Source organism: Narcine bancroftii, chromosome 2 (assembly GCF_036971445.1).
Source record: "Narcine bancroftii isolate sNarBan1 chromosome 2, sNarBan1.hap1, whole genome shotgun sequence".
Classification (NCBI taxonomy): Eukaryota; Metazoa; Chordata; class Chondrichthyes; order Torpediniformes; family Narcinidae; genus Narcine; species Narcine bancroftii.
Genome location: NC_091470.1, coordinates 90,766,393 through 90,838,481, shown reverse-complemented (window position 1 = coordinate 90,838,481; position 72,089 = coordinate 90,766,393). Strand labels below are relative to the sequence as shown.

General features: G+C 40.3%; 1 long non-coding RNA gene across 2 annotated transcripts; it reads left to right on the top strand.

Moving 5' to 3' along the window:
* The first annotated feature begins 24,142 nt into the window (after positions 1–24,142).
* On the top strand, positions 24,143–65,796 carry LOC138752407 (uncharacterized). 2 transcript variants are annotated; one of them, XR_011350603.1, is made up of 4 exons: positions 24,143–24,601; positions 24,925–25,059; positions 26,323–26,433; positions 65,580–65,796. It is a non-coding gene; the product is annotated as an uncharacterized lncRNA (long non-coding RNA). The 2 variants fall into 2 exon arrangements; XR_011350604.1 differs by lacking the exon at positions 24,925–25,059.
* Positions 65,797–72,089: the final 6,293 nt, after the last annotated feature.

The following is a 72,089-nucleotide window of genomic DNA, read 5'->3' as shown; positions in this document are numbered from 1 at the left end:
TATATGCCAAAATCGGTGTGTTTAAACCTCGAACATTAAAAGCAGCAAACCTCAACTAATATTACAAAGAACTAATAACATCCATATATAAAAATTCAAAGTAACATAAATAGGCCCTCCAATAGGAGAAAAAGAAACCACAAATTAAAATCAAAATAAAATAAAAATGTAAAAAAATAGAAAAAAAGATAAAGTAAAAATAAAACCCCCAAAAAAAACTACCAAAAGGAAGTAATACCTAAATCAAACTTGGGTGTGGCTCACCCACCAGTGGATGATGACTAATAGAACACAGAGCAAATTTCTCCCTTCCCAGCCAAACAAAAATTAACAACAAGATATCATAATGACATAAAAATAAAGTAAGAATAAGTAAGTTCTTCTATTCATCCAAGAGATTCCAAACGCGATGACCCCATTTCAGGAGAAATTAGACACTTTCCATTCCCATTTCTACCATTTCTTCCATTTCCAGAACAACCAGATTTTTCTTTAGGAGACAATGGTGGACTACATCTTGGACCTCGTACTTCTGGCAATGAATCAGCAAAAATCATTGCTTCATGTTCATTCTCAAAAATCCTAGATTGAAAGTCTCCACAAAACACCTTCAACACTGCTGGAAAATGAAAAGTAGACTTATAGCCTTTACGCCACAGAACCTCTTTAACTGGATTAAATTGACGCCGACGCTGAATAACCTCTTGACTCAAATCGGGATTAAAAAATAAACTCTACTATTCTGAATCATTAACGGAGCTTGTCGTTGTCTCGATTTTTACATTGCTAGTATCGTTTCTCTGTCCAAATAATTCAAACATCGAATTATAACGGGTCTCGGTTATTTATCAGGTGAAGGCCTTTTTCTTAAGACTCTATAAGCTCTTTCCAATACCAAGACTCCAGAGAAAGATTCTTGTCCCAATATTTGTGGGATCCATTCTGTAAAAAAAATGAAGAGGATCTTGATCTTCCATACTGTCCGGCAAACCAATAATCTTCACTTTGATTTTCCAAATAATCTACTTTTCTCTCTAACATCTTTTCATGTTCTCACAATTCTTTAATGGATTTTCCACCTCCATCACTTTTTCTGTATTAGAGGCCACTTGCTGTTTACATTCCAAAAAAGCAGACTGATTTTTTAAAAATCTTCAGAGAATACTTCGATTCGTGTATTAACTGTAATGAATTCTGACCTCATACTATCGTTCATTTGAGCTAACTCTTGCAATATCGGCTGAGTAATGGTACTTAACAGGTTAACTTGTAGTTCAGAAAGACCCGACCCTGTTTTCTTTAAGATGGTGTCAGAACCAGATAACTGCAACTCCTGCTGCAGCTCAACAGCAGGCATTTTAACAGTTTTACTGCGTGTTTGAACTCCCAACGACGACACCCCAACTTCCTCAGGGGGTTGATGCTGGTCTCCCCTCACAACTCACTCTCGTTTCAAGAACTCACGGATAAGATCAAGCTCTTCAGATTGAAGTACTGTCTGAGTGGTTTCAAACAATGGATTAATTTTTCTGTGAGCTCCCTCTGCCATTGGCAGACTGCCAAAATCAGGATCCACTTCTTGGAAACACGCACTTTCCTCCTGAGAACGAATAATTGCAGAGATATCCTTCTCTTGTGAGCAGTAATCATTTTTTTTTCAGCTGCAGTTTTTCCAGGCCTTAAATCTTGAACACTCCGAAAATGTAGTTTCTTCTGCACTTGAGGTTTAATCTTTTTGCCATTAGTAGCCATAACTACTCCGTAATACTTTAAACCAAGTTTTTAAAGAGTTTAAACTTAAAAACAAAGAGTTAAAGACGGGTTCATAAAAGTCTGGCCAGGGAGGTCGAGATTACACGTCTGGGCTCTACGCCATCTTGCCACGCCCCCCATGTTATTTACATCTTTATGTTGTCTTGTGTCATTTGTAGCTCGAAAGGGAAAGCCCCCTTTCCATGAAACTTAAAATTATAGTTAATTGATAAATAAATTCCCATTTTATTCCTCACTGTACTCTGAATCTAAGGGAGATCCCTCATCCAACAATGCCACAATAACACTGACCTTGAGTTGGCACTGACTATGATCTCAGATATTTTGTAAAATACACTAACCATAGATATATAAATGTATATATAGTTAAAATGGATAATAAGATAGGAAGATAGATGGATGGATGGGCGGATAGATAGATAGGCAGGTAAACATTGGGCCCATTCTGGTACCCATGCAACTTTTGACCAAGGTGAAATGGGATAAGACAAAGAAGTTATTTAAACTGAGGATGAGATAGGATGTTGGTTGTGGACTAGATGGGTCTGTTCATCAGAAATAAACGTAGGCCTTTGAGCCTTTACTATTGGGTAAAGTTTTTGGATGTCCATGGCAAACACAATCCAAATGACCTCCAGGAACTGGATGTTGTTAAAGTTATGGAGCACATGTGAAGTATCCAGGGTGCAGGGTGTAGATGGGGAGGGTCTGCACCAGGAATGACAAAATGGAGCCCTGTTAAGCCAAAACCAAATCAGTGGGGAAACAACACGCAGACATGATGACTCTGCCAGATCAATTGGATTTGTGGATCTTAGGAAGGAGGTAGACAACAGACAGTGCAGACTTAGGAAACAAGAAGGTTGGGTGACGTGCGAGGGAGAAGACTGGAAGCAATGAGTTCAGAGAGAGCTCACAATCGAGAGGTTTGATGAGTTATAGTGGGCTCGTGATGGAGGAAAATGTAAGGAAAGATGTCTGAGAGTTGTTGTCTGGCTTTGGCTAGAATGATATCGAAATCAAGATAAAGAGAAACCACCTTGACCCGGTACAATGCTGGATTTCCTATCTGGGCAAGAGACAGTACAGGTACCAGAAGTGAGTTTGGAGGAACACTGATCATAATGTTATTATTATATCAATTGGAGAAATTTAATTTTAATTAAATTAGAAAGGATATACTGTTGAAAGCATGGATTGGGACAGGTTGTTTCTTATTTAAATATTTTTATTGAATTTAACACATCAATGGACAATAGACAATAGACAATAGGAGCTGGAGTAGCCCATTTGGCCCGTCGGGCCAGCACCGCCATTTTAGATCATGGCTGATCATTACCATCAGTACCCCTTTCCAGCCTTATCCCCATAACCCTTAACTCCGTTACCCACAAGAGTCTTATCTAATTCTCTTTTGAACATAGTCAGCGAATCCGCCTCTACCACCCTCTGTGGCAGAGCATTCCACAGATTTACACTTCTCTGGGTAAAAGAATGCTTTCTCATCTCCGTCCTAAAGGGCCTCGTCTCCCCCATCATTGGGAACAAGTAATCAGACTTCACCTTGTCTATCCCCCTGATGATTTTGTATACCTCAATCATGTCCCCCCTCATCCTTCTAAACTCCAATGGATACAAGTCCAGTTTTTCTAGCCTTGCTGCATATGACAACCCTGCCATCCCTGGAACTAACCTTGTAAATCTGCACTCCACACCCTCTATACCTAGTATGTCCTTCCTCAAGTTTGGAGACCAGAACTGGATGAAATACTCCAGGTGGGGTCTCACCAGGGCCCTGTATAAATGCAGAAGGGCGTCTCTGTTCCTATACTCCAATCCCCTCTTTATGAAAGCCAACATTCCATTTGCCTTCTTCACAGCTTTCTGAACCTGCATGCTAGCCTTCAGTGACCGGTGAACAAGTACTCCCAGATCCATTTGCACTTCCCCACTCCCTAGCTTGTCTCCATTTAAATAATACTCAGCTTTCCTATTACTTCCCCCAAAATGAATAACCTCACATTTGTTCACATTGAAATTCATCTTCCATTTAGCCGCCCACTCCTCCAGCCTGTCCAAGTCCCTTTGCATTTTCCTTGCATCCTCCTCACACCCCACCCAGTTTAGTGTCATCTGCAAATTTGCTCATGTTATTTATAATCCCCTCATCCAAATCATTAACATAAATTACAAACAACTGAGGACCCAACACCGATCCCTGAGGCACTCCACTCGTCACATCCTGCCATTCTGAAAAAGACCCATTTACTCCAACCCTTTGTTTCCTATCTCTTAACCAATTTCCTATCCATGTCAGCACCTTACCTCCAATACCATGCTCCCTGATCTTGCCCACTAGACTCACGTGCGGTACCTTATCAAAGGCCAAATACACCACATCCACTGGCTCTCCCGAGTCCACCCTCTTTGTCACATCCTCAAAAAATTCCAGAAGGTTAGTCAAGCATGACTTACCCTTAAGGAATCCATGCTGACTAGCCCTTATATTATTATTACTGACTAAGTGTTCTGCTATTTCTCGTTTTATGATGGACTCCAATATCTTCCCCACCACTGATGTCAGGCTAACCGGTCTATAATTTCCCGTTTTCTCCCTCCCTCCTTTCTTAAAAAGCGGTACCACATCAGCCACTCTCCAATCCTCAGGGACCTCCCCGGAATCTATGGAACTTTGGAAAATGTCGACCAGTGCCTCCACAATTTCCATAGCCACCTCTTTAAGCACCCTAGGATGCAGCCCATCAGGCCCTGGGGATTTATCAGCCCTCAGTCCCAACAATTTACTCATAACCTCCTGCTTCTGGATCCGGATATCCATTAGATCCCCTACCTCCCCAGTAAAGTTCCCCAAGTCTCTTGGTACCGCATGACCACTACCCCCTAACTGACTATAACCTATATCCTCTTTGGTGAAGACAGTTGCAAAGTATTTGTTAAATTCCTCTGCCATCTTCTTGTTTCCGGTAATAATTTCACCCTTGCCCATTTTTAAAGGGCCAATTTTAGACCGAACCAATTTCTTCCTCTTCACATACAAAGTATTTTAATGAAACAAATAACAGGTGGTATCATATGCACGTGCATAGGAAATATGTAAAACTACAATAGACTATCCCTTGATCTAAGCACAGTGTATATTCTGTTCAATGCTATGATCTATAATGACCATATTAACCCCATATTGAACTAGTTAATTGAAAAAAAACTGAAAACAAAAGGAACCCTTGTTTGTGTCTGGCAATGATGTTGTTGATAGATGATGGGCCAACAAAGGTACAATATTCTGAGTAAAGTGCTTCTATGCTCTGGCCAGAACTAAAGGCAAAGATAACAGGAGTAGGGAACTTTGGTTTTGACGGAAATTAAGGATGTGGTTAAGAAGAGAGAGAGAGATGAATGGCTGGTATGAGGATGTTGTGAGTGTTAGTTGTTGCATTTTGGAAGGACAAGCCAAGAAATGACATAAATCAAAGTAATGAGTACTGGGATTGGAATGTGATTTTAAAGTTGTTAAGACATTGGTGAGGCTAAATTATGAGTATTGGTGCAGTTCTGGTTACCTCACTACAGAAGTGGGGGGGGGGGGAGGTGTCAAATGATGGAATAGTAACTGGTCCAGTCTGCTTTCCAGAGAAAAGTTTAAAAGAGTGGACAATAAGTAAAATCCTTATTTAAAACAATTTAAAAAATGGAAAGTTAAACAGTTGGGGAAAAATTTGAAGATGTCTCCAAAAAAAGTCAAAACTACAATGATCAACAGAGAAGAAGCAAAGAAAACGACAGAACATAAGGAAGGAGGCCTTACCTGTAAAGTGGATCCAGGAGCTGTCCGAAAAGGTTACTCCATTTGCGTGGTCTTCAATTGAACAACTTCAGGTTGGTGCTGCGTAGTACGAGCTTTATCAGTAGCTCACTGAGTCACGAAAAGAAACATTACTACACATATAAAAATAGATGTGCATGCGTGAAACTCATTTTAAAGAGGGCATTAAAGAAAGAGGCTATTTCAGTTAAATTGGAAGTCAGATTAGACACATTTGCTGGAACAGACTCCATATCACGTGAAGAAACAGATCCAGAAGTATTAGAAGAAACAAAAAAAAGAAGAAAGAGAAAGGTAAGCTTCAAACTCAAACAGTGGATATACAATAATTTGATAAGCAATTAAAAATTTTAATGGAATCACTGATGTTGGGGGGCATGGCAAGGTGGCATAGAGTCTAGACCTGTGATCTCGACCTCTCTGGCCAGACTTTTAAGTACCTGTTTTTAACCCCTTGATTTCATGTTTAAACTTTTAAAATTTTAGTTTAACATCTTAAGGAACTGTTATGGCCATTAATGGTAAGAAGATTAAACCTCAAGTGCAGAAGAAGTTACATTTTCAAAGTGTTGAAGATTTGGGGCCTAAACAATGTGCTACAGCCTCAGGTTTAACTTCCTTAGTGCCTAAACCACAAACATTGTCTTTGGGAGCTGAAAAAAAATGTCTACTACTCACCAAATGAAGGACAGCGCTGGAATTACCCATTCTCTGGAGGAAGGTGCGTGTTCCCAAGAAATGGATCCTGATTCTGGCAGCCTTCCGATTTTAATGGAGGGAGCTCGCAGGAAGACGACTCCATTGCCTGAAATGCTTCAGGAAGCATTCCAACCTGAAGATCTCGATCTCCTCCGTGATTTTTTTAAAAGACAGTGAGCTGTGGGTGGACACCAACGTGAACCCCCTGTGGAAGTCGGGGTGCCATTACTGGGAGTCCAGACCTGTAGTAAAACCATTAAAATGCCTTTTGTTGAATTGCAGCAGGAGCTGCAGTTACCTACTTCTGCCACTACTTTCGAGAAAGCAGGGCTGAGCTTTTCTGAACTGCAATGCAAGCAGTTAAATGCTGTCATTCAGCCTATAATGTATGAGCTGGCTCAAATGATAAGATCAGAATTGAATACAGTTAAAGCATGTGTGGAAGCATCTTGTGAAGATTTTTTTTTAATTTCAGTCTGCTTTTTTGGAATATAAACAGCAAGTGGCTTCTAATACAGAAAAAGTGTTGAAGGTTTATAAATCATTTATAGAATTGCGAGAACTTGAGAAGTTGTTAGAGAGGAAAATAGACTATTTGGAGAATGAAGGTAGAAGGAATAATGTTTGCCAGAAGGTATGGAAGGACAAAACCCTCTTCGTTTTTTTAAAGACTGAATCCAACGAGTACTAGGGCAAGAATATTTTTCTGGAGGCTTGGTATTGGAAAGAGCTCATAGAGCTTTAAGAAAAACACTTTTACCTGGTCAACCACCAAGACCTGTAATAATTCGATGTTTGAATTATTTGGACAGAGAAGCAATACTTTGTCTAGCAGTGCAAAATGCGAGACAACGACAAACTCCGTTATTGATTCAGAATAGCAGAGGTTTTTTTTAACCCTGATTTCAGTCAAGAGGTCATTCAACGTCAACGTAGATTTAATCCAGTTAAAGAGGTTTTGTGGCGTAAAGGCTATAAGTCTTCTTTTCGCTATCCGGCAGTGTTGAAGGTGTTTTATGGAGACTATCAATCTCAGTTTTTTGAGAATGATTGTGAAGCAATGATTTTTGCTGATTCATTGCCAGATGTAAGATCACAAAGACAAAGTCCACCATTGTCTCCTAAAGAAAAATCTGGAAATGGAAGAAATGGCAGGAATGTGAAAAACGGGAATGGAAAAAGTCCAACTTCTCTTGAAATGGGGTCTCCGAGTTTGGAATCTCTTGGTTGAATAGAAGAATTTTCTTAGTCTTATTTTATTTTTTCTGTTATTATGATATTTTGATGTTATTCTTTGTTCGGCTGGGGAGGGAGAGATTTGCTCTAAGTTCTATTAGTCATCAGCTACTGGTGGGTAATCCACACCCAAATTTTGTTTAGGGATTACTACTTTTTGGTAGTGTTTTGGGTTTTTTTTTGATTATTTTTTAATTCATTTTTTAATTTTCATTTTATTTAGCCTTTAATTTGTGGGTTTTTTTCTCCTATTGGAGGGCCTTTTAACGTTGATTTGAGCTTTTATATAAATATATTATTAGTTCTTAGTAATATTAGTAGATATGTCAAAGTTGAGGATTGCTACTTTTAATGTTAGAGGTTTAAAGAGTCCAATTAAGTGTAAGTGAATTTTGGCGTATATTAAGAAAATAAAAATTGATGTTGCTTTTTTACAAGAAACACATTTGAATGTCAAAGAAAGTATGAAATTGAAGAGAGACTGGGTAAGGCATGTATATTCTTCTTGATTTAATTCCAGGGCAAATGGTGCAGCAATTTCGATACATAAAAGTTTATCTTTTGAATTACAATCAATGGAGGAAAAGGAAGGATGTATTCTTAAATTGAATTGTAAGATGTTTAGTGAATTTTGGATTTTACTTAATATTTATGCCCCAAATGTAGAAGATGAAATATATATTTCAGATGCAATTTTATATCTGGGTCAGGCTAATAACAATGTTTTAGTTGGTGGTGATTTTAACTGTGTTTTGGAACCTTTATTAGATAAACTTCCGAAGAAAGTTAAGAAATCTAAAATGGCAGTTCAGGTTCAAGCGCTGATGAAAGATCTTAATTTAGTAGATATTTGGACATGTCTTAATCCGACAGAGAATTATTTCTCCTTTACTCATCTCAACATGAATCGTTTTCAAGGATTGACTTCTTTTTAGTATCGGCACATTTACAAGGGAAAATACAAAAGTAGGGTGATTTCAGATCATTCTTTGTTATACTTTACATATGCAACCTCTGAGAAAATTGAAGTGGCCTATCGTTGGAGGTTTAATACAATGTTATTAAAAACTACGGAATTTATTGATTTTTTGAAAAAACCAATAAATTTTTTTGAAAGAAAATTCTAATTCTGTTCAAAGTAAGTTTGTATTATGGGATGCTATGAAAGCTTATTTGAGAGGACAAATAATTAGTTATGCTTCTAAAATAAAAAGAATCGATTAAATCAGAGTCTTGAAGTAGAGAAACAGATTGATGAGTTAGAAAAGGAATTTCAGAAAGATGCTACAGGAGATCAGAAAATAGAACTATCTAGGTTGAAGCTGGAATATAATACTTTGCAATCATATCAATTTGAATGTATGATTAATAGGACTAAACAACGGTACTATGAATGGGGAGAGAAAGCACATAAAGTATTGGCATGGCAACTAAAGAAAGAACAGGTTTCGAGGACTATTAATGCTGTTAGACAGAATTCTTTTATCACTTATAAAACTCGTGAGATTAATTATGCATTTTGTTCATTTTATAAAAAGTTATTTACATCTGAAGGAAAACAAGAAAATGGATCGATTGATTTTTTTTTTAAATCACAGTTGAATTTACCGACATTAGAGGATGCAGATATATGGGAATTGGAAGCACCATTTACTGATTCAGAAATTAAAATGGCTATGATGGAAATGCCAAATGGAAAATCACCTGGTGACGATGGATTTTCGGTTGAATTTTATAAAAAAATTTATGAATATCTTTCTACAGTATTTGGAGATGTATTATGTCAAGTTAGAGAATGTTATGAATTGCCTGTCTAGTGCTTTAATGACAGTAATTCCAAAAAAAAGATGGAGATCCTTTGAAACTATTTTCATATAGACCAATTTCATTGTTAAATGTAGATTATAGAATAATAGCTAACATTTTAGTGAATAGATTGGCTAAACTTTTACCTAAATTGATCCATATGGATTAGACAGGTTTTATAAAGAATAGATATGCTTCAGATAATATTCTGCGTGTGATTAGTTTAATTAATAAATTTCGACAATCTTTAGATCACCCTATCTTTAGATGCAGAAAAAGCATTTGATAGTGTTGAGTGGAATTTTTTGTTTAAGGTTCTGGAGAAATTTAAATTTGGTTCTATCTTTATTGGTTGGATTAAGGCTTTGTATAGTAAACCAGTAACTAGAATATTGATGAATGGTTTGATTTCAGAACTGTTTAAATTGACTTGATCAACTCGTCAAGGTTGTCCTTTATCACCAGCTTTGTTTGCGTTAGTGATCGAACCTTTAGCACAGCTGATAAGACAAAATACACAAATACAAGGTATGAAAGTTTTAGATGAGGAATATAAAATCAATTTATTTGTCGATGATGTATTGGTGTATTTAATAAATCTAGCTCAATCACTTTTGCACTTGAAGGAATGCCTGATACCATATGGATGTCTTTCTGGATATAAAGTTAATTGGGAAAAAAGTGAAATCTTTCTGGTAAGTGAAGTAGATTATTCAGTTTATAAGAATATTATTAATTTGAAATGGACTGATCGAATGAAGTATTTAGGTATAATTTTCAATGTTAATTATCAATCTTTATAATTAAATTATGTTCCATTAATTAAAAAACTAAAGCTGATTTGATTAAGTGGAAAGATTTACCTATTAATTTATTGGTTGGCATAAATACAATTAGGATTAATATTTTTCTGCATATGCAATATTTGTTTCAATCTATTCCATATTTACTTGATAATATTTTTTTTTGAGATTTGAATAAAATGGTAAGGGATTTTTTATGGAGAGGAAAATTTTTAAGAGTAGCCTTGAATAAATTAACTTGGAAATATGAGTTAGGGGGATTATGTTTAACACATTTTTGAAATTATTATGAAGCAGCCCAATTTAAATTTATTAGTTCATTGATGGATTTGGAACAGCACCCTAGTTGGGCCAAAATTGAGATGGCAACTATTTCTGAATTTGAAATAAATCAATTTTTGTTTAGATGGAATATAAATTTGTTACTGCAACATAATGTGTCTATATTAAAACATTTAATGAAGTTATGGACAAATAAAAAGAAAATGATAAGTTCTAGGGGTGAATTATCGGCTTATTGTATAATAATCAACCTATTTTTTTTTCAATACACAATCGAAGTTTATTACATTAGAGATTTAAAGGTGTGGAAAATTTGGAAGATTGTTTTAAAGAAGGTAATTTTTTATATTTTAATCAGACGAGGGACAGTTATGGTATTGATAAGAACAATCTTTGTTCAAACATGTGTTTGGTAGAGATATGATTTTACCTGAAATAACTAAATTTGAGACTTTTTTTATGAAGGTACCAGAGAAGGGTTATATTTCATCTATGTATCAAATATTACAGGATGGTATGGACAAAAAGGGTTGGAATAAATCTAAAATTAAATGGGAAGTGGATATTGGTTTTATTTTTTCCGAGGATCATTGGTTAGATATTTGTTATGATAGTGTAACTAGATTGCTAAATGCATGTTATGCAATAATTAATCATAATTTTTATATCAATTATACTTAACATCTGAAAAACTAAAAAAAAGTATGGTTTTCATGAATCAGATTTGTGTTTTAGATGTGGTAACGCTGTTAGAACTTTTTTTCACACGGTTTGGTAATGTCTATATATACAATCTTTTTGGAAGAAAATTCAATTTTTTTTTATATTACCTGTATAAGATTAAAATACATTTATATCCGACAGTATTTCTATTGGGTAGTTTACAACCTCTGAAAGGTTTGGGATTAGATAAATTTCAACTTACTTTTGTATATTTAGCATTATCTGTAGCAAAAAAATGTATTGCTAGTACGTGCAAATATCCAAATATGACTGATATTAATAGATGGCATATTGAGATGAAATATTCTTTAATAATGGAAAAATTACATATGTTTCACATGATAATTATAGTTTTTTTTATTAATGTGGTTGTTATATTCAGAATATTTACATTTCTATTTAAATTATTAGATTTTAATATGTATGCTTAAATTTTTCTTAATATTTTTTCCTTTTATTTTCTTTATGGCTCTCCTTAGGAGAGTTGGATGAAGCAGGGGTTTCTTTTCTTTTTTTTTCTATATATAAATAAAACGTCCAAGTTTAGAGTTACTTGTTGTATATGTCATGCACTAATTGTTTTTTGCACGACATAAATAAAGTTTAAAAATAAAGGAAACACTGATGTCCAAAATTAACGTTAATAGAAACTGTGTATTAGAAACAGATGTTAAAATACAACCTGTAGAGAATGCAATGATGGTCATGAAAAGCAATTTGAAGAAGTGGAAGAAAGAGAAAAGGTATGGAGGGAGATATGGGTGATGTGAAGGAAAAAGCGGATATTATGAATAAACGTCACTAAGACACAAGAAATACTGACTCAGAAAATTGATGTTTAGAGAGCTTTAGCAGACACAACAATATAAAAATAATAGGTTTGAATGATGATGAAGAGGGTAAATATATCAAAGAATTTTTAAAGAAATGGATCCCACAAGTCTTAGGATCTGAAGAATTTCAAGACAATATTGAAATTGAAAGAGCTCACAGAGCTTTGACACCGATACCTCATACAAATCAAAAACCACAATATATTTTAGTCAAATTATTATGCTACGCAAAACGGGAACTGGCTGACTGACGAGCCAGGGAAAGACACGAATGACTGGAATATAATGGAAGTTAAATATTGTTTATCCTGATATACATTTTAAATATTAAAATAAATGTAAAGCATTTCATTCAACAAAGAGAATATTATGGAAGAAAGGCTATAATTTACATTATCCAGGCACTTTAAACATAATAGATTTTTTTGTTGACCCAGTAAAAGCCAGGCAGTTTGCTGAAGAGTTGCGAGAAAATCAACAGGAAAATGTGGAATTAATGCAACAAAAGGACATCTGAAGTGAATATTCATAAATTGGTTTTTATTCAAAGTAATATTGGACTGTATATATGATTATAAATGGCAAAGATTTGATTGTATTAAGTCTTTAGGTTTTTTGAAAATATGTCAATAAATTCTCTGGGGGAGCAAGGATAGTACACTGCAGGATCAAGTCACTATTAATGTTTATACTGCAACCCAATATGTTAAGGGTGTTGTGGTTGTTTTATAAGTTAGTAAGGTGCACCTCTGTCACGGTGGCCAGTGGAGAGCTCGCCATATAACACGATCTTGGGAAGGCGATGGTCCTCCATTCTGGAGATGTGACCCACCCAGCGCAGCTGGATCTTCAGCAGCGTGGTCTCGATGCTGTCGACCTCTGCCATCTCGAATACTTCGACGTTAGGGATGAAAGCGCTCCAATGGATGTTGAGGATGGAGCGGAGACAACGCTGGTGGAAGCGTTCTAGGAGCCGTAGGTGGTGCCGGTAGAGGACCCATGATTCGGAGCCGAACAGGAGTGTGGGTATGACAACGGCTCTGTATACGCTTATCTTTGTGAGGTTTTTCAGTTGGTTGTTTTTCCAGACTCTTTTGTGTAGTCTTCCAAAGGCGCTATTTGCCTTGGCGAGTCTGTTGTCTATCTCATTGTCGATCCTTGCATCTGATGAAATGGTGCAGCCGAGATAGATAAACTGGTTGACCATTTTGAGTTTTGTGTGCCCGATGGAGATGTGGGGGGGCTGGTAGTCATTGTGGGGAGCTGGCTGATGGAGGACCTCAGTTTTCTTCAGGCTGACTTCCAGGCCAAACATTTTGGCAGTTTCCGCAAAGCAGGACGTCAAGCGCTGAAGAGCTGGCTCTGAATGGGCAACTAAAGCGGCATCATCTGCAAAGAGTAGTTCACGGACAAGTTTCTCTTGTGTCTCTTGTGTCCACTGGCCACCGTGACAGAGGTTCACCAAAGAAAAGGTACAAGGACTGCCTAAAGAAATCTCTTGGTGCCTGCCACATTGACCACCGCCAGTGGGCTGATAACGCCTCAAACCGTGCATCTTGGCGCCTCACAGTTTGGCGGGCAGCAACCTCCTTTGAAGAAGGCTGCAGAGCCCACCTCACTGACAAAAGGCAAAGGAGGAAAAACCCAACACCCAACCCCAACCAACCAATTTTCCCTTGCAACCGCTGCAATCGTGTCTGCCTGTCCCGCATCGGACTTGTCAGCCACAAACGAGCCTGCAGCTGACGTGGACTTTTTACCCCCTCCATAAATCTTCGTCCGCGAAGCCAAGCCAAAGATAAGATAAGTTAGTAAAGACAACTCAATTAGGACTTTTTAAAAAATTTCCTGCTCTTTTCTTAAAATTCTTCCTATTTTTATGTCACTTGTGTCATCAAGAATCGTCAAAAAGAATAATCTTCAAATAGATATTTTTCGAGGAATAGAGTTGGAGCATTTGAATAAATTGAAATTAATATAATGAAGACATTGAAATTTATAACTACTACTATTAATGAAATACAGAATCAGGTTAAAAATAAAAATGATAAGATGTCTTAAAAACATAAAAATACATAGAGCATTTATAAGAGAAACAGATTTAACTGAGGTGCAACATTTTAAATTGAAGAGAGATTGGGTGGGTTATGCATTTTCCTCATCTTATAATTCAAAAGCTATTTTAATGAACAAAACATTACCCATCAAAAGTGCAAAAAATTATTATGAATCCAATGCGTAGATATATCATGATGAACTGTCACATTCGGAACATTGGATATTATTTAATATATATCCACCTAAAGATAATGATGATAAGAAATTTATGAAAGTTTTTTTAAGCTTATGCAATACTCAAGGATCAAACCAATTTGGAAGCTTTAGGGGCGATTGACTTGTGCTTAGTTATCAGTCGTCTGAGATTAACTCAAACTCCAGCTTGAAATTAACAAAAAAACAGTGAGGGTATAAATCACCAGCAGAAAACCCAGCAACTATGAATATTGACCAGTTCATAGCGAACCCTTCAGTCGTTAATTGGAAAATAGCTAAAAAGGCAGAACTGATGGTTATAGTTGGCAAGTTAAAACTTCTTACAGTAAGAACTGGTATGAAAAAGAAGGATATTGCTTGACTAATTATTAAGCACTACGTAGGAAAGGAGGTATTTGAAGAAACTGCATTAGAACGGTTTCCAAAGGAGAAAAGTTCAGAGGAAGTAAAGTTGGCTTTGAGAAAACAAGGGTTAGAGGAAAAAAGAAAGGCAGAAATGAAAGCTGAACGGGAAGCAGTAAGGCAGGAAGAAAGGGAAGAGAGAGAGAAAGAGCAAAAGCATGAGCTAGAAGTAGCTAAATTGAAGCCGACCCTAATGCAAGGAGAGGGAGAAGCCCAAAACCCACGTGGTTAGGAGGAGAGGTTTCTAGTCAGTAGAAGATAGTTCCTCCATTTGAGGAAGCTGAAATAGACCAGCATTTTCAGCATTTTGAGAAAGTAGCTGAAAATTTAAAATGGCCACCAGAACAGTGGTCACTCCTGCTACAAAGTGTTCTTAAAGGGAAAGCCCAACAGGTGTATTCGTGTCCCATGGTACAACAAGCAGCTGATTATGAATTTGTGAAGCAGGCTATACTCCGAGGAACTTGTCCCAGAGGCTTATAGAAAAAAGTTCAGGAGTTTAAAAAAGGCACCAACCCAATCTTACCTGGATTTTGCTTATCGGAATGTTGTGTGTTTTGATCGGTGTTGTGCCTCAATGAAAGTAGAACATAACTTTGATTTATTGAGGGAAATCATTCTGATTGAGCAGATTAAAAATTGTGTTCTTGACGATATTCAAGAGAATAATATAAAAACTTGGCAATAAGTTGACACCAGGGAAAACCTTTCAAAGGAATACTGCTGATAATCCAAGTAGAGTAGAAAGAAAATCTAGAAGTGAGGTTAAAGGAAGTGAGGAAGAGAAATGGGTGAAGGAAAAATTTTCGAGTGTTATTTACCACTATTGTATGAAGCCAGGGCACATAAGAGCAAATTGTCCTGTATTGAAAAGGAAGAAAGCGAAAGGTGTTCAGAGTGTTCAGAGTGAGAAAGTTAGGGATATTTTTAAACCATTCCTGACTAAAGGTTTCATTTTGGTTAAAGAAGGATCCAATCAAGTGATAGTTAGAATCCTGTGGGATACTGGAGCAGCCCAATAGCTTGTGTTACAAGCCCAAATGGCCCCAAAACCCAGCAGCAATAGACATTCACCAAGACAAGTGGCTTTCAAAACAAAAGTTATATTTAATGAACTTCAAATGTGAAAATAGAATCAAACTTTAATTTAACTCTATTCTTATAATGTGCTCTATACTAACCCAAATTACCCACTCTAATTTTAAGCGCACGTGCGCTTATGTGCCCTCGCTTCATACAATTCAAGAAGAGTTCTTTGGTTCACAGTTCAATCTCTCTTCTCCTTCTTCCAAGTTATCTGCTTGCTGGCAATCACTGTGCACAGAATTTAACATGTATAAAGTTCACCAGGCTTGATGCTTGAAAGGTAGATGTTTATCACTCAGGAAGGTTCTTGTAGGGTTTGCAGAGAGAGACATATTTGTTGCTCGTGGATTTCCACAACTGAGATGACATCAATAGTCACCTCTTGATGATTAAACTTGCCACATCAGGGTCTTCTGGATGGTAACCTCTTTCTTCAAGCTACCACAGAGTTCCATTCCTTCCTCTATTTCAAGAGAAACATCAGACAGATAGCACTTCCAGCCATCGACTGCACTGGAACTTGCTTTGATAATTTTCAAATAGTTCTCCTTGGATTGCCTTTCCCAATTCCTTGTCAGTATCCCACACATTGACTGACTGACTGAGCTGTTAACTCAACTCTCTCTCTTTTTCAACTGCAACTCCAAAAAGAGCATGTGACGTCTGTCTTGCAAGACCTCCACCTTCTCTAGCAAACAATAGGTGTTCTTTCTTCTTCTCAAGTTGTTATCTTAGTTAAACAATCCAGAATTGACCTTTCTGTTAGCACTTTGCAGAAATGGTACTGATAGACACATGACTCCAGCAAGAAAACGGTCAAGCATTTTATGATGTCAGTTCAATTAAAACCAATTTGTGAAAGGTGCTTACATTCTCCAGAGGTCCTGCAATGTGAATTCTTCAGTCTTTCAAATAAGATGTGTGTATGTATATGACCTACTCTAAATCATATAAATTCTCCCCAAATATTAATATTGTTCCACCTGCCTTTCTTTAAAGGAATTTTAACTGAGTTAAAATTCAGTAATAACTAAACTGTCTTTAAAACCTCTAGAAATATAAAAATTCACAATATATACATGTCATAATAAATATGTTGACAGAATATTATACAAGATAAAATTTAACATTTTGATAGATAGTCCACTATTATATTATTTAAACCTCTGATATGAACAATTTGCAAATTTTATTCTCGTTATATCAAACTCTAGTTTAACAATCTTCTGTTCTTGTTCTTAATTTTATTCAATAACACCAGAGGATTATGGTCAGTAATTAGCACAATTGGTTATTGAGATACACATCAAAATTCTGCAAAGGTAACACAATTGCCAATAATTCTTTCTCAATAGTAGAATAGTTCCTTAGATGAACATTTTATTTTTTTGAAAAGTAGACAACTGGACGGTCGATTTCGTTATGCTTTTGCAATAAAACTGAATCTACTGTTCCTCACTTATATACACTGCTACAGAAAGAGATTGATCAAAGTCAGGAGATTTTAATACAGGATAATGTAATAGCTTATCCTTTAAATTTTCTAAAGCTGCCTGACACTCTAAAGTCCACACAAATGTCTCCTCTTTCTTCAAAAGGTTGGCTAAAGGAAGAGCAACCTCAGCAAAATTTCTGCAAAACTTCCAATAATACCCTGCCATTCCTAAAAACCTTCTAACTGGTTTCTTGCCATTGGTAATAGGAAACTCAGAAATTTCATTCAATTTTGCTTGCGTAAGTGCAACGTGCCATGACTAACTACATGACCCAAGTATGACACAATGGCTATTGCAAATTCAATCTTTGCTAAGTTAACTTAAGTTTGCTTTGGATAATCTTCCAAAGAATTTGTCCAATTCCTTCAAATGTTCTTCGCATTTGTCACATTTTATGACCAAATCATCAATAGAAGCATCTGTATGTGTTAACCCTTCGATTATTGAATTAATCATTCCTTGAAATGTTGCAGGAGCATATTTCATGCCAAAAGTTAACACATTGTACTCATATAAGCCAGATGGAGCAAAAAAAGCTGAAATATTCCTTCCTCTCTCAGTTAAAGGCACACACCAGTAATCCAACATAGTAAGAAATTTAGCTTTTCCAATCTTATCAATACAATCATTTATACTTGGAATAGGATAAGCATCTGTTTTAGTTACTGCATTAACCTTCTTGCAATCTGTACAAAACCTAACAGTTCCATCTGGTTTCGGTACCAGAATACAAAGAGAATTCCAATCTGAGTTTAAATGAGTATTAATATCATTTCTCAACATATATCCCACCTCCTGATCCATAATTTTCCTTTTCTGAATGTTTATTCGAGTCCACGCTGCTGAAGATCCAGCTGCGCTGGGTGGGTCACGTCTCCAGAATGGAGGACAATCGCCTTCCCAAGATTGTGTTATATGGCGAGCTCTCCATTGGCCACCGTGACAGAGGTGCACCAAAGAGGTAGAAGGACTGCCTAAAGAAATCTCTTGGTGCCTGCCACATTGACCACTGCCAGTGGGCTGATATCGCCTCAAACCGTGCATTTTGGCGCCTCACAGTTCGGCGGGCAGCAACTTCCTTTGAAGAAGACCGCAGAGCCCACCTCACTGACAAAATACAAAGGAGGAAAAACCTAACACCCAACCCCAACCAACCAATTTTCCCCTGCAACCGCTGCAACCGTGTCTGCCTCTCCCGCATCGGACTTGTCAGCCACAATCGAGCCTGCAGCTGACATGGACATTTACCCCCTCCATAAATCTTCATCCGCGAAGCCAAGCCAAAGAAGAAGATTCTGTATTGGTGTTGTTTAATGGGATTTGACTCACAAACATAAACATTGTGATAAATCACTGATGCCCTTTTTGGAAGGTCAGGAAAAAGATCTGTGTTCTTTAAAATTAAATCCTTCAACTGTATCTGTTCTTGTGAATTAAGATGAACTAACTTTTTCTCTAAATTTTTCAAAATTTCTGAGTTAGCCAAGCACACAGGAACCATGGTTTCTTTAAGGTTATCCTCACAAGATTTTATTTCCATAATCCCATGATCCACCACTTCCTCCACTCTGTCAACAGCCAACACCTCTGATACAGATTTGTCTCCAACACCATGAATCTCATAATAATGTTTCAACATATTTATGTGACAAACCTGAGTTTTATTACTTCTATCTGGAGTGTTAACATCATAGATAATAACATTCAATTTTGATTTAATTGTCTATGGACCAGAAAATCTAGCTTTCAAAGGATTGTCATGTGTTGGAATAAAAATCAAAACTTTACTTCCTACTTTAAATTTCCTCACTTGAGCTTTCATTTAATAAACATTTCATTTTACCCTGAGCCATTTCTAAATTCTCGAGCTGAAGTCCACACTTTTTGTAGACTTACTTTAAATTTAGCAACATAATCCAGGAAGTCCAACTGCTCATCCCCATTAACCCATTGTTCTTTTAATAACATACAATGACCTCGAACCTGATGTACAAACACAATTTCAAAAGCTAAAACCTAATGACCCCTTCACACCTCTCTTGCTGCAAACAACAATAAATGAATACCTTCATCCCAATCTTTCCCATTCTCCAAACAATAAATCCTCATCATGTTTTTAAGAGTAGAATGAAATCTTTCCAAAGCTCCGCGAGTTTCAGGATGATATGGAGATGAAGTGATCTGTTTTATTTCCAACTCATCAATTAATTGTTGAAACAATCCAGATATAAAATTAGATCCCTGATCACACTGAATTTCTTTTGGTAAACCAAACACTGTGAAAAATCTTTCCAAAGTCTTCACCACCATTTTAGCTTTAATATTTCTTAATGGTATAGTTTCTGGAAATCTTGAAGCTGCACACATAATTGTTAACAAGTATTGATTTCCAGACTTAGTTTTCGTCAAGGGACCTACACAATCCATAATAATTCTAATGAAAGATTCTCTAACAACAGGAATAGGTTGTAATGCAGCCACTGCAGGACCTTGGTTAGGTTTCCCCACTACCTTACAAATGCCCAAGTGCCGGGGCTGGCCACCAAAGTGAAAGGACACGTAGCCAGTTATGCGGGGTGGTGTGTGGCGGAGCACATCCTCATGGTGAACCAGCTCCACTTGTATCACCACATGGCAGGGTAGCCATGGGGAAATGGCACCATCAGAGGTTTCTCTCTGACTCCAGTATCCCTTCCAACGTGCACCCTGGGCAGCGATTATGATGTCACAATGCACCAGGTGAATGAGCTCATGCGGCCCTTGAAGGAGCGTGCTGAATTTGTATAAAACAAATTGACCAGGGCCAGTCAACTTGATATTTCTACCACCAGTGCTGGGGACCGCAATCTCGGGCCTCAAACTCAAGGATGTCTGGGTGCCCAGCAGCACGGACACATTGCTCTGCAACGTCTCATCTGGAATGCCGCACCCTCTGGTGCTGCCGCACTGGATGGTAAAGGGATTCAGTGTGATCCACAATCTCGCTCACCCGGCAGTAAAGACAACTCTGCAGATGTTCATGGAGTAGTGGCTGCGTTTCTTTCACTGCTTTCACCACCATACTCTCTGACCATGTGTTCACAGCTTGCCTTTGTTCAGTTTACACATGAGTCGGGTTATATTTGGCCCAATCAAACATTTATACTCTACATTCTACACAATGCAATTGCGACACAGCATAAATTCCATTGCTACATAAGGTTGACAGCCTCTTATCAGACCTGCTCATTGATTGGTTCTGAAAAAATTCCTATAGTTAGTCATCATGATAATTGGACCTTTTGAATTGCCTTCCCTGCCTTACTGGAAATGCTGCAAAATCTAGCTGTTACTCTCACTGGCTTTTAACTCCTTTCTTCCTAAAGTGGACCTGTTGACATGGTATGTTTGGAATTTCTAATTGTATTTGTTGAAGTTCTACACAAGAAATTTCTGTGTAAAATCAGAGAGAGCATTGCATGGAGAACTCATTGGCAGGGTGGAAGCAAACTTCTGAAATAAGTGAATCCATTTATGATCACCAGAATAAGGTTGAGCACTAGTACAATGGAGATTTAAAATAAATATTTACGATCTATCAGTGGAAAGTGAATAGATTGTCAAATGAGTCTCGAGTGGCAGTTTGATCTGTGAGGTGGATTCCAGACCAGTGAAGGGTAACAGGAATAGATTAGGAAAGTACACAAATGCATTGCTGTTGCAGTGTAATGCAGGTATATGTGGGGATAGCCAATTCAGTGGCAATAATCCAAAGGGAGATTGTCAACTGAACATGTCAGGAAAGGGAATGATGGAAATGGACAGTCATTCACAGTTTAACCATTAACTTTACACAGGACAACGTCGAAGTTAGCCCTTTTGAGATTAATGACATGCTGTTCAATTGTTCTTGAGAACTATCATGGTGATATCCTTCAACTTGATTGATTTGAGTTTGAATGTGTAGGTGGCTGCAATTTTCAACTGCAATTATGAAACTGCACCACATTCCGATTTCTTCACTCAATGGAATATACTGTAACAGAGTATATAGAGGTATTTGGGAGATAAATGGGGAAAGGTTTGTTAGAGCAGGTCGCACACAATCACATTAAAACACAGAGATTTTGCAGGTGGTTTTCCAAGATTCTTAGACTCATGATGGACAGTCATTTGCAAAAGGCAACAAATGTAACAACAGTGGCAGCTTTGTCTGGAAGCTTTTTCTGGAAAAGAGCAATTGGCAGCTTTGTCTGGAAAAGAGCATTTGCTGTGTGGCAGGTCATGTGATCTTCACAGCCAGAGAACAATAAAAAAAACAGGCTTTGCTCTGTTGGAGGGAGTGAGAGAGAGGAGAGAGACACAGACATTGGTTCTAGAGGGACAAGCTGGCGAGTTTTGAAAGACGGTCTGGTGAAAGTAGGGGACTGGCTGTCCAGTGTTTCCCTGTGATGTCCTGAAAGAAAGAGGTTATCAACTGGAGAACCCTGAAGGTGGGCATGTTTGGTCAGCAAGACACTGGAGTGGCTGATTAAAATGGAATCAGATCGGGATGTCCTGGAACAATAAAAACTCTCTCTGCCTGAAAACCATCAAGAGCCTTCTGAGTGGTAACTATTTACCTGTTGAGCACCAAAGCCTGGTGAATTGTATTAATGTTAACTTCTGTGCACAGTACAAGTATTGGCTGCAACCAGTGAGATTGGATTGTGAACCAAAGCACTTTACTGAACTTACACAGACGTGCGTTTATATTAGAAGGGGGTTAAGTAGGTTAAGTGAGTCAATAGAGCTAAGTTAAAGTCTGATTGTATTTTCATATTCAAAGATAATTAAAGCAACTTTTATTTAAGTAACCGTTTGTCCTGGTGCACAGGTATTGCTACTTGGATTTGGGGTCCTCTCGCCTCTTAACGATATCAATTATTTTGTCAAGGTCCAGACCATCTCTGTATTTGCCTCTTCCAATAATTTGAAATAAAAGTCATCAACGCTTAAGGTCTGCCACGACTTATGTCGGAAATAGACCCATCTCGTTCTTTTCTTTCAAACGTCCCGAGCACACGAGCTTTTTCCACACCATTCTCCTCATCTTGATTTTACACGTAACGATCCTGGGTAAATACTGATGCAGAATCTTCATATATCACATTTCCTCTGACTCCAAGAATAAGATATCTTATTATTCCCACTAATAGTAGGAATTGAGTCAGGATAAAGGAAAATGATGGAGTTATAATGTCTTCCAATTGCCTTCCTCGACTGCAGTGCAGTTCTCGGTTTACCCTCAGTTATTATGGATCCATACATACATGTGACTAGAGCAGAGCACTTTCAGATGCAGAAACATGGGAAACACAGTGACCCAATGAGTGTACATCAACTCTCTCACAATCCTGAAACATGTCATCATTGCTCACTGACATGGCATCCAAACGCTGCCTTTTGATGTGGATCTTCCACTTTAAGTTTGAAATCCCCACAGTGCTGTTATTCTGGGAGCAGGTGACATAACTTTTTTGTTCAGTGAATACAACTCACATCAATTACCAAGAGATCCGTGCGTCTGGAGATTCCTCTCTTCAATAAGAAGAGATGCCGTTAAAAATGTTTCATTAACGTTTGATTTGTCACTTCGCTGAGAACATGGGAGCCTGGTTACTAAGTCAAATCATTGCCATTTATTATCCTGTTGTGGCAGCTGTCGGTGTTCCAGGTGAGCAAATATACCCAGCGTGTTTTTCCCAGTCAGCCAGCCAGTTGCTGGTGTTGGTGGTGGACCGCATTCATGGGATGCGGTTTAATAGTTATGAAATCGATTAGCGACGTCTGCTCAATTAACCCGGTGTCTCAGTCCAAGCCGTTATCTCGGTAAAGTTGCCAGGCTTCCTTTTCACAGTTCAATGTGCGGACAAGTCCCATGAACACGACAGCAGTTGACAGGCTGAGTTTGTGGCCAGAGGGGAATCACACGCTGATGAGCTTGTTCTGCGTAATTCATGGTCAACCAATGCAGGACGGTGGGGTTGGTGTTCCTGGATCTGGACGCTTTTGCAGAACTGAATGACTCTGACCTGCTCTCAACGACATTATTTCTCATTGTCGGGCCAGAGATTGGATGTGAATTCTCTGGCACGGTGTGATTCCGCGGTGGTCGCTCAGCTGACTGAGAACTTGTTCAGTTTCTCATCCGTCCGGGCTCTAGATTCACTGAAGTCGTTGAATATTCCCACATCCAGAATGAAAATTCTGTCATAGATCAGGAGGACAAGCATTGTTTCTGGAGGGATCACCAGTCACCGGTCGACTGATTTCTTTTAGATTTGAGTGAATCAGATTGCACGTTTCCCCTTCGGTCGTGATTTTACACTTGCATATATTTTTACTCTCCAAAGTTTCTTTCCCCATTGACTTCCTCATTTCTATTCCCCTATCTGACTCTTCACTTTTTCTCCGCCTTTCTCATCCTCCGTCCTCTTCTCCATCAGCTCTTGGCACCTGCCTTGTTTCTTTCCTCTTTGATAGTTAGAAAGTTTACTCTTCTATTTGGGTCTCGTAAAGCCGAAACTTTGATCACTTCTGCACATGGATGTTTGCTGAATTGGAGATATCCTTCAGCAAACCTTTCTTGGATCAAGTGAAAGACTTCTTCTGGATTGAAACAGAAAGCACTTTCAGGTGGACAATTGCCCCGCATATCAAGCCGCATGTTTAGGCAATATGCGGCTGTTCTGAGGCCACCTGAATGTGCAGGAGAGGCGAGCGACTTCACCCTCCTCCGAGAGGGATAATCAGCCCAGCTCAGTGCCCCCCCCCCACCCCCCCAGCCGCCTGAATGCAGCTGTTAAAGGGTCAGACTGCTGATCACAGCTGACGCTGGGCAGGAGCCCCATTGTGCTCAGAGACGCTTCCTGTACAGCGGCGTCCTTCAGGTGGCCAACGTTGCGCTTTAAACACTGCCACCTGAACGGGAATATAAGGGACCGCTCCTGCTTCTTCAGGCATGCTCCTAGCATAGAATGCACCTGAAAAAGCCTTAAGAGAATACAAACCTGACTGAGTTGTGGACAATTTAGATGATTGAAAGCGGATGTCTGTAACTCAGTGAAATGATGTGGCTGTTGACAAGGGATGGCTTATTATAAGGGGCTGGATGATGAAGGACCTCTGAGCGACCAAGGTACAAAGGAAATATTGGTGCCATAACTGCCTAAATCTTTCACATTTCCGAGTTTCAATCTGAATGGTCTGAATGGAAAAATTAAGAGAAAGAGTCCTGGCATACAGAAAGAAATTGCGAGTGGACCTGGCCTTCCTCCAAGAAACTTATTTCACAGAGGTCGAACACCAAAAATTTAAAAGAAGGTGGGTGGGCCACGTACTGTCTTTCTCGTTCGGTTTGAAAGCAAGGAGGTGGCAATTTTGATCAGGGAGTGTTCTAATGAATGGATAAAAATGGTAGATTTGTAGTAGTGCACTGTCAAATATATTCCAAGTCCTGGACCCTGGAGAATCTATACGACCCCAATAACGATGACGAAAAATTTAGGCAGGACATTTTCCTGTTTGGCAGAAGCAAAAGAGAATATTCTAATTTGGGGAGATTTTTACTTTTGTTTGGAATCTCCTTTGGAAAAGTCAATGAAAATAATAGTGAAAACAACGATGGCCACTGTTGCTATTTGCAGGATGAAGAAGCTGAACTTGATACATGTGTGGAGACTGAAGCATCTGATTATTCCTTCTACTCGAGTCAGCATGACTACGAATCTAGAACAGATGTTTTCCTGGCTTTAGCCCATATAGAGGTTACTGAGTGCATGGTGAGACTACTTTCAGATCATTCACCTTTAGTAGTCAGCATAGAGATGTTGAACAAACAGGAAACGGTATATATATGGCATCTTAATGCATTGCTGTTAAAGAAACTGGAGATTTGTAAGAGCACAGATAGATCATACTGGCATGGAATCTTTGGCTGATGCCATTCATCAGGATTCACACATTAAGCAGTTCCAAGTGGCACATAAAAACATAAAATCAGTTTATTTGCTGATGATGTACTGATATATTTGACAGACCCAATAAACCCATTGCTGAAGCTGCCCTCTACTCTGGAAGACCATGGGGAGATTCCCGGGTACAAAATAAATTGGGATAAGTGTGAGATCATGTCACTTATGGAGGGGATTAGAGTCTATGTCAGAAAAATAGTTACCTAAAGTGGCCACAAAATGGTATTAAGAACCTGGGAATTAAAATAGATAATAATCTAAATAATTTGCATCAATTAAATTCCCCTTACTGGGAAAAATTCGAGGAGGACCTAAACAGATGGGCAGGGTCAACAGCATGAAAAAAGAATGTGTTGCCAAGACTCCAATATCTCTTTCAGAATGTGCCCGTGACATTGCCCAGGGGGTTTTTCAGACGGATAAGAACATACTTATGAAACAGAAAGGTAGCCAGGATCTCTATGTAGAAATTAACCTGAGACTATAGTCTGGGTTGATTACAGATGCTGGTCTTTAAAAAATACTATTGGGCAGCCCAATCAATGTTCATCTCCTCACTCTTTGCAGGTGGGGGAAGAGGTACAATCCTTGGTACAAATTGGTCTGCACTTGGTAGGCTTGAGAGTAGCAGAGGACTTTATTTCCAAGTGGGATGCCGAATTGCTATCTTGGAAAACAGGCAGTGCCACACTAAAGCAGATTATTTGCATTTTGGGTGACATAAATCAGTAGTTAGGAATACAACTAGGGCTATCTCCAGAAACTCCCCTTACTCCAAACTGGCTAATACCTTTGACAATGTGTGACAGGATCCTACACACCTGATGCTGGAATGGCATCAGGTCCATGGACGATTGTTATTATCAAGGACAATTAATGTAATTTGAGCATCTTAGGTAGAATTACAATTTGTAAAATAAGATATTCCACTGCTACCTTCAGATAGTATCGTTTTTTGTAGATCAAATCGGGTCCAACTGTCCCCACTAAAGTGCAGTGACTTAGAGACCTTGATTCGAAAGGGGATCATCTGCAAAATCATTTTGTCAATGTATTCCCTGTTCCAAGCAGAAGGACCCAAACGGTCACCATAAATTCAGACAGAGGTGGGAGTCGGACTCAGGAATAACAATTGATGAGTGGTGGTGGTCGGCCCAGCATGACAGCAGTGATCAATGCAAGGTACAGGTTCAGGCTATTGCAATATAATTTTTTGGTATCAGCTGATCCTGGGTCACAAAATATACATAGTTCAATAACTGATCTGTCGGAGCATTGTTTTAGATGCCGCATTGAGATAGGATCCTTTGTGCATGCAACGTGGATATGTACCATAGTAAGGTCCTTCTGGACAAACCTAGGGAAAACTATTGGTAAAGATTTCCCACAGGACCCTGAACTGTTTCTGCTGTGTAATATAATGCACCTAAGACTTAAAATTATTTTTCCAAATTCAATTCCTCATGATCGCGTTGACGGCGGCCAGGAAGTGCAGAGCGATTACCTGGAAATCTGACTTTTGCCTGAGTATTGCACAAAGGAGCAGGAAGCTGCAAGCCTGAGTTCACCTGGAGAAAGTTGCCTATAACTTGAAGGGAAGGTTTGGCAACTTCCATAAAAAATAGCAGCCGTATCTGAGATATAAAAGAGGATGGCTGTGAAAAAAAGACATCTTTGCCTCGCGTTCTGGCTCACCCCGATTCCTTCCAACACTGCATGACTGGAGAGCGGTTTGGGGGCATGATGACCGCCTCAGTCCAGCCAGGAAAAGTCAGAAAAACAAAGTAAATTTGCCCCAATCTCGAGCGGCTGGGACAGGCCAGATCCATAACTCCTCGATATGATTTTTACCCGTGTTTTATAAGTTTTAATGTCTTAATTGCTTTTATATTATTCTTATTTTCCTCTTTGTGTTAACTATTTGAGGTTGAGGGAATGGGGGTGGGGAAGGGAGAAAGGGAAAGGAGTGTCAGCCTTGGTCTCGACAGAGAATATGCATAGACGAGATTAGGATAAGCTGTAATTGACACAGATTTGTTTAAAAGTGTTGGTGACAGATGAGTTCAATTTTGAAAACTATAAATAATTTTTTTTTTAAATCTGAGCGATGCTATTTATTGTCCCCGATTGGGACCTGCGCAGCATATTTGAATATTTCCAAGTTCCCCGTTATGTTCTGTTTCGTTTCATAATTCCAACATCCAGAGTGTGTTTGTGGTTCCATTCAAGGATTGGTGCAGCTTTTCATTTTCTGAATGTCTGAGATCGGCTATTCCTGGTTTAACTAAATTCCTGTCCAGAGAAGTGGTGCCCTGTTGTTGCATGGATTTCCATCCTGGGAATCCAGTGTCTGTGATCGAACATAATTGGAGAAAAGCGATACCTTTTATGATTGGGAATATGTCCATGTGCTGCGGGACATCGATCCTGAAGGTGAATCTACTGTTGCAGGGAACTCATGGATAAGGTGGAGGAAAGGGAACTGCATGTGTTGTCGTGTAGATTGTGGATAACAGGTAATTAAGTGGAATTAGAGTTCAGGTCCCAGACCTCAATTATTTTAAATGAAAATCAACATTGCCTCTCATATACCCCCACAGATCTTCCAATGCAGTTCACCGTGCACTTCGACGTTCATTAAATCGCATTCGTTTTTCTGCCATTGTTTATTGTTTCAGGTGGTCTTGTATCTGTTGGTTCTTGTGTATGGCCCTTGTATTGCCCGTTGTTCCTCTTTGCTGATATCCCTGTCCAATTCTCAGCTTCCCCTCTCCCACGGGCTGCACAGTTGAGCAGCTGCAGCAAGAACGGCTGCCTCCAAGCACAGGAAATCAACTTTCGATCCTGACTTCGATTGCTGTCTAGCTGAAGTGTGTGTGCGTGGGTATCCATTCATTGCTTAAACATATCATGTTTCTGAATCCCAACGAACATAGACACAACTTTTCTCGAGTCTGTTGCAAGAATTACTCTATCATATTACAACATCGTCTGCTGAACCTTATCTCGACAGCTTCTGACCATGCTACATTTGGGTTTTTTCGTTGTCCATTGAATTGTGCGCATTGTTGCAGACATGACCCCACCAATCCCTTGTATATTACAGTAAAGCCGCTCTTTTCTGAAAAATAATGCTGTGCTTTTGGAATAAAGTTCCATGTCCTGTGATCATTCCTTACCACATTCTGGATATGTGGTAAGGACATTCTGGAGAACCACGATCACTTCACCCTGTAATATCCAGACATCAAAAACAACCTGTGAGATCCCCTTCTTATATTTCCCCTACCTATTCAATCTCAACTTGTCCCATCTCGGGTTCATCGCCCGAGCCAAACTACCCGCCACACGTCCTCATTGATAAATTACACCTCTTTCCAATGAAGTCTAAATCTATCCATTCAGTTTTAACTGGTGATAATTCAGTCATAGAGCACAGTACTTGATGTTATGCATATACATATACCTACCATAAAAAATACTTAATCCTGACTACCTTGTAACCCTTTACTTTTTTTCATCCTTGCTCCTAGAATCCCCTCAAATCCCCTCATTATACAGCACCGAACATAATCGTTAGCAGGGGATTCCAAGAACCTACAACTCTCGCTGTAAAAATTCAACCCATGGCGTCACCCCTAATTTTTGCCTCTTCAGCGAAAATAGAACAATGCAACACAGTGCACACCCTTCGGCCCTCGATGTTGTGCCGAACATATATTCTTTCGAAAAAGTAATGCTAAACCTTCCCTAACCCATAACCCTCTATTTGCCTTTCATCCACGTGTCTCTCTGAGTATGTAAATGCCCCCAATGTTTCAGCCTCCAGCACCATCCTCAGCAAGTTATTCTATGTATCCACAATTCTCTGTATAAATAGAATCTTACCCCTGATGTCTCCCCTAAACTTACCTCCCTTAACTTTGTACTTATGTCATCTTGTGTTTGTTGATCCTTCGCATGGAATCCCAGGCTTCTCTACCACCTTATCTTGTAGACCTATGTCAAGTCTCCTCTCATCCTTCTATGCTCCAAAGTGAAAAATACCAGCTCTGCTTACCTTGCCTCACAGGATATGTTTCCCAATCAAGGCAACATCTTGGAAATTCTACTCTGCACCCTCTCCATAGCTTCCAAGTCCTTCTTATAATGAGGTGACAAAAATTAAACACAATGCTCGAAGTGTGGTCTCTACTCTTGAATTCAATCCCCCGATTCGTGAATACCACAATCCCATAGGCCTTCTTAAATATCCTATCAACCTGTATGGTGTCCTTGAGATATGCAAGGATTTGGAGCCCAAGGTCTTCTTTTCATCCACACTCTTAAGCAATTGACCATTAACCCTGTACTCAGTATTCTGAATAGCCCTTTCAAAATGCAGCAACTCACAAATATCCAGATTGAAACCGAACTTCAACTTTTCTGCTATGTTCTCTTGTGACCTCTGGCAATCCTCAGCTTCATTCACAACTTCTCCAACATTCATGTCCACTGCAAACCTACTGAACATCCTTCTGCCTCTTCATCCAGGTCATTTATAACAGTCACAAGGGCCAGAGGCCCCAAAAGAGATTCCTGCAGCACTCAACGAGTTACCATACTCCAAGCAGAATACTTTCCTTCCATTATTATACTCTGCTTTCTTCATACAAGTCAATTATTTGTCCACACATCCATGGTTCCACTGATCCTGTGCCTCGTAAATTTCTGTATAAGTCTCTCATGGTGGATTTGCCGAAAGCTTTGTTAAAGTCCATGTAAGCACACCTACAGGATTCCCCTCACCAATTTCATGTTACCCCCTCAAAAAGCTCAATTAGACCTGCGAGACATGACCTTCCCTTTACAAAGCTATTCTGAATATCCCTGAGTAGACTCTAGTTCTCCAAATGATCAAAGATCCTATCCTTAAGAATCTTCTCCATTAGTTTGCTCATGATTGACGTAAGATTCACTGATCTATAATTCCCAGGATTCTCCCTATTAATTTATACAAGGGGACTACATTTGACATTCTCCAATTCTCTGGAACCTCTCCCGGAGCCAAAGAGGATTAAAAGATCATACTGTCCTAGCTATGTCGACCCTCGGTATATATCGGCCAGTCCTGGGGACGATCAATCGTGATGTTTTTAAGAAAATCCAGCATATCTGGTTCCTTAAACTCCACATTCTCTAGCACGCAGGGCTGTTCAATTTCAACCTCACTGTGATCACTGTCCTTTTCTCTTGTGAAAACTGACTCATAGTATTCGTTTAGGACCTTCCAACCTCTTCTGACTCCAGGCACATCTTGCCTCCCTTATCCTTTATCAGCCTCACCTTCATTCTCGAAATCCTTCTGTTCTTTATGTACACATAGACTGACTTGGACTTCTCTTTCATTCCACATGCTAAGGCCTGCTTATGCCCCTTTCAAGTTCTCATGTGCTTTCTGAAGCTCCTTCCTGCCTACCATACACTTCTCATGAGCACCTTCTGTTTCCTATTTCCTATATTTAAAGTATTCTTCCTTCTGCCTCTTGACTTAACTGCCTCACCTGCTTCATCAGCAATGGTTCCCTTTTCCTACAATCTTTTCCTCATCACAGTGGGGCAAACCTATCTTGAACCCTGATCTCGTGGTCTCTAAAAGTCATCGACATTATCTCTGCGCTTTCATCCTTAAACATCTGTTTCCAATTTACTCTCACTAGATCTTGGCTTATCCCTTCAGAATTTACATTTCTCCTGTTAAGCACTTTCCCAGTTTGACTATTTATATCCTTTACTGTGGCTAAGTTGGAACTATGGAAATTGTGGTCACTGTAACCAGAATGCTTCTCCACCAAGAGGTCTACCGTCTGACCAGGTTCATTCCTAGAACCAGATCCAGTGTGGCGTCTTCTTTAGTCGGCCAGCCAAAATACTCTGCCAATCATTATTAGAGATGTTGAATAACCCATAACTGTAACTCTGTATTTCCCACACCATTCCAAAATCTGCATGCTTATCTGCTCCTTGGTGTCCTGACTGCAATGTAGGGGCCTATAGACTACACTCAGCCTAGTGGTAGCTCTCTTCCTATTTCTGACTTCAATCCACACCGACTCAATGGACACTCCCTCTGCAATATCCTTCAGTTCTATAGCCGTTATACTATCCCTGACCAATCCTCCATTTTCTACCTCCAATCCAATTATTTTTTAAAGTATCTAAACCCAGGTGGCTGCATCAGGCAATCTTGCCCTTCCTGCAGCCAAGTTTCTGTAATGGGTGCAATATCGTAGTTCCATGTATGCTCTAGGATCATTGCAACCCCTCTAACTAGACCCTCTCTATGTTTTTCCCACTACCTGTCCTTCCTCGCCAACTCAGAGCAAATAGTATCATGCTTTTCCCTTACCCTAACCATTTTGACCTTAACCTCTGCACTCACGTTCTGCTTCCCATGGTCTAAACCCCTGCCAAATTAATTTTAACCCTCTCCTACTGCTGTAGAATACCTGCCTGCCAGGATATTGCCACCAATTACCCCCCCCCCAGCATGTCTGTCATTTTCTACAGGTCATACCCTCATTATAAGAGATCGCAATGATACAGAAATCTGAACCCCTGCCCTCTGAACCAACTTTGTATATTGCTTTGTTCACATTGAAATTAAATGTTGATGCACATGCAAACCATCTAGTAGATGCTACCATCATATTCATCACATGAACTAGTTAAATATATATTTGCACTCATCCTCTTATCCTTTCTCGGCTGTTGGCTGTGCCACTAACATGATTTAAATGCAATTTAGTATATCCATATACATCACTGGTATATTAGTGAATGTACAGGAAGAATTGTGAATTTTATGGAAGAAACATTGAAACATAGAATGCTACATCACAGAAGATAGGTCATTAGACACTTTTAGACCCCGCCAACCATTTTTCTGCTACTTCCATTGACATATTCCCTTTTGATATCCCTCCAGGCCTCTCCCATCCACGTTTTTTTCCAATTTCAAATTTATTAAAATTTATGATCGAGCCCACATTCGCCAGATCAGATGACAGCTCATACCACACTGTCTGAATAACTTTCCCCTAATGTTCCCCGTAGCTTTTCCCTTTTCAGCCGAAAACAATGACAACTCATATTTATCTCCCCCAATCTAAGTGGAAAAAGCCTACTCACATCCAATCTGTCTATATTTCCCATAATCTTGTAAATCTCTATCAAATCTCCCCTCATTTTTCATTGCTCCAAGGGATAAAGTCCTGACATTTTCAATCTTTTCCTGTAACTCAACTCCTGAAGATCCACCAACATCAGAGTAAAGCTTCTCTACACTCTTTCAATCTTATTGATATTCTTCCTGTAATGAGGCACCCAGAACTCCACACAATATTCCAAATTTAGGCTCACAGTCTTAGCAAACGTGAATATAACATCCAAAATCCTATACTGAATATTTTGATTGTTAAAGTCTAAGAAGGCAAAAGGTTTCTTTGCAACACTGTCCGCACATGACGCCACCTTCAACGACAATATATCTATGTTCCCATATCTTTTTGCTCTTCCACGATCCTCAGTGCCCTCCCCTTTACTGTGTCTATCCTATTTTGTTTTGCCCTTCCAAAATGTCTGCATTAAACTGCATCTGCCATTTTTGACTATTCTCCCATTTAGTCCAAGTCCCTTTGAGAATCTTCATTGGTGTTCTCAATGGCTCCAAGTTTTCTGTAATAAGCAAAACTGCTTATCCAATTTATCAAAAAATAAGATCCAGATCATTGACATAGACAAAAAAAAACAAGACATCTAATCTCACGGAGAACTCACACATTCCACATAGGTTACACCGGATTTTGGCATCAATCACTTGTTAAATGGAGCTGTGCTGAAATCAAATTTCTTCGATTCTTTCCATTAATAATTGTAAATTAGTTTAATTTTCCAAAATCTGTTATTCCACACCCAGAAAAACGTACGTAGACAGGAGTGGATGGCGATCCCATTATAATGTACTTTTTCTCTTTCCTTCAAGTTAACTTGGTGGCGATTGTGACCTTGGCACGAGGAAAGTGCAGCCTCTCCAATTGTATCATTCGTTACCTTGTGGGGATTGCAGCGGCTGACATCCTGCAGAACCTCCATGATGCCATATTAAGGAGCATTGTTGAAATATATTTCCCATTTTCATTCCTGACCATCACCCCCGTGTGTTCTCTTAACTGGGTCCTGATGTGGGCAGCTACAGCGATGTCGTTTTGGTTCACGCTGGGCTTTACATTTGATCGGTTTGTTTCCATTTGTTGTCAAAATTGGAAAATAAAATATTGCACCAAGAGAACGGCAACACTTTTTCTTGGCACGGTTGCTCTGCTGAGTTGTGTTACAAGCTGCCCCTGGTACTTTACAAAGGAACCAGCTTTTACCACCAACGGTACACCGCGGGGTTGTGTCTGGAAAAAGGCATTTTTAACTTCACCCGCGTGGGCTTCGTTTGAGTTGTTCATATTTTCTTTAACTCTTTTCCTCCCATTTGTATTGATTTTGTTCTTCAATGCACTGACCGGCAGATATATTTTCCTCTCTGGTCGGGCCCGCAAAAAGCTCAGGGGTCTCAGAAATGGAGGGAATGACCCGGAGATCGGGAAACGGAGGAAATCCATTGTTTTACTTTTCAGCATATCTGGCAGTTTCATAATGTTTTGTAGTATTTTTGTTGTATACGTTGTGACTGAGCGTGTTTTAGGCGCTGAGTACTTCATCGGCAGTGATTTTCCAGCAATCGCCTTAATGGTCCCGCTTCTAAGTACCTGCACAAACATGGGGATTTATGTACTGACCCTGAGAACATTTCGAAAGGAGCTCATTGAGGCGGTGAAATGCCTGGTGACGCTCATCACCAAATGTATGAAACCTTAGATGTACCAACAGGTACATGAAGAAATGTTAACCATTAGCAGACAGATACCTAACGAGTGCTGGTTACACATTTAAACCACGAAACCTACCCGCACATTCAAACAGATACAATTTAAAAGCCAATAGGTATTAAAGAAATGTTGGAAAATCTGATATTCAGATTTATTGTCTGAATACACACATCACATGGAACCCTCAGATTCTTTTACCTGTGGGCGAGTCAGAATTACCACCTAATGTTAGTGCAAAAAACTGCATTCAACATGTGCAGGTAAAGAAATGTAAACAGATAATGAATGTAAACTATCTGTCCAATACAAAGAGAATAAAAAATCAATAAAATGCAGAAATAAGGGGTCTTAATTGAGTCCCTGATGTGAGTTTGTTGTTGAGGAGTCTGATGGCGGAGGGGGAGCAGCTGTTCCTGAACCTGGTGGGGTGAGTCTTGTGGCACCTGTCAGAAATAAAACTTCTCACACATGAGTCTCTTTAAAACTGATATCACGACAAGCTTTATTTACAAGTCTGCAGAGTTGGACTCAACTGGCTTCTCACCAGTTAAGCCCCGATACATACAGTGCATTGATTTTTATACCCTTGTTGTTTGCCCTTCCCCTACTTATTAATACTGTTTTAATTGGTTAGTATTGCAAAAGCATTCTAAGTACAACTGCATTTTTAATTATCACGTTCGTTACGTACGCTGCGAACTCTACATACACTAAATTCTGTTTCTCACCCTTCTTATCAATCTTTTGTCTCCTGCATGTCTCTCACTATGACCATGAAAAGATATGTTTAAAAAAAAACATATCCAGCTGAACCTTTTGTCCTTGGCTGCAATAAGCTCCCTGTCCGTTCTGGCTTCCCTTTTTATGATTAATCATCACATTTTAACTTAAGCCATTTTAACCTAAATTCTCTATATATAACAATCCACCCCTTTCTCTCTTTAAAATGTGTGTATTATATATATATGAATGGGGATTTTAACTCGGGGAAGAGAAACGTTTCATGATAAATTAATCTTGTGTTGAAGTAAAATTCTAACGGGGTCTCCCAGTCCCCCTGGTTGCATAGCCTGTTGGACCGTGGAAATCACCAGGCTGCGTAGACAGGGAATAATACAGGGCGAAACAAGTAGGAGGAATAAAATACCTCTGATGACCCACAATAAGGTACGCCACCAGGTTCCTCCAAACCATTTGTCTATCCAATTTAATTTTGCAAAAGGATGCCAGGTTTGAACCGGTACATGGGACAAAGTACGAATATTATCAGCGATTTTTCGAATGGCTTGGCCATTATCATCAATCTGTAAGCAGCAGTTAGTCAAATTAAGCTTTCCACATACACCTCCTTCCGTGGCTAGGAGATAGTCTAGGGCCAGACGGTTCTGATATATAGCAGAGCGCATTTGACCTTGCTGGGATGCAAGTAATTGCAGGGCTAGAGCTGTTTGATTTGTAACAATTTCAAGGACTGCTTGCAAGCGAATAATGTGATTTAACATATAAATAGGAGTACGATAACTCCAGGGTCCATCTTGAGCCCATGTAGCGGGACCATAATATTGAATTATGTGTTCTGGAGGCCAATCATCTCCCCATTGTCCCAAATGTACCGTGCTAGAGCGGGGCTGACGGTGTAATGTATCAAAAACCTTCACTCCTAATTTATGACTGTGATCGTGGGGTAGGAGGAAAAATTCTGTGCGGATTATTCCTAGGAAACAAGTTCCACTCCACTGTAAGGGGAGACGAGTATAAGCTTTATTACCACATACCCAGAATAATCCATTTGGGAATACTCCATACCCCCTTTCCCAAACTCTTTTAAGAACGGGGTTTGATTGGTATGGTCCTGTGATGGTGGAACTGGTACAATTCCAAAACTGAATACTGCTATTAGACAGGGGTAGGCAATTAGTTTTAAAAATAGTGGATAAGAACCAAGTCAGTGGTTTAGGAAACCAAGTGAAAATACCAGGCGAAATGCGAATCCATACAGCCTTGCAGGGACTTTTTCCTACTGGGTATTTGCCGGTTCGTGAGAGACAATAAAAACCAGAGGGGACGTTAGAGAGAGACCAAGTTTCTCTTGATCTCGTTCGGTTAGTTGTCCATATTCGGGAAATCATGGTCAATGAATTGAGGGACTCCCCCCACCAAGGCCATTGCTCTGACATCCGTGGACCCCCGCAGACCCAACAATTGGTTACATTAAAAGTTCCTGCAATTTTAGTTGCAAGATCTACAAAAAGGTTATCTCCCCCAACTGCATGACCGAAACTTTCATGGTTATTTGGATGGACTCGAACTAAGTCCGGCTGTCTTAAAGGGGCAGGCACTTTTGAGTGTGGAGTGGAACTTTTCATTGGAATAGTACGCTGGTATATGCAAAACCAGAGTCCATCAGGGCATGGTGGGCCTGAGTCACCCTTCCAACCGTTAAGAGGGAAAGGAGTGGTATTAGGAATCTGTATATAATGACCCATATTATTTCCCTCTTTTTCCATACAAGGGGTATATGGATGTTGGGTGGTATTTTCTGCCCAGCATTTCTCAGGAACTGAGGTATGGGAAATAAAATTACCCTCCTTTGTTCCCCAAATGTGGTCCTGAAACAGGACCACTGTGTCTCTGCATTTCTTACATTTCACACCTGATAAAGACATAGGCAAACTAAGAAAAATCAAAGAACATAACAATAACATTGTGAATCAAGTCTTTCTGCGAAATCGCAAGGTAAGAGGTTTTTCTCCAGGAAGACAAGTCCAATCTGAGTTCGTATCAGGGTCCTGAGGCGCCTCTACAGGTCCCTTAAATCTGGATGCGTGCGTCCACCCCTTCTCTCTTGTTCGTGCTGCAGCCTCTGTAGTTAAGAGAACTTGGTATGGACCTTCCCACTGGGGCTGGAGTTTTTCAGTTTTCCAGGTCTTGATGAGAATCCAATCTCCTGGTTCCACTTTGTGTAAAGAAAAGTCTAGAGGCGGTGTTTGTGCTAATAGTCCTCTCTTTCGTAAATCTGTAAGAGAGCGTGACAGTGCCTGTAAATAGTTCCTAACAAATATATCCCCTTCCCCCAAGGTGGGACACCCCTCAACTGTACTCCAGAAGGGAAGCCCAAACATCATTTCATAAGGGGACAATCCTACATCTTTTCGTGGGGCAGTACGAATTCTCAATAAAGCCAGGGGCAGACACTTTATCCAAGGCATTTTAGTTTCCACCATTAATTTTGTCAATTGCATTTTTAGGGTTCCATTCATACGTTCAACCCTCCCTGAGCTTTGTGGATGCCAAGGGGTATGCAATTTCCAAGAGACCTGTAATGCATTACAAATCAATTGCTGGATTTTTGAAGAAAAATGTGGACCCCTGTCTGAGTCTATAGAATCCATTATACCATATCTGGGGATTATCTGCTCTAGGAGGAGGCGAGCTACTGTAGAGGCTGTAGCATTTACTGTTGGGAAGGCTTCCACCCATCGGGTAAAGTGATCTATTATCACCAACAGATACTTCCATCTTTGGACTTGAGGTAACTCTGTGAAGTCGATCTGGATACGTTGAAAAGGGCGTATGGCTAATGGTTGACCTCCCATGGTCCCTGTCCTCATTACCTTCTTATTAATTTTTGTGCATAGGTGACAATTCTGCACCTCCTGTTGGGCCAAGGTGTAGATTCCCTTACACACATATTCTCGAAGCACTGTGTCACATAAGGCTTGGGTGCCCCAGTGGCTCTGATGATACAGGTGTTTTAAAATATTGCGAGTTATTTCTTTATTTAGAACCATTCTTCCATCTGGTGTCTTCCATGTTCCATCAGGCAGCTGGCTTGCGCCCAGCTGAGCCATGTCCTTTTCGTCCTTAGCAGTGAAAATGGGAGCCTTCTTTATGCCTTGTCTTATTGGGATTAAGGTCAGCAAACGGACTTCTTGTTGCATGGCTGCCCTTTTGGCTTCTTCATCAGCCAGTCTGTTTCCAATTGCTGTCGGGGTATCTCCCCTTTGATGGCTTGGTATGTAGACCACTGCTATTTCCTGGGGTAATGTCAAGGCTTCTAAAGTCAGAGTAATCATCTGTTCGTGTGCCAATTCCTTTCCTCTTGATGTAATTAGACCACGCTCCTTCCAGATCTTACCAAAGGTATGCACTACCCCGTATGCGTATTTGGAATCAGTGTAAATCGTTCCAATTTTCTTTGCCAGTATTCTGAGGGCTCTCTGCAAGGCATATAGTTCACAGGATTGTGCTGACCAGCTTCCGGGTAGTCTCGTGGATTCTACTACTTTCCAAGTATTTCCTTCTATTATAGCACACCCACTTCTTCTCATTCCGTCAACACATCTGGCGGAGCCGTCAATGTAGAATTCATATCCTTCTCCCAGCGGAGTATCGCAAAGGTCTTCTCGGGTCTTGGTCTGAAGATCTGTCAACTCGACACAGTCATGCTCCACCTCTCTCTCTGTTTCACTGCCGTATAAAAACTGAGCTGGGTTGCAGCTATTAATCTTTGCAAACTGTAGATCTTCTCCGACCATTAAAATGGTTTCATACTTTAATATGCGAGAATCAGTCAGCCATCGATGGGCAGTTTGTGTTAATAAAACACTCACAGAATGGGAGGTGTACACAGTCATATTTCCTCCAAAAGTAAGTTTACGTGCTTCCTCTACCAACAGAGCAGCAGCCGCTACTCCCTGGATACACGTCGGCCATCCACGAGACACTGGGTCCATCATTTTGGAAAGGAAAGCCACTGGGTGTCGCTGACCGTCTTTTTCCTGTGTTAAAACTCCCACTGCTGTTCCTTGGTTATGAGTGACAAATAGCTGGAAGGGCTGTTTTAAAGAGGGCAGAGTGAGTACTGGGGCTCGTGTCAGGCGATGCTTCAAGTCCTCAAACCATCCCTCCTCCTCCTGGGTCCATTTCAATGGATATTCATTTTCATTTGTCAGCTTTTCATACATAAACTTCACCAAAGCTGAGTAGTCCTCTATCCATAACCTACAGTAACCTAAGAGTCCCAGGAATTGTCTTATTTCCTTCTTATTACGGGGTAATGGCATTCTAGTGATTCCCGCAATCCGTTCAGGGGTAATCCGTTTCTGTCCTTTACTTATCTGGTGTCCCAGATATACCACAGTTCTCTCAACGAACTGTAACTTGTTCCTGGACACCCGTAGACCCTTTTTCCCCAGATAATTCAAGAGTCTAATTGTATCTCCCCTCATTTCTTGTTCCTTGGGTCCTGATAATAGTAAATCGTCCACATACTGCATTAGTTGGGAATCATCAGATTGTGGATAGTCCGCCAGGATTTGTTCTAGCATTCGTCCAAACAGGTTCGGAGATTCAGTGAACCCTTGGGGCAATACAGTCCACCGAAGCTGTCTCCGTCTACCTGTCCATGGATTTTCCCATTCAAATGCAAACATATCTCTACTTTCCTCTTCTAATGGACACGTCCAGAAGGCATCCTTCAAGTCGATAACACTAAACCACTCATGGTCTGGGGGAATCCGACTCATAATAGTATAGGGATTAGGCACCACTGGGTGGCGGGTCTGAACAATAGCATTCAAACTTCTTAGATCCTGAACTAGGCGATAGGATCCATCTGACTTTTTCACTGGGAGTATAGGGGTGTTATAAGCTGACATGCATTCTTCTAATAGTCCGTCTCGTATTAGAGTCTCAATTACCGGCTGTAGCCCTTTTCTCCCTTCCAAAGAAATAGGATACTGACGTTTCCTTACCGGCTGATGACCTGGTATTAATGTGACATGTAAAGGTGGGATGTCCAGACCTCCTCGATTTCCCTCCTTATACCAGACTCTCTCGTCAATCTGCCGTTCATCCTCTTCCTTTAAAGCACAGAGGTGGACTCGCACTTCTCCGTCCACAGGGAGAGCACCCAAACCTAGGAGAGCCTGTAAGTCCCTTCCTAGGAGGTTAAATCCAGCCGACGGTAACAACAAGAGGTCTTGTACCCCTTCTCTTTCTTCCAGTTTCACTGTTACTTGGGGAATTATTGATACCATTCTGGGAGCCCCTTCTATCCCAGAAATTGTCAAATTACTTTTTACAGGCTCAGTTCCGATTGGCACAGTTATTACACTACTTCGTTCCGCTCCTGTGTCCACCATAGACACCACCTCTTCTCCCTTGGGACCAATTTTTAGTTTTACCAGGGGTTCCCTCTTATACTTGGTCCCTAATATTTGGGACCCCTGACCCCCCTAATCTTCTTCCATAAGTTCGAGGCGACGCAATTCCCTCTTGTATCGGGGGCATTCCCTCTTAAAGTGTCCTTCCTCATTGCAGTAATAGCACTTAACGAACCTCCGGGGTCTTCCCTCTCTTGGATATCTTGGATTGTTTAGAGGAAGGTTTTGTTTTCTTTCCCCTCTGGATTCAGCATTCATCTGTCGGATAGTCTGTACCATAACCTTTGTCGCCCTCTTTTGATCTTCTTCTTCTCTCTGCACATATACTTTTTGCGCCTTTTTTAACAGGTCGCTTAGGGGTTTTTCGCTCCAGTCCTCCTCCTTTTCTAGTTTCTTTCTAATGTCCTGCCATGATTTGGAAACAAATTCAATTCGAATAAGCTGTTCACCCATTGGTGTACTAGGGTCCACGCCAGCATACTGTTGGACATTCTTTCTCACCCTCTCCAAAAAATCAGTAGGGGACTCGTTTTTCCCCTGGTGGTTCCCAAATGCCTTGGTAAAATTGTGACCCTTTGGCACAGCCTCCCGTATCCCTTTAATTGTCCACTCTCTATATTGTCTCATACTTTCCAATCCCTCGGGTGTTCGTTTGTCCCACCTGGGTTCTTTTAAGGGATATTTTTGTTCATGGGGTCTGGGGTCCCCAGGTTGTTCATATTCCCACATGAGGAGGGCAGCCCGTCGAATCATCTGCCTTTCCTGGGGTGAGAATAATGTTCCCATTATTGCCTGCATCTCTTCCCACGTATATGTGTTTGGTCCCAGGAATTGGTCGAGCTGTTCAGCCAGTCCTATAGGATCTTCCAATAACTTTTTCATTTCTTTCTTAAATCCCCACACCTCTGTACTAGTTAGGGGAACATTCACATATCCCGTTCCCCCTCCCGGTCCTCCCATAGGAACTTCCCTCAGGGGATTTAGGCTTATTGAAAACTTTGATGGTCCTGGACCAGTCTGGGATCTTGTCCAGGGTCGGTTTACCGGTGGAAGTTTAGGGTCCGACTCCCTTAATTCATCCTTTTTTTCCCGGCCCCTTTCGGGGCAATCAGATTCATCACCTTTCCCCTCCGGTAATGAGCTTTCCTCGGGCGCAGTAGGCACCGGGGGAATATAAGGAGGGGGAAGGTTGTCCAGAGGTTCCCACTTCTTTTCTCCCGCTACCCTCAATTTAAAACATTTTGTTAAGGATCCTGGCCAGGGAACCCAACAAAATGCATATGCTGACTCTTCTTGATTCACCTTTGGTCTCGAATTTACATATACGTTTAATGCTTGTCTAACCCAATCCTCATCAGATCCAAATTTCCCATTCCGAGGAACCTTTAATAGGTTGTTTCGACCAAAGGAGACAATATTGGATCATCTTTTTCTTGTTTTTGTCTCGATATCTTTTACTATCCCAATTTTCAAACATTCTCCCCAAAGGGCTGTCAAGGGGAACTCCTAGGAATTGTCCTGAATTTTCAGACGAGCCCTTAGATTTTGATCCTCCCATTTTCCCACCTAGATCTGTTTATCGTTGCTGAGGACCCTCTCGTTCTGGACCCTACTCCCTTCTTCTCAGACGCCTCGTCGGAGGTACTGTCCCTCCTTCGGTTACCGCTGAGGTTTCCCTGGGGTTGACCCCTCTCTTCTAGGCACTTCGTCGGAGGTGCTGTCCCTCCTTCGGTTACCGCCGAGGTTTCCCTGGGGTCTATCCTAGAGTCCCACGACAGGGTCCTCACGCCACGATAAAAGCTCTATACCTGATCTATTACATTAGGTTTTTTTTTATCTAAACAGGTGTATCCCGTTACACCTGTTACCCAATCCCCACACCACAATCGTAAGTCGTCACTTACCGGTGTCTTCCTGGGGATTGAACCGTCACCCTTCTCCTCTCCGTCTTGTCGTGTCACCTTGTCCGGATACCACTCGCTCAAGCCGCCCGAAGCGACGAGCAAGGGACTAGGAGCCGCTGAACTCAGCGGGGTGCACCACCTCCGATGTCCCTCTTCTCGCCTCCCCTCACGGCCGGAGTGTAGATCCCGGACGAGCCCCCATTTGTCAGAAATAAAACTTCTCACACATGAGTCTCTTTAAAACCGATGACACGACAAGCTTTATTTACAAGTCTGCAGAGTTGGACTCAACTGGCTTCTCACCAGTTAAGCCCCGATACATACAGTGCATTGATTTTTATACCCTTATTGTTTGCCCTTCCCCTTCTTATTAATACTGTTTTAATTGGTTAGTATTGCAAAAGCATTCTAAGTATAACTGCATTTTTAATTATCACGTTCGTTACGTACGCTGCGAACTCTACATACACTAAATTCTGTTTCTCACCCTTCTTATCAATCTTTTGTCTCCTGCATGTCTCTCACTATGACCATGAAAAGATATGTTTTAAAAAAAACATATCCAGCTGAACCTTTTGTCCTTGGCTGCTAGTAAGCTCCCTGTCCGTTCTGGCTTCCCATTTTATGATTAATCATCACATTTTAACTTAAGCCATTTTAACCTAAATTCTCTATATATAACAGCACCTACACCACATTCCTGAGGGCAGCAGCGAGAACAGAGCATGTGCTGTGTGGGGTGGATCCTTGATGATTTCTGCTGCACTCCAGTGTAGTTGATCCAGCAAGAGCTTGGCATCATCCGTGTGTGAGTCAATGAAGGAAAAGCGACGGTTATGAATCTGGAAATAAATGTATAAATCCGTTTCCGTGACACTTTGTTTGCTTGCTGCTTCTTGCCCAGTGATAGACGGACGGTCGAGGTGGCTAAGTGAGCAATCAATCGGAGACACCCAAGGAGTGGCTGCATGAATAAAAGTGGTGTTTCATCATACCTGGGCCCACTGATCGGTTGTGAACTCCGCCTCTATGGGCGGAGCTGGATAAAGTCTCTTGAGATCAACGTTTCACTTCTGCTCTTGCAATGCATGCAGGGCAGTGGGAATATGGGAATGCTGTTTACGCACAGTGTAGAAGGGCTGACTGAACAACAACAATCCACTGGACTGGACAGAATAGATATACATTTTGGCTAATATATTGGCCTAATTATTATCTTGCCTTATTTCACTGATCTGGACCCTGACCATACCCTTCCAGACCACACCGGTACCGCTTTTTTTTTAACGCAACATGACAAATACAGCCAGCGTTTCACCATTTAAGAAGCAGCATGTTCCAAACCCTCACCGCTATCCAATTCTTTTCCACATCTGGACAATTTATATTGACCCGCAGTATTTCTGACCCTTTCGTGTTCATGATGATATCTTCTTTCTGGCACCATTGTCAAGTGTAGTTGATGCAACACAGATAAAAGTGAAGAGTCTGCAGTTGGAGAAGATGGACATAGCGAAGGGCGGAACTGACCCTCATAGATAGGAAATTAGGATTCAAATTTCAAGATCTAAGGTTGAAGATTCAATTTACTGACATGTAATTAAAAATAGGACCAGATTAAAGAAATTGTTGCAGACAGTTTTGCCATCGGTAGAAATTTCCTGAAAGAGATGCAACATTTTTAAAGAGAGTCCTCCCAGCGTCACCGAGTGTCCGTGGATTCTCCTCCATCGCTTCTGCAGCAATGCAGAGTCCAGCCCAACCATTGGCTCCCTGAGCTCGAGTCCAGATTCGAATCTCTGATACCATCAGGAACCCTTCAAAACCCTCTGCACCCTCTTGTACACGGTTCTGTTACATGGTACCCCTTCAGCTAGATTTGAGCCAGTCCCCAGCAGTCCACAGTTTTGAATCAAAATCTATTGACACCCGTCTCCAGCATCCACAGCCTCCGTCGGTTATTCGCCTCAAGTCACGTATAGCCCGCCCCCTGTGTGGCTTCTTCAGCCAAATAACCCCTCACAGGTTCGCTGCCGTTGTCACCGTCCCATTTCGTCTGCTTTCCTTTGTCCCATATGGATGGTGTCCCAGTCGTCTGGTGCACTGCGTCCATTCTCCGCTTCCCTCAGTCTGCAACCGGGTTCGTGTAACAGATAATTGTCTGGCTGCAGTCAATAGTCAGTCGTCTCTTAATGTGATTTTTCAGGACTACCACTTGGGCCCGCCACGGACTCTTACTTGGTTCAATTACTCCCTCTTTAAGTAGTCTCTGCGTCTCTGCTTTGATAAACACTGATCCTCTTTGCTGTAAGAATGGCTCTGAGTGGCAATTGGCTGACATTCAGGGGATAAATCACTGAAAAGGGAAGGAGTTTTGATCTTTAATGTGGTCAGACCGCTTGATATCAAAATCAAGATATAGAGAAACCACCTTGACCCGGTACAATACTGGATTTCCTATCTGGGCAAGAGACAGTCCAAGTGCCGGAAGTGTGTTTGGAGGAACATTGATCATAATGTTATCATTATATCAATTGGAGACATTTTAATTTTAATTAAATTAGAAAGGATATACAGTTGAAAGCATGGATTGGGGCAGGTTGTTTCTTATTTAAATATTTTTATTGAATTTAACACATAAATCCCTCATACAAAGTAATTTAATCAAACAAATAACAGGTGGTATCATATGCACGTGCATAGGAAATATGTAAAACTACAATAGACTATCCCTTGATCTAAGCACAGTGTATATTCTGTTTAATGCTATGATCTATAATGACCATATTAAACCCATATTGAACTAGTTAATTGAAAAATAAACCGAAAACAAAAGAAACCCTTGTTTGTGTCTGGCAATATTGTAGTTGATAGTTGTTGGGCCATCAAAGGTACAATATTCTCAGTAAAGTGCTTCTATGCTCTGGCCAAAATTAAAGGCAAAGATAACAGGAGTAGGGAACTTTTATTTTGACGGATATTGAGGATGTGTTTAAGAAGAGAGAGAGAGATGAATGGCTGTTATGAGGATGTTGTGAGTGTTAGATGTTGCATTTTGGAAGGACAAACCAAGAGAGGACATAGACGATATATGGCAGCTCATTGAGGAGTGCAATAGAACAAAGGGATCTGGGAATACGGATACAAAATTTGCTGAACATTCATCACAATTAGATAGGGTTGTAAAGAGAGCTTTTGTCACATTCACCTTCATAAATCAAAATAATGAGTACAGGAATTGGAATGTGATTTTAAAGTTGATGAGACATTGGTGAGGCTAAATTATGAGTTTTGGTGCAGTTCTGGTTACATCACTACAGGAAGGGAGGGGGGGTCAAGTGATGGAATAGTAACTGGTCCAGTCTGCTTTCCAGAGAAAAGTTTAAAAGAGTGGACAATAAGTTAAGTACTTATTTAAAACAATTTAACAAATGGAAAGCTAAAGAGTTGTGATAAAATTTGAAGATGACTCCAAAAAAAGACAAAACTACAATGATCAACAGAGAAGAAGCAAAGAAAATGACAGAACATAAGGAAGGAGGCCTTACCTGTAAAGTGGATCCAGGAGCTGTCCGAAAAGGTTACTCCATTTGTGTGGTCTTGAATTGTACAACTTCAGGTTGGTGCTGCGTAGTACGAGCTTTATCAGTATCTCATTGAGTCACAAAAAGAAACATTACTTCACATATAGAAATAGATGTGCATGTGTGAAACTCATTTTAAATAGGACATTGAAGAAAGAGGCTATTTCAGTTATAATGGAAGTCAGATTAGACACATTTGCTGGAACAGACTTCATATCACGTGAAGAAATGGATCCAAAAGTATTAGAAGAAACAAAAAAAATAAGAAAGAGAAAGGTAAACCAAACTCAAAGAATGGATAAACAATATTTTGATAAGCAATTAAAATGTTAATTGAAAAAAATGATGAAAAAATTAAAGTTAATAGAAAGTGTGTATTAGAAACAGATGTTAAAATACAACTGTAGAGAATGCAATGATGGTCATGAAAAGCAATTTGAAGAAGTGGAAGAAAGAGAAAAGGTATGGAGGGAGATATGGGTGATGTGAAGGAAAAAGCGGATATTATGAATAAACGTCACTAAGACACAAGAAATACTGACTCAGAAAATTGATGTTTAGAGAGCTTTAGCAGACACAACAACATAAAAATAGTAGGTTTGAATGATGATGAAGAGGGTAAATATATCAAAGAATTTTTAAAGAAATGGATCCCACAAGTCTTAGGATCTGAAGAATTTCAAGACAATATTGAAATTGAAAGAGCTCACAGAGCTTTAACACCGATACCTCATACAAATCAAAAACCACAATCTATTTTAGTCAAATTGTTATGCTACTCAAAAAGGGAACTGGCTGATTGACGAGCCACGGAAAGACATGAATGACTGGAATATAATTGATGTTAAATATTGTTTATCCAGATATACATTTTAAGTATTAAAATAAACGTAAAGCATTTGATTCAAGAAAGAGAATGTTATGGAATAAAGGCTATAATTTACATTATCCAGGCACTTTAAACATAATAGATTTTTTTGTTGACCCAGTAAAAGCCAGGCAGTTTGCTGAACAGTTGTGAGAAAATCAAATGGAAAATGTGGAATTAATACAACAAAAGGACATCTGAAGTTAATATGCATAAATTGGTTTTTATTCAAAGTAATATTGGACTGTATATATTATTGTAGATGGTAAAGATTTGATTGTATTAAGTCTTTAGGTTTTTTGAAAATATGTCAATAAATTCTCTGGGGGAGCAAGGATAGTACGCTGCAGGATCAAGTCACTATTAATGTTTATACCGCAACTCAATATGTTAAAGGTGTTGTGGTTGTTTTATAAGTTAGTAAAGACATCTCAATTAGGACTTTTTTTAATTTTCCTTCTCTTTTCTTAAAATTCTTACTATTTTTATGTCACTTGTGTCATCAAGAATAGTCAAAAAGAATAATCTTCAATAAGATATTTTTCGAGGAATAGAGTTGGAGCAATTGAAATGGGGATACATGAATAAATTGAAATTAATATAATGAAGACATTGAAATTTATAACTACTAATATTAATAAAATACAGAATCAGGTTAAAAAGAAAAATGATTAAGACTACTTAAAAACAAAAATACATAGAGCATTTATAAGAGAAACAGATTTAACTGAGGCGCAACATTTTAAATTGAAGAGAGATTGGGTGGATTATGCATTTTCCTCATCTTATAATTCAAAAGCTATTTTAATCAACAAAACATTACCCATTAAAAGAGGAAAAATTTATTACGAATCCAGTGCGTAGATATATCATGATGAATTGTCACATTCGGAACATTGGATATTATTTAATATATATCCACCTAAAGATGATGATGATATGAAATTTATGAAAGTTTTTTTAAGCTTATGAAATACTCAAGGATCAAACCAATTTGGAAGCTTTAGGGGCAATTGACTTGTGCTTAGTTATCAGTCGTCTGAGATTAACTCAAACTCCATCTTAAAATTAACAATAAACAGTGAGGGTATAAATCACCAGCAGAAAACCCAGCAACTATGAATATTGACCAGTTCATAGCGAACCCTTCAGTCGTTAATTGGAAAATAGCTAAAAAGGCAGAACTGATGGTTATAGTTGGCAAGTTAAAACTTCTTACATTAAGAACTGGTATGAAAAAGAAGGAAATTGCTTGACTAATTGTTAAGCACGATGTAGGAAAGGGGGTATTTGAAGAAACTGCATTAGAATGGTTTACAAAGGAGGAATGTACAGAGGAAGTAAAGTTGGCTTTGAGAAAACAAGAGTTAGAGGAAAAAAGAGAGGCAGAAATGAAAGCTGAATGGGAAGCAGTAAGGCAGGAAGAAAGGGAAGAGAGAGAGAAAGAGCAGAAGCATGAGCTGGAAGTAGCTAAATTGAAGCCAACCCTAATGCAAGGAGAGGGAGAAGCCCAAAACCCATGTGGTTAGGAGGAGAGGTTTCTAGTCAGTAGAAGTTAGTTCCTCCATTTGAGGAAGCTGAAATAGACCAGCATTTTCAGAATTTTGAGAAAGTAGCTGTAAATTTAAAATGGCCACCAGACCAGTGGTCACTCCTGCTACAAAGTGTTCTTAAAGGAAAAGCCCAACAGGTGTATTCGTGTCTCATGAGACAACAAGCAGCTGATTACGAATTTTTGAAGCAGGCTATACTCCGAGGAACTAGTCCCAGACAAGAGTTCAGGAGTTTAAAAAAGGCACCAACCCAATCTTACCTGGATTTTGCTTATCAGAGGGTTGTGTGTTTTGATCGGTGTTGTGCCTCAATGAAAGTAGAACATAACTTTGATTTATTTAGGGAAATCATTCTGATTGAGCAGATTAAAAATTGTGTTCCTGACGATATTCAAGAGAATAATATAAAAACTTGGCAAGAAGTTGACACCAGGGAAAACCTTTCAAAGGAATACTGCTGATAATCCAAGTAGAGTAGAAAGAAAATCTAGAAGTGAGGTTAAAGGAAGTGAGGAAGAGAAATGTGTGAAGGAAATATTTTCGAGTGTTATTTACCACTATTGTATGAAGCCAGGGCACATAAGAGTGAATTGTCCTGTACTGAAAAGGAAGAAAGCGAAAGGGGTGTTACGAACCACCTGTGTTCAGAGTGAGAAAGTTAGGGATATTTTTAAACCATTCCTGACTAAAAGTTTCATTTTGGTTAAAGAAGGATCCAATCAAGTGACAGTTAGAATCCTGTGGGATACTGGAGCAGCCCAATAGCTTGTGTTACGAGCCCAAATGGCCCCAAAACCCAGCAGCAATAGACATTCACCAAGACAAGTGGCTTTCAAAACAAAAGTTTTATTTAATCAATTTCAAATGTGAAAATAGAATCAAACTTTAATTTAACTCTATTCTTATACTGTGCTCTATACTAACCCAAATTACCCACTTCTAATTTTAAGCGCACGTGTATGTAATGTGTGCGTTAATTCAAGAAAAGTTCTTTGGTTCACAGTTCAATCTCACTTCTCCTTCTTTCAAGTTCTCTGCTTGTTGGCAATCACTGTGCACAGAATTTAACATGTATAAAGTTCACCAGGCTTGATGCTTGAAAGGTAGATGTTTATCGCTCAGGAAGTTTCTTGTAGGGTTTGCAGAGAGAGAGATATTTGTTGCTCGAGGATTTCCACAACTGAGATGACATCAATAGTCACCTCTTGATGATTAAACTTGCCACATCAGTGTCTTCTGGATGGTAACCTCTTTCTTCAAGCTACCACAGTGTTCCATTCCTTCCTCTATTTCAAGAGAAACATCAAACAGATAGCACTTCCAGCCATCGACTGCACTGGAACTGGCTTTGATAATTTTCAAATAGTTCTCCCTGGATTGCCTTTCCCAATTCCTTGTTAGTGTCCCACACATTGACTGACTGACTGAGCTGTTAACTCAACTCTCTCTCTTTTCCAACTGCAACTTCAGAAAGAGCATGTGACCTATATCTTTCAAGACCCCCACCTTCTCTAGCAAACAACAGGAGTTCTTTCTTCTTCTCAAGTTGTTATCTTAGTTAAACAATCCAGAATTGACCTTTCTGTGAGTTCATTGCAGAAATGGTGCTGATAGACAGCATGACTCCAGCAAGACAACAGTCATGCATTTTATGATGCCAGTTCAAATACCACCTACATGTGAAATGTGCTTACATTCTCCAGAGATCCTGCAATGTGAATTCTTCAGTCTTTCAAATAAGATGTGTGTATGTATATGACCTACTCTAAATCTTATAAATTTTCCCCAAATATTAATATTGTTACACTTCTCTTTCTTTAAAGGAATTTTAACTGAGTTAAAATTCAGTAATAACTAATCTGTCTTTAAAACCTCTAGAAATATAAAAATTCATAATATATACATGTCATAATAAATATGTTAACAGCATATTATATAAGATAAAATTTTACATTTTGATAGATAATCCACTATTATATTATTTAAACCTCAGATATAAACAATTTGCAAATTATATTCTCGTTATATCAAACTCCAGTTTAACAATCTTCTGTTCTTGTTCTTCATTTTATTCAATAACACCAGAAGATTATGGTCAGTAATTAGCACAATTGGTTCTTGAGATACACATCAAAATTCTGCAAAGGTAACACAATTGCCAATCATTATTTCTAAATAGTAGAATAGTTCCTTTCATGAACATTTAATTTTTTTGAAAAGTAGACAACTGGATTATCGATTTCATTATGATTTTGCAATAAAACTGACCCTACTGCTCCCTCATTCATATCCACTGCAACAGAAAGAGATTTATCAAAGTCAGGAGATTTTAATACAGGATAATGACATAGCCTATCCTTTAAATTTTCTAAAGCTGCCTGACATTCTAAAGTCCACACAAATTTCTCCTCCTTCATCAAAATATTGGTTAGAGGAAGAGAAACCTCAGCAAAATTTCGGCAAAACTTCCTATAATACCCTGCCATTTATAAAATCCTTCTCACTGCTTTCTTGCCATTGGGAATAGGAAACTCAGAAATTTCATTCAATTTTGCTTGAATAGATGCAACTTTGCCATGACTAACTACATGACCCAAGAATAACACAATGGCATTTGCAAATTCACTCTTTGCTAAGTTAACTTAAGTTTGCTTTGGATAATCTTGCAAACAATTTGTCCAATTCCTTCAAATGTTCTTCGCATTTGTCACATTTTATGACCAAATCATCAATAGAAGCATCTGTATGTGTTAACCCTTCGATTATTGAATTAATCATTCCTTGAAATGTTGCAGGAGCATTTTTCGTGCCAAAAGGTAACACATTGTACTCATATAAGGCAGATGGTTAACAAAAGCTGAAATATTCCTTCCTCTCTCAGTTAAAGGCACACACCAGTAACCCTTCAACAAATGCAACTTAGTAAGAAATTTAGCTTTTCCAATCTTATCAATACAATCATCTATTCTTTGAATAGGATAAGCATCTGTTTTAGTTACCGCATTAACCTTCCTGCAATCTGTACAAAACCTAACAATTCCATCTGATTTCAGTACCAGAATTCAAAGAGAATTCCCATCTGAGTTTGAAGGTATAATAATATCATTTCTCAAAATATATCCCACCTCCTGATCCATAATTTTCCTTTTCTGAATGTTTATTCTGTATGGGTGTTGTTTAATCGGATTTAACTCACCAACATCGACATTGAGATAAATCACTGTTGCCCTTTTTTTTCCATAGCAGCTTAAAAATGTTGCTATGGAAATTGTGGAAGCACTGATCGACATTTTCCAAAGTTCCATAGATTTGGGGGAGGTCCCTGAGGATTGGAGAGTGGCTGATGTGGTGCCGATTTTTAAGAAGGGAGGGAGGGAGAAAACGGGAAATTATAGACCGGTCAGCCTGACGTAAGTGGTGGGGAAGATATTGGAGTTTATCATAAAAGGAGTAATATCAGAACACTTAGGCAGAAATAATAGTATAAGGGCTAGTCAAATATATCCCACCTCCTGATCCATAATTTTCCTTTTCTGAATGTTTATTCTGTATGGGTGTTGTTTAATCGGATTTAACTCACCAACATCGACATTGAGATAAATCACTGTTGCCCTTTTTTTTCCATAGCAGCTTAAAAATGTTGCTATGGAAATTGTGGAAGCACTGATCGACATTTTCCAAAGTTCCATAGATTTGGGGGAGGTCCCTGAGGATTGGAGAGTGGCTGATGTGGTGCCGATTTTTAAGAAGGGAGGGAGGGAGAAAACGGGAAATTATAGACCGGTCAGCCTGACGTAAGTGGTGGGGAAGATATTGGAGTTTATCATAAAAGGAGTAATATCAGAACACTTAGGCAGAAATAATAGTATAAGGGCTAGTCAGCATGGATTCTTTAAGGGTAAGTCATGCTTGACTAACCTTCTGGAATTTTTTGAGGATGTGACAAAGAGGGTGGACTTGGGAGAGCCAGTGGATGTGGTGTATTTGGCCTTCCAGAAGGCCTTTGATAAGGTACCGCACGGGAGTCTAGTGGGCAAGATCAGGAAGCATGGTATTGGAGGTAAGGTGCTGACATGGATAGGAAATTGGTTAAGAAATAGGAAACAAAGGGTTGGGGTTAGCGGGTTTTTTTCAGGATGGTAGGATGTGACGAGTCGAGTGCCGCAGGGATCGGTATTTGGTCCTCAGTTGTTTGTAATTTATGTAAATGATTTAGATGAGGGTATTATTAATAACTTGAGCAAATTTGCAGATGACACGAAACTGGGTGGCTGTGTGGGGTGTGAGGAGGATGTCAGGAAAATGCAGAGGGACTTGGACAGGTTGGGGGTGTGGGCTGCTGAATGGAAAATGATGTTCAATGTAAGAAAATGTGAGTTTATCCATTTTGGGGGCAATAATAGGAAAGCTGAGTATTATTTAAATGGAGACAAGCTAGGGAGTGGGGAGGAGCAAATGGATCTGGGAGTACTTGTTCACCGGTCACTGAAGACTAGCATGCAGGTTCAGAAAGCTGTGAAGAAGGCTAATGGCATGTTAGCTTTCATAAAGAGGGGATTGGAGTATAGGAAAAGAGACGCCCTTCTGCAGTTGTACAGGGACCTGGTGAGACCCCACCTGGAGTATTGCGTCCAGTTCTGGTCTCCAATTTTGAGGAAGGACATACTAGCTATAGAGGGTGTGCAGCGCAGATTTACAAGGTTAGTTCCAGGGATGGCGGGGTTGTCATATGCTGAAAGGCTAGAAAAACTGGACTGGTATCCGATGGAGTTTAGAAGGATGAGGGGGGACATGATTGAGCTATACAAAATTATCAGGGGGATAGACAGGGTGAAGTCGGATTACTTGTTCCCAATGATGGGGGAGACGAGGACTAGAGGGCATAGTTTAAGAATACAGGGTAGGCCCTTTAGGACAGAGATGAGAAAACATTTTTTTACCCAGAGAAGTGTGAATCTGTGGAATGCTCTGCCACAGAGGGTGATAGAGGCAGATTCGCTGATTATGTTCAAAAGAGAATTAGATAAGACTCTAGTGGGCAAAGGAGTTAAGGGTTATGGGGATAAGGCTGGAAAGGGGTACTGATGGAAGTGATCAGCCATGATCTGTAAAATGGCGGTGCTGGCTCGACGGGCCAAAGGGCCTACTCCAGCTCCTATTGTCTATTGTCTATTGTCTATTGCCCTTTTTGGAACATCAGGAAAAAGATCTGTGTTCTTTAAAATTAAATACCTCAACTGTATCTGTTCTTGTGAATTAAGATGAATTAACATTTTCTATAAATTTTTCAAACTTTCTGAGTTAAAAAAGTGCACAGGAACCATGGTTTCTTTAAGGTTACCCTCACAAGATTTTATTTCCATAATCTCATGATCCACCACTACCTCCACTCTGTCAAAAGCCAACACCCCTGACACAAATTGGTCTCCAACACCATAATTCTCATAATAAGGTTTCAACATATTTATGTGACAAACCTGAGTTTAATTACTTCTATCTGGAGTGTTAACAACAGAGATAATAACATTCAATTTTGATTTAACTGTGTGTGGACCAGAAAATCTAGCTGTCAAAGGATTGTCATGTGTTGGATTAAAAATCAAAACTTTACTTCCTACCTTAAATTTCCTCACTTGAGCTTTCATTTAATAAACACTTCATTTTACCCTGAGCCATTTCTAAATTCTCGAGCTGAAGTCCACACTTTTTGTAGACTTACTTTAGACTTACTTTAAATTTAGCAACATAATCCAGAAAGTCCAACTGCTCATCCTCATTAACCCATTGTTCTTTTAATAACATCCAATGACCTCATACCTGATGTACAAACACAATTTCAAAAGCTAAAACCTAATGACCCCTTCACACCTCTCTCGCTGCAAACAACAATAAATGAAAACCTTCATCCCAATCTTTCCCATTCTCAAAACAATAAATCCTCATCATGTTTTTAAGAGTAGAATGAAATCTTTCCAAAGCTCCGCGAGTTTCAGGATGATATGGAGATGCAGTGATCTGTTTTATTTCCAACTCATCAATTAATTGTTGAAACAATCCAGACATAAAATTAGATCCCTGATCACACTGAATTTCTTTTGGTAATCCAAACACTGTGAAAAATCTTTCCAGAGCCTTCATCACCATTTTAGCTTTCATATTTCTTATTGGTATAGGTTCTGGAAATCTTGATGCTGCACACATAATTGTTAACAAGTATTGATTTCCAGACTTAGTTTTCATCAAGGGACCTACATAATCCACAATATCTCTAATGAAAGATTCCCTAACAAGAGGAATAGTTTGTAATGTAGCCACTGCAGGACCCTGGTTAGGTTTCCCCACTACCTTACAAATGCCCAAGTGCCGGGGCTGGACACCAAAGCGAAAGGACACATAGCCAGTTATGCGGGGTGCTTGTGTGGCGGTGCACATCCTCATGGTGAACCGGGCCCACTTGTATCGCCACATGGCAGGGTAGCCATGGGGAAATGGCACCATCAGAGGTTTCTCTCTGACTCCAGCATCCCTTCCAGCGTGCACCCTGGGCAGTGATTATGATATCACAATGCACAGGGTGAACGAGCTCATGCTGCACTTAAAGGAGCGTGCTGAATTTGAATAAAAACAAATTGACCAGGGCCAGTCAACTTGATGTTTCTACCACCAGTGCTGGGGACTGCCATCTCGGGCCTCAAACTCAAGGATGTCTGGGTGCCCAGCAGCCCGGACACATTGCTCTGTGACATCTCAACAGGAATGCCGCACCCGCTGGTCCTGCCACACTGGGTGGTGAAGGGATTCAGTGTGATGCACAATCTCGCTCACCCAGCAGTAAAGACAACTGTGCAGATGGTCATGGAGTAGTGGCTGTGTTTCTTCCACTGCTTACACCACCATAGTCTCTCTATGAAGGCTAGCAGAGACTGACCTTGTGTTCACAGCTTGCCTTTGTTCAGTTTACACATGAGTCGGGTTATATTTGGCCCAATCAAAAGTTTATACTATACATTCTTACCCAATGCAATTGCTACAAAGCATAAATTCCATTGCTACATAAGACTGACAGCCTCTTATCAGACCTGCTCATTGATTGGTTCAGAAAAAATTCCTATAGTTAGTCATGGTGCGAATTGGACCTTTTGAATTGACTTCCCTGTTTTACTAGAATGCTACAAAATCTAGCTTTTACACTCACTGGCTTTTAACTCCTTCCTTCCTCAAGTGGATCTGTTGACATGGTGTGTTTGGACTTTCTAATTGTGTTTGTTGAAGTTCTGCACAAGAAATTGTTGTGTAAAATCAGAGAGAGCATTGCATGGAGAACTCATTGGCAGGGTGGAAGGAAACTTCAGAAATAAGTCAGTCCATTTATGAGCACCAGAAAATGGTTGAGCACTGGAACAATGGAGATTTACAATAAATATTTACGATCTATCAGTGGAAAGTGAATAGATTGTCAAATGAGTCTCGAGTGGCAGTTTGATCTGTGAGGTGGATTCCAGACCAGTGAAGGGTAACAGGAATAGATTAGGAAAGTACACAAATGCATTGCTGTTGCAGTGTAATGCAGGTACATGTGGGGATAGCCAATTCAGTAGCAATAATCTAAAGGTAGATTGTCACCTGAACATGTCAGGAAAGGGAATGATGGAAATAGACAGTCATTCACAGTTTAACGATTAACTTTACACAGGACAACGTCGAAGTTAGCTCTTTTAAGATTAATGACATTCTGTTCAATTGTTCTTGAGAACTATCATGGTTACATCCTCTCTCTCTGAAAACCAACAAGAACCTTCTGAGTGGTAACTATTTACCTGTTGAGCACCAAAGCCTGGTGACCTTTATTAATGTTAACTTCTGTGCACAGTACAAGTAGTGCCTGCAACCAGTGAGATTGGACTGTGAACCAAAGCACTTTACTGAACTTACACACACGGGCGTTTAGAATTATAAGGGGGTTAAGTAGGTTAAGTGAGTCAATAGAGATAAGTTAAAGTCTGATTGTATTTTCATATTCAAAGATAATTAAAAGCAACTTTTGCTTCAGTAACCCTTTGTCGTGGTGCACAGGTATTGCTGCTTGGATTTGGGGTCCTCTAGCCTCTTAACGATATCAATTATTTTATCAAGGTGCAGACCATCGCTGACTTTTCACCTGACCATCGCTTTCAGGTGGCCAATTGCCCCGCATATCAAGCCGCATGTTTAGGCATGCAGTGCGTAGAATGCACCTGAAAAAGCTTAAAGAGAATGCAAACCTGACTGAGTTGTGGACAATTTAGGTGATTGAAAGCGGATGCCTGTAACTCAGTGAAATGATGTGGCTGTTAACTAGGGATGGCTTATAATAAGGGGCTGGATGAGGAAGGAACTCTGAGCGACCAAGGCACAAAGGAAATATTGGTCCGATAACTGGCTAAATGTATAACATTTCCGAGTTTCAATGTGAATGGTCTGAATGGAAAGATGAAGAGAAAAAGAATACTGGCGTATATAAAGAAATTGGGAGTGGACTGGCCTTCCTCCAAGAAACTCATTTCACAGAACTCAAACACCAAAAATTAAAAAGACGATGGATGGGCCAGGTAATGGCTTTCTCGTTCGGTTTGAAAGCAAGGAGGTGGCAAGTTTGATCAGGAAGTGTTCTCATGAATGCATAAAAAATGGTAGATTTGTAATGATGCACTGTCAAATATATTCCAAGTTCTGGACCCTGGAGAATCTAAACGACCCCAATATAGATGACAAAAAATTAGGCAGGACATTATTCTGACTGGCGGAAGTAAAAGATAATATTCTAATTTGGGGAGATTTTTCTTTTGATTGGATCCTGTTTTGGACAAGTCAATGAAAATAATAGTGAAAACAAAGATGGCCACTGGCACTATTTGCAGTATGAACAAGTTGAACTAGATAGATGGGTGGAGACAAAAGCATCTGATTATTCCTTTTACACGAGTCAGCATGACTCCTACTCTAGAATAGATGTTTTCCTGGCTTCAGCACATATAGAGGTTACTGAGTGCATGGCGAGACTACTTTCAGATCATTCACCTTTAGTAGTTAGTATAGAGATGCTGGACAAACAGGAAACGGTATACAGATGGCATCTTAATTCATTGCTGTTAAAGAAACTGGAGATTTGTAAGAGCACAGATATATCTGTTTTGTGAATCTTGCTACACTTCCACTCAACATAAAGTTTATCTGGTGGATTGGCGAAGCATTTGCCAGAACTAATCAAGAAAGATCAAATGGGCTTTGTGCAAAAAAGCCGCTGACTTACAACTTGGGCAGACAGCTAAGTAGAATACATTTGGCGTAAGCCAGCCAGAAATTGGTCGGGTGTGGGGGGGTGGGGGTGGGGTGGGGGGGGGGCGCTCGCCATCCCTCTCGATGTAGGGAAGATATTTGACAGATTAAAGTGGAACTCTTTATTCATAGTCCTGGAGAAAATAGTGATAGGATTTGTTGGATAAGAGTGGACAAATTTCTTCAACCTTCCCACTCACAAGGTCAAGCAGACAGGAATGCTCGCTATTTCCAGCCTCTCTTAATACTGGCATGGAATCTTTGGCTGATGCCATTCATCAGGATCCACACATTAAGCAGTTCTAAGTGGCACATGAAGAACATAAAATCAGTTTATTTGCAAATGATGTACTGATATATTTGACAGACCCAATAAACCCATTGCCAAAGCTGCCCTCTACTCTGGAAGACCATGGGGAGATTCTCGGGTACAAGATAAATTGGGATAAGTGTGAGAACATGTCACTTATGGAGGGGATTACAGTCAATGCCAGAAAAATAGTTACGTAAAGTAGCCACAAAATGGGATCAAGTACCTGGGAATTAAAATAGATAATAATCTGAATAATTTGCATCAATAATTTCCCATTGATGGGAAAAATTCGAGGATGACCTAAACAGATGGGATGGGTCAATTGCATGAAAAAAGAATGTGTTGCCAAGACTCCTGTATCTCTTTCAGAACTTGCCTGTGACATTGCCCAAGGGCTTCTTTCAGATGGATAAGAACATACTTATGGAACAGGAAGGTAGACAGGATCTTTATAGAGAAATTAACCTGAGACTCTTGTGTGGGTGGATATGGATGGCGGTCTTTAAAAAATACTATTGGACAGCCCAATCAACGTTCATCTCCTCACTCTTTGCAGGTGGGGAAAAAGGTACAATCCTTGGTACAAATTGGTCTGTGCTTGGTAGGCTTGAGAGTAGCAGAGGACTTTATTTCCAAGTGGGATGCCGAATTGGTATCTTGGAATACACACAGTGTCATACTAAAGCAGATTAATCGCATTTTGGGTGACATACATCAGTATTTAGGAATAAACTAGGGCTTTCTCCAGGAACACCCCTTACTCCAAACCGGCTAATACCTTTGACAATGTATAACAGGTTCCTACACACCTGGTACTTGTATGGCATCAGGTACATGGATGATTGTTATTATCAAGGACAATTAATGTAATTTGAGCATCTTAGGTAGAATTACAATTTGTAAAATAAGATATTCCACTGCTATCTTCAGATAGTATCATTTTTTTGCAGATCAAATTGGGTCCAACTGTGCCCACAAAAGTGCAGTGACTTAGAGACCTTGATTCAAAAGGGGATCACCTGGAAAATCATTTTGTCAATGTATTTGCTGTTAGAAGCAGAAGGGACCAAACGGTCATCATAAATCCAGACAGATGTGGGAGTTGGACTTAGCAATAACAATTGATAAGCAGTGCTGGTCGGCCCAGCATGACAGCAGTGATCAATGCAAGATACAGGTACAGGCTAGTGCAATATATATATTTTTTGTATCAGCTGTACCTGACAAGCAAAAAATAGACAGGTCAATAACTGATCTGCTGGATCATTGTTTTAGATGCCGCATTAAGATAGGACCCTTTGTGCATTCGACGTGGATATTTACCATAGTGAGGTCCTTCTGGACAGAACTCCAGAACTCAGTGAATTCCGAGGGAAAACTATTGGTAAATAATTCCCACAGGACCCTGACCTTTTTCTGCTGGGTTATATAATGGACCTAAGACTTAAAACGATGCTTCCAAATTCAATTCCTAATAATCGCGTTGGCGGCGGCCAGGAAGTGCATAGCGGTTACATGGAAATCCGATATTTGCCTGAATATTGCGCAATGGAGCAGGAAGCTGCAAGCCAGAGTTCTCCTGGAAAAAGTTACCTATAACTTGAGGGGAAGGTATGGCAACTTCCATCAAAAATGGCAGCCGTATCTGAGACATATAGGAGGACGGCTGTGGAAAAAAAAAACATCTTTGCCTCGCGGACTGGCTCACTCCGATTCCTTCCCAATTGCTGGACAGGGGGGTGGGGGAACGGTGTCCGCCTCAGTCCAGCCAGGAAAAGTCAGGAAAACAAATAATATCGCCGCAATCTCTAGCCGCTGGGCCAGGCCAGACCCAAAAGTGCTGGTATTTCCAACATCCAGAGTGTGTTTGTATATTTCCATCTGTGGTTCCATTCAAGGATTGGTGCAGCTTTTCATTTTCTGAATGTCTGGGATCGGCTAATCCTCGTTTAACTAAATTCCTGTCCAGAGAATTTGTGTCCTGTTGTTGCATGGATTTCCATCCTGGGAATCCGGTGTCTGTGATCGAACATAATTGGAGAAAAGCGATACATTTTATGATTGGGAATATGTCCATGTGCTGCGGGACATCGATCCTTAAGGTGAATCTACTGTTGCAGGGAACTCATGGATAAGGTGGAGGAAAGGGACCTGCATGTGTTGTCCTGTAGATTGTGGATAACAGATAATTAAGTGGAATTAGAGTTCAGGTCCCAGCCCTCAATTATTTTCACTGAAAATCAACGTTGCCTCTCATTCACCCCACAGATCTTCCGATGCAGTTCACCGTGAACTTCGACGTTCATTAAATCGCATTCGTTTTTCTGCCATTGTTTATTGTTTCAGGTGGTCTTGTATCTGTTGGTCGTTGTGTACGGTCCTTGTATTGCCTGTTGTTCCTCATTGCTGATATCCCTGTCCAATTCTCAGCTTCCCCTCTCCCACAGGCTGCATAGTTGAGCAGCTGCAGCAAGAACGGCTGCCTCCAAGCACAGGAAATCAGTATTCGATCCTGACCTCCTGTGCTGTCTGGGTGAAGTTTGTGTGCGTGGGTATCCTTTGATTGCTTAAACATATCATGTTTCTGAATCGCAACGACCACAGACACAACTTTTCCCACGTCTCTTGCAAGAATTACTCTATCATATCACTACATTGTCTGCTGAACCTTATCTCGACAGCATCTGACCATACTACATTTGGGTTTTTCGGTGTCAATTGATTTGTGCACATTATTCCAGGCACGACTCCACCAATCCCCTGTATATTACAGTAAAGCCTCTCTTTTCTGGAAAAGAATGCTGTCCTTTTGGAATAAAGTTCCATGTGCTGTGATCATTCCTTACCACATTCTGGATATGTGGAAAGGACATTCTGGAGACCCACGATCCCTTCACCCTGTTATATCCAGACATGAAAAACAACCTGTGAGATCCCCTTCTCATATTTCCCCTATCTATTCAATCTCAACTAGACCAATCTTGCGTTTATCGCATGAGCCAAGCTACCCGCCTCACATCCTCATTGATAAATTACACCTCTTTCCAATGAAGTCTAAATCTATCCATTCAGTTTTAATTGGTGATATTTCAGTCATAGAACACATTACTTGATGTTATGCATATACATATACCAGCATAAAAAATACTTAATCCTGACTAGCTTGTAACCATTTACTTTTTTTCATCCTTGCTCCTAGGATCCCCTCAAATCCCCTCATTACACAGCACCAACCATAATCGTTGGCAAGGCGTTCCAAGATCCTACAACTCTCACTGTAAAAATTGAACCCATGGCGTCACCCCTAATTTTTCCCTCTTTTTAGAACATAGAACAATGCAGCACAGTGCACACCTTTCGGCCCTCGATGTTGTACCGACCACGTATTCCTTCGAAAAAGAAATGCTAAACCTTCCCAACCCATAATCCTTTATTTGCCTTTAATCCACATGTCTCTCTGAGTCTTTAAATGCCCCCAATGTTTCAGCCTCCAGTACCTTCCTCAGCAAGGTAATTCATGTATCCACAATTCTCTGTATAAATATAATATTACCCCTGATGTCTCCCGTAAACTTCCCCCCCCTTAACTTTGTACTTATGTCATCTTGTGTTTTTTGATCCTTCGAATCAAAACCGATGCTTGTTATCCACCTTATCTTGTAGATCTCTGTCAAGTCTCCTCTCATCCTTCTATGCTCCAAAGTGAAAAATACCAGCTCTGCTAACCTTGCCTCATAGGATATGTTTCCCAATCAAGGCAACATCCTGGAAAATCTCCTCTGCACCCACTCTATAGCTTCCAAGTCCTTCCTAGAATGAGGTGATCAGAATTCAACAAAATGCTCGAAGTGTGATCTCTGCTCTTGAATTCAATCCCCCTATTAGTAAATACCACCATCCCATAGGCCTTCTTAAATATCCTATCAACCTGTATGGTGACTTTGAGGTATGCAAGAATTTGGAACCCAAGATCTTCTTTTCATCCACACTAGTAAGCAACTGACCTTTAACTCTGTTCTTGGTATTCTGAATAGCCCTTCCAAAATGTAGCAAATCACAAATCTCCAGATTGAAACCCATTTTCAATTTTTTTGTCTATATCCTCAGCTTCATTCACAACTTCTCCAACATTCATATCAACTGCAAACCTACTGAACATCCTTCTGCCTCTCCATCCAAGTCATTTATAACAATCACAAGGGCCAGAGGCATCAGAACAGATTCATGCAGCACTCCACGAGTTACCATACTCCAAGCAGAATACTTTCCTTCCAGTATTATTCTCTGCTTTCTTCATACAAGTCAATTATTTGTTCACACAGCCATGGTTCCACTGATCCCATGCCTTGTGAATTTCTGGAAAAGTCTCTCATGGTGAATTTGCCAAATGCTTTGCTAAAGTCCATGTAAGCACATCTACCACACTACCCTCATCAATTTCTGAAGTTACCTCCTCAAATAGCTCAATTAGACCTGTGAGGCATGACCTTCCCTTTACAAAGCCATTCTGAATATCCCTGAGTAGACTCTAGTTCTCTAAATGATCAAAGATCCTATCCTTAAGAATCTTCTCCATTAGTTTGCTCATGATTGACGGAAGATTCACTGATCTATAATTCCCAGGATTCTCCCTATTACTTTATACAAGGGGACTACATTTGACATTCTCCAATCCTCTGGAACCTCTCCCATAGCCAAAGTGGATTAAAAGATCATTGGTATTGTCCCAGCTATCTCGACCCTGGGTGTATATCGGCCAGTCCTGGGGACTATCAATCTTGATGTTTTTAAGAAAATCCAGCACATCTGCTTCTTAACCTGTACATTCTCTAGTACGCAGGGCTGTTCAATTTCTACCTCACTGTGATCACTGTTCTTTTCTCTTGTGAAAACTGACACATAGTATTCGCTTCGGACTTCCCAACCTCCTCTGTCTCCAGGCACATCTTGCCTCCCTTATCTTTTATCAGCCTCACCTTCATTCTCATAATCCTTCTGTTCTTTATGCACACATAGACTGACTTGGGGTTCTCCTTAATTCCACATGCCAAGGCCTTCGTATGCCCCTTTCAAGTTCTCATGTCCTTTCTGAAGCTCCTTCCTGCCTACTATACACTTCTCATGAGCACCTTCTGTTTCCTATTTCCTATGTTTAAAGTATTCTTCCTTCTGCCTCTTGGCTTAACTGCCTCACCTGCTTCATCAGCAATGGTTCCCTTTTCCTATAATCTTTTCCTTATCCCAGTGTGACAAACCTATCTTGAACCCTGCACATGTGTCCCTCAAATTCCTTCACATGACCTCTTCGCTTTCGCCCTTGAACATCTGTTTCCAATTTACTGTCACTTGTTCATGGCTTATCCCTTCAAAATTTACTGTTCTCCTGTTAAGCACTTTCCCATTTTGACTGTTTATGTCCTTTTCTGTGGCTAAGTTGGAACTATAGAAATTGGGGTCACTTTTACCAGAATGCTCCTCCACCGAGAGGTCCACCATCTGACCAGGGTCATCTATAGAACCGGATCCAGTATGGCGTCTACGTTTGTCGGCCAGCCAACATACTCTGCCAATCATTATTAGAGATGTTGAATAACCCATAACGGTAACTCTGTATTTCGAACACCATTCCAAAATCTGCCTGCTTATCTGCTCCTTGGTGACCTGAGTGCTATGCAGGGGCCTATAGACTACATTCAGCCTAGTGGTACCTCTCTTCCTATTTCTGACTTCCATCGACACCGACTCAAAGGACACTCTCTCTGTAACATCCTTCATTTCTATAGCCGTTATTCTATCCCTGACCACTCCTCCATTTTCTAACTCCCATCCAATTATTTTTTTTTTTAAATATCTAAACCCAGGTACCTGTATCAGGCAATCATGCCTTCCTGCAGCTAAATTTCTGTAATGGCTGCAATATGATAGTTCCATGTCTTCTCTTGGTTCATCTCCTTCATTCCTAATATTCATAGTGTCGAAAAAGGCACATTGCAACACCTCTAAATTGACCCTCTCTATGTTTTGCCCACTGCCTGTACTTCCTTGCCAACTCAGAGCAGATAGTATCATGCTTTTGTCCTACCCTAACCATTTCTACCTTAATCTCTGCACTCACATTCTGCTTCCCATGGTCCAAGCCCCTGCCAAATTAGTTTTAACCCTGCCCGACTGATGTAGAATACCTTTCTACCACCCCCTCCCACCTCTGTCTTTTTGTACAGGTTATAACTTCACCAGAAGGGATCGCAATGATCCAGAAATATGAACCCTTGGCCTCTGCACCAATTTTATACATTGATTTCTTCACATTGAAATTAAATGTTGATGCACGTGCAAACAATCCAGTAGATGCTACTATCATACATCACATGAACTACTTAAATATATAATATTTTTACTTGCCCTCTTATCCTTTCTCGGCTGTTGACTGTGACACTAATGTATTTTAAATGCAATTTAGTATATCCATATACATCACTGGTATATTAGTGAATGTACAGGAAGAATTGTGAATTCGATGGAGGAACCATTGAAACGTGGAATGCTACATCACAGAAGATAGGTCATTAGTCCCTTTTAGACCCCACCAACCATGTTTCTCCTATCCCATTTACATTTTCCCATTTGATATCCCTCCAGGCCTCTCCCATCCATGTTTGTTTTCCAATTTCAAATATATTCTTAAAATTTATGATCGAGCCCACATTCACCAGATCAGTTGGCAGATCATAGCACACTCTGTATGAATAACTTTCCCCTCATGTTCCCCTAGCCTTTCTCTTCTCAGCCTAAAACAATGACATCTCATATATATCTCCCCCAATCTAAGTGGAAATAGTCTACTCACATCCAATATGTCTATATTTCCCATAGTTTTGTAAACCTCTATCAAATCTCCACTCATTCTTCATCGCTCCAAGGGATAAAGTCCTGACATCTTCAATCTTTTCCTGTAACTCAACTCCCTGAAGTCCCGCCAACATCCTAGTAAAGCTTCTCTGCACTATTGCAATCTTACTGATATTCTTCCTGTAGTTAGGCACCCAGAACTCCACACAATATTCCAAATTTGGTCTCACAGTTTTAACAAACGTCAATATAACATCCAAACTCCTATACTGAATATTTTGATTAATAAAGTCTAAGATACTAAAAGATTTCTTTGCAACACTGTCCACATGTGACGCCACCTTCAATTAAAAATGTATCTATGTTCCCATATCTCTTTGCTGCTCCATGATCCTCAGTGCCTTCCCCTTTACTGTGCATATCCTATCTTGGTTTGCCCTTCCATAATGTCTGCATTAAACTGCATCTGCCATTTTTTACTATTCTCCCAATTAGTCCAAATCCCTTTAAGAATCTTCATTAGTGTCCACCATGGCTCCAATTTTTCTGTAATCAGCAAAATTGCTAATCCAATTTATCAAAAAATAAGATCCAGATAATTGACATAGACAAAAAAATCAAGACATGTAATCTCACGGAGAACTCACACATTCCACATAGGTTGCACTGGATTTTGGCATCAGTCACTTGTTAAATGGAGCTGTGTTGAAAACATATTTTGATTTCTTCCATTCTTTCTATTAATTATTGTAAATTAGTTAATTTTCAAAAATCTGTTATTCCACGCCTTGAAAAATGTACGAGGATGGGAGTGTATTGTGATCCCATTATAATATACTTTTTCTCTTTCCTTCAAGTTAATTTGGTGGCGATTGTGACCTTGCAACGAAGAAAGTGCGGCCTCTCCAATTGTATCATTCGTTACCTTGTGGGGATTGCAGTGGCTGACCTCCTTGACGCCATATTAAGGAACATTGTTGAAATATATTTCCCATTTTCATTCCTGACCATCACCCCCATCTGTTCTCTTAACTGGGTCCTGATAGGGGCAACCACAATGATGTCGTTCTGGTTCACGCTGGGCTTTACATTTGATCGGTTTGTTGCCATTTGTTGTCAAAATTGGAAAATAAAAATTGCACCGAGAGAACGGCGACACTTTTTCTCGGCACGGTGACTGTGCTGAGCTGTGTTACAAACTGTCCCTGGTACTTTACAATGGACCCAGGTTTTATCACCAACGGTAAACCGCGAGGTTGTGTCTGGAAAAAGGCAGTATTAACTTCTCCCACGTGGGCTTCGTTTGAGTTGTTCATATTTTCTTTAACACTTTTCCTCCCGTTCGTATTGATTTTGTTCTTCAATGCACTGACCGGCAGATATATTTTCCTCTCTGGTCGGGCCCGCAAGAAGCTCAAGGGCAGCAGAAATGGAGACAATGACCAGGAGATCGGGAAACGGAGGAAATCCATTGTTTTACTTTTCAGCATATCTGGCAGTTTCATATTGTTGTGGAGTATTTTAGTTGTATACGTTGTGACTGCGCGTGCTTTAGGCGCTGAGAACTTTGTTGGCAGTGATTTTCAAGCAATCGCATTCATGGTCCCACTTCTAACGACCTGCACAAACATGGGGATTTATGTACTGACACTGAGAACATTTCGAAAGGAGCTGATGGAGGCAGTGAAATGCCCGGTGTCGCTCATCGCCAAATGTATGAAACCTTAGATCCGAGTGTACCAACAGGTACGTGAGGAAATGTTAACCATTAGCAGACAGATACCTAACAAGTGTTGGTTACATATCCAAACCGCAAAACCTATCCGCTCATTCAAACAGAATTAATTTAAAAGCCAACAGGTATTAAAGAAATGTTGCAAAATCTGATATTCAAATTTATTGTCAGAGTTCCATCACATGGAACCCTCAGATTCTTTTACCTGTGGGCGAGTCAGATTTACCACCTAATGTTAGTGCAAAAAACTGCACTCATCATGTGCAGGTAAAGAAATTTAAACAGATAACGAATGTAAACTATCTGTCCAATACAAAGAGAATAAAAAAATAAATAAATTGCACAATTAAGGGTCTTAAATGAGTCCCTGATTTGAGTTTGTTGTTGAAGCGTCTGATGGTGAAGTATCCTTTCCTGAACCTGGTAGGGCAAGTCTTGTGGCACATACACCTCATTCCTGAGGGCATCAGCAAAAACAGAGCATGTCCTGGGTTGGGTGGATCCTTGCCGGTGTCCAAGGAGGCTCGTTAATGCCTTATGGTGGAGGATTGGAACACCATCTTGATTAAGGAGCCCTCCGTGGAGACGTGCAACAGGACTCTGGTCAACCTATGGATCGCTCATTTATGAGTCCTGGCGCACATCACGAATGACAGAGGGGCGCAGTTCACGTCTACCCTGTGGACTCAGATGGTGAAGCTCTTGGGGATCAAGCTCCACCTCACCACAGCATACCACCCGCAGTTTAATGGGTTGGTGAAGAGGTTCCACAGGCATCTTATGGCCAGGTTTTCTGGACCAGACTGGGCGGATGAACTACCCTGGGTCTTCCTCGGGATTAGGGCGGCACCCAAAGTAGTCCTGCAGGCTTCAGCAACGGAGATGGTCTATGGCGCACTGCTTTTCCTGCTGGGTGAGTTTTCAGGCCAGACCCTGAAACCATGGCCACCGACAAAATCCTGCTGCCGGACCGACGCCACCGCTGAAACGCCAGGGCACCTGGCTATTTCATCTCCCCAAACAGCTTGATTAGGCCCAGTTCGTTTTCCTCTGGAGGAGACCACAACATGCATTGCTACAGTGACCATATGAGGGGCCATACAATGTTTTGCACCATTCTAGCAGAACCTTCACCCTGGACATTGTGGGGAGAGAGGAGCTTTTTTACAGTGGATTGCCTGAAGGTGGCCCACCAGGACTTATCAAAGCCGGTGCAGATGGCCAGGCCCAAGCCCCAGGGCTAGCCACCAAAGCGACAGGACACATAGCGGGTTTTGGGGGGTGGTTGTGTGGTAGTGCACATCCTCATGGTGAACCGGCCCCACTTGTATCGCCACATGGGAGAGTAACAATGGAGAAATAGCATCATCAGAAGTTTCTCTCTGACTCCAGCATCCCTTCCAGTGTGCAACCTGGGCAGCGATTATGTTGTCACAGTGCACAAGGTGACTGAGCTCATGCTGCCCTTAAAGGAGCGTGCTGAATTTGAATAAAAACAAATTGACCAGGGCCAGTCGACCTGGTGTTTCTACCACCAGTGGTGGGGACCACCATCTCTGGCCTCAAACTCAAGGATGTCCGGGTGCCCAGCAACCCGGACACATTGCTCTATGACATCTCAACAGGAACGATGCACCTGCTGGACCATCCACACTGGAGGGCGAAGGGCTTCAGTCTGATTCACAGCCTCACTCACCCAGCGGTAAAGACAACTGTGCAGATGGTCACAGAGTAGTGGCTGTGTTTCTTCCACTGTTTACACCACCACACTATCTCTATAAAAGCTGGCAGAGACTGACCTCATGTTCACAGCTTGCCTTTGTTCAGTTTACACATGAGTCGTGTTACATTTGGCACAATCAAAAGTTTATACTATACATGCTTACCCAATGCAATTGCAACTAAGTACATATTCCATTGCTATATAAGATTGACAGCCTCTTATCAAACCTGCTCATTGATTGGTTCATAAAAAATTCGTATAGTTAATCGTGGTGCTAATTGGACCTTTTGAATTGCCTTCCCTGCCTTACTAGAATGCAGCAAAATCTAGCTTTCACTCTCACTGGCTTTTAACTCCTTCCTTCATCAAGTGGACCTGTTGACATGGTGTGTATGGACTTTCTAATTGAATTTGTTGAAGTTCTGCACAAGAAATTGCTGTGTAAACTCAGAGAGAGCATGGCATGAAGAACTCATTGGCAAGGTGGAAGCAAAGCTCTGAAATAAGTGAATCCATGTATGATCACCAGAAAAATGTTGAGCACTGATACAATGGAGATTTACAATAAATGTTTACGATCTATCAGCGGAAAGTGAATAGATTATCAAATGAGCCTCGAGTGGCAGTTTGAACTGTGAGGTGGATTCCAGACCAGTGAAGGGTAACAGGAATAGATTAGGAAAGTACACAAATGCATTGCTGTTGCAGTGCAATGCAGATACAAGTGAGGATAGCCAATTCAGTGGCAATAATCTAAAGGGAGATTGTCAGCTGAACATGTCAGGAAAGGGAGTGATGTAAAGGGACAGTCATTCACAGTTTAACCATTAATTTTACACAGCACAACGTCGAAGATAGCCCTTTTGAGATTCCTGACATGCTGCTCAATTGTTCTTGAGAATTATCATGGTTACATTCTTCGACTTGTTTGATTTGAGTTTTCAATGTCTGTGTGGCTGCAATTTTCAACTGCGATTATGAAACTGCACCACTTTCCGATTTCTTCATTTGATGGAAGATACTGTAACAGAGTATATAGAGGTATTTGGGAAATAAATGGGGAAAGGTTTGTTAGAGCAGGTCACACACAATCACTTTAAAACACAGAGCTTTTGCACGTGCTTTTGCAAGATGCTTAGACTGATGATGGATGGTCATTTGCAAAAGACAACAGATGTTACAACAGGCAGTGGGAGCTTTGTCTGGAAAAGAGCATTTACTGTCTGGAAGGTCATGTGATCTTTGCAGCCAGAAAGCAGAAAAAAAACAGGCTTTGCTCTCAGAGTTGGAGGGAGTGAGAGCGGGAGAGAGAGAGGAAAGAGACACAGATATTAGTTCCAGAGGGACAAGCTGGTGAGCTTTGAAAGAAGGCCTGGTCAAAGGAGAGGACTGGCTGTCCGGTGTTTCTCTTGGATTAGAAGAAACAGAAAAGAACTCTGGTGACCTGAAAGAAAGAGGTTATCAACTGGAGAACCCTAGTAAGGGGGGCATGTTTCATCAGCAAGACACAGGAGTGGCTCATTATACAGGAATCTGTAGGAGATGTCCTGGAACAAGCAAAACACTCTCTCTCAAAACCAACAAGAGCCATCTGAGTGGTAACCATTTACCTGTTAAGCATCAAAGCCTGGTGAACTGTAGTAATGTTAACTTCTGTGCACAGTACAAGCATTGCTTGCAACCAGTGAGATTGGACTATGAACCAAAGCACTTTGCTGAACTAACACACACACTTCACACACGGGTGCTTAGAATTAGAAGGGGGTTAAGTGAGTCAATAAAGTTAAGTTAAAGTTTGATTGTATTTTCATATTCAAAGATAATTAAAGGCAACTTTTGTTTAAGTAACCGTTTGTCATGGTGCATAGGTATTGCTGCTTGGATTTGGCATCCACAAGCCTCTTAACAATAACAATTATTTTGTCAATGTCCAGACCATCTCTGTATTTGCCTCTTCCATTAATTTGAAATAAATGTTGTCAATGCTTAAGGTCTGCCACAACTTATGTCGGAAGTAGTTCCATCTTGTTCTTTTCTTTCAAACGTCGTGAACACAACATCCTTTTCCACACCATTCTCCTCATCTTGATTTTATATATAACTCTCCTGGGTAAATACTGATGCAGAATCTTCATTTATCACATTTCCTCTGACTCCAAGCATAAGATATCTTATTATTCCCACCAATAGTAGGAATTGAGTCTGGATAAAAGAAAATGTTGATAACTGCAGAGACACTGATGTCTCTTTATAGAGTCTTCCAATTGCCTTTCTCGACTGCGGTGCAGTTCTCGGTTGACCCTCAGTTATTATGGATACAAACATTCCTGCGACCAGAGCAGAGCACTTTCAGATGCAGAAACATGGGAAATACAGTAACCCAATGAGTGTACGTCAACTCTCTCACAATCATGATACATGTCATCATTGTTCACTGACATGACATCGAAACAATGCCTTTTGATGTGGATCTTCCAATTTAAGTCTGGAATCCCCACAGTGCTGTTATTCTGGGAGCAAGTGAAATAACTTGTTTGTTCAGTGAATGCAACTCACATCAATTACCAAGGGATCTATGCAGCTGGAGATTCATCTCTTCTATAATAAGAGATGCTGTTAAAAATGTGTTTAATTGATGCTGACTTGTCACTTCTCTGAGAACATGGGAGCCTGGTTACTAAGTCAAATAATTGCCATTTACTATCCTGTTGTGGCAGCTGTCAGTGTTCCAGGTGAGCAAATATACCCCGCGTGTTTTTCTCAGTAAGCGAGCCTGTTAATGGTGTTGGATGTGGACCGCATTCATGGGATGCGGTTTAATAGTTATAAAATCTATGAGCGACGTCTGCTAAATGATGGGGTTTCCTTTAAATTAACCCCGTGTCCCAGTCCAGGCGGTTCTCTCGGTATAGTTGCCATGCTTCCTTTTGACAGTCCAATGTGTGGACATCACCCAGGTGCTTCTTTCAGACGGATAAGAACATATTTCTGGAGCAGGAAGGTAGCTAAGATCACTATGAACCTGAGACTATAGTCTGGGTGGATTACAGATGCCGGTCTTTAAAAAATTCTATTAGTCAACCCAATCAACGTTCATCTCCTCACTCTTTGCAGGTGGGGAAAGAGGTCCAATCCTTGGGACAAATTGGTCTACGTTTGGTAGGCTTGATAATAGCAGAGGACTTTATTTCCAAGTGGGATGCCAAATTGCTATCTTGCAAAACAGACAGTGCCACACTAAATCAGATTATTAGCATTTTGGGTGACATAAATCAGTATTTAGGAATAAAACCAGGGCTGTCTCCAGAAACTTCCCTTTCTCCTAACCGGGTAATACCTTTGACAATGGGTAACAGAATCCTACACACCTGGTGCTTGAATGGCATTAGGTCTATGGACGATAGTTACGATCAAGGACAATTAATGTCATTTGAGTATATTAGCTAGAATTACAATTTGTAAAATAAGATATTCCACTGCTACCTCAGATAGTATCGTTTTTTGCAGATCAAATTGGGTCCAATTGTGCCCACCAAAGTGCAGCAACTAGAGACCTAGATTCAAAAGGGGATCACCTGGTAATTCATTTGGCCAATGTATTCCCTGTTCCAAGCAGAAGGACCCAAACGAGGTCACCATAAATCCAGACAGAGGTGGAAGTCGGAATTAGGAATACCAAATGATGAGCGGTGCTGTTCGACCAGCATGACATATCCATGTTCAATGCAAGGTACAGGTACAGGCTAGTCCAATATAATTTTTTTTGTATCAGCTGTACCTGACTCACAAAAAAATATGCAGGTCAAAAACTCATCTGTCAGATCATTGTTCTAAATGCCGCATTAGGATGGGAGCATTTGTGCATGCTACGTGGATATTTACCATATTGAGGTCCTTCTGGACAGAACT